At 47.0% G+C, this 72,089-nt stretch overlaps 3 protein-coding genes across 3 annotated transcripts in view; 1 reads left to right on the forward strand and 2 right to left on the reverse strand.

The window, feature by feature from the left end:
• Positions 1-6,043: 6,043 nt before the first annotated feature.
• On the reverse strand, positions 6,044-6,631 carry LOC138367096 (uncharacterized). Its single transcript, XM_069328499.1, has one exon. It carries the CDS (start codon positions 6,629-6,631, stop codon positions 6,044-6,046), a length of 588 nt encoding a protein of 195 aa, XP_069184600.1.
• Positions 6,632-6,734: 103 nt separating this feature from the next.
• On the reverse strand, positions 6,735-52,120 carry LOC138367097 (protein argonaute-2-like). The gene is made up of 4 exons (XM_069328500.1): positions 52,027-52,120; positions 51,293-51,354; positions 9,205-9,427; positions 6,735-7,744 (listed from the first exon to the last, which is right to left on the reverse strand). The coding sequence occupies exons 1-4, from the start codon at positions 52,118-52,120 to the stop codon at positions 6,735-6,737; spliced, it is 1,389 nt and encodes a 462-aa protein (XP_069184601.1).
• Positions 52,121-60,551: 8,431 nt separating this feature from the next.
• LOC138367099 (girdin-like) overlaps positions 60,552-72,089 on the forward strand; it is a 24,671-nt gene continuing 13,133 nt past the window's right edge. Inside the window, exon 1 of the mRNA XM_069328501.1 lies at positions 60,552-60,662. Within this exon, the coding sequence (XP_069184602.1) occupies positions 60,552-60,662 (111 nt within the window). The remainder of the gene's footprint in view (positions 60,663-72,089) is intronic.

Consider the following 72,089-nt stretch of genomic DNA (forward strand, 5'->3'; position numbering starts at 1 on the left):
GTGTACTGGCCACGAGGGCCAGTTTCCAGTCCTGTTCAGCTCACAACACAGCCGCTGCTGACCTCTGGTGAGGTGGTGCTCAGACGACAACGCCATCTATGGAGTGGATAGGTGGGCGTTTGGGTCTGAGCCTGTAAGTGAGGTGCTTTAGTGTGTCCCTGTTATTAATGACGTGTCTGCTTACAGAGTCGACCTGGGACTGCTGTAAGGGAAGTTGAGTCAGTCTACCCAAGGCAGCCGTCTCGACACCAAGTGTTTTGCTGCAGCAGCTGTGAGTCGCCTCCCGGATGAACACTGTGGTGTTACCCTGCCTGAGAAGCGGCAGTTGAGGATTGTCATACCCGGGACGGACTGGTGGAGACGATTAACCACTGGGGTATTGTGGACAGGAGAGTGATCTGTGGTATCACACGAGGCTCCTGACTAGGGCGCTACCCTAGTATCGCTCGTGGAGTGGCCTGACCAGCGTTGCTGATCCGGAACCTGCCAGCTGTCTGCTGGACTTGTGGTTGACGGCCTCCACGGTGGTGCCCCCAGTGGAACTGTGTTTTGGCTGGCCTGTGGCCGGGGTAGACTCAGCTTTTCAAAGGATTCGTCGTGAGGCCACGAGAGCACCGAGAACTTGGCATCGAGAAGATCCAGAGTCTTCGGAAGAAGACGACAGTGTAGATAATACCCCTGTGTAGTGTTTATACCCTCCCCTGAGTAATCTTCTTATATATATTTATTGGTGAAGGTGCTAATTATAATATTAAGTTTTTGCCTTTCTTTCCCTTCCCCTTTTAGTTTACTTGCGTTACTGATCACATCCCTTGAAAGCCACTACTGGCTTGGGGCCGGATACCCTTCCTCTAACGACATCAGAGTAAGAACCCAGTTGCGACCCGAGAGGGCCGTAACAGATGTTGTTGAAGTTGGTTGTCCCTCCTTATGGACAACCCAACCCAAAACCCAGAAAATGCTTATTTTGACCAGATCACCCTGGGCGCTTCTGGCACTTGCAGAGGGGTTCAACGTCACACGTTTAAGGGGTTGCGGCTCCAATACTGACCTCATTGTCACGTTCACACACCAGTCTAGCCGCTGTGACTCCCCACTCTCTCCTTATTTGGTATGACCTCAATCCCCTTTCTCTTATTATTATTCTGTTTTACCTTGTCCACAGCTGTGGTTCTTTCTCTCTCTTTTCTACTTTCTGGGAAGTCTCACTAAGAAAAGGGCAAACACCAGCAAATTTTAATACATTTACTGGACAAGGCACATGCACAATACATACACATGTATAATAATATGAATCCAACACTCTATACTGTTATAGTCAGGTTGCACTCCAATACCATCAGGACTCTGTCATCTGCCTATCATGTGGTAGACTAACTGCTGTCTCACCACTTAATATAATATATTCAAGGAAAACCAGCCTATGACTGAAATAACATAAATAGCAGCATAAATATTCCTTGATAAACAATAATGATTAATCACCCTATCAATCCTAGAACATATATATCTCTGCAGGTAATCCAGCCTACAGTTGTAACTCTATACTTCAGTATAAATACTCCTTGGCATAAAAATTGTAACCAATCACCCACCTTTCACTGCGTCGTGCACGCTAATGACAACCAAACAATTTACCAGCTCCCCACAAGCGGTCAATAAGAACTTCCTTTCCACATCTTGAAGTTCACTAGCCTGACATCTTCAGGTTTTCATAGAACCGTCTACCAGGGTCCTCCACAGCTCTCCCGGCTGCTACACCATGAAGTCTTCCTTGAGCAACAATGGTGCTTCACCACTGGTATCACAGAAGCATGTGAAACTTCACTTCACTGCTCCTCTGCTCACAGCTTGAGGTCCTGTTCCTCACTTTATGGCTGCTCTTCCACAGAGCTCAGTACCTTCCACACACTTGGAGACTCATCAACTACTCCCTCACTGCTGGCTACGAAGTTCTCAACAAGTCCTTCCCCAGACAAACCTGCAACCCATCGACATGCCAATAAAATTGTTCCTCTGTAAACACATAACTAAAATGAATCACACACAATAAATGTTTCACTTGACATCTCTCTGCTTTCTATATGCTGTGAGGTGACTCCCCCACGTTTTGGCTGGTCCATGCTCTGCCCTCCCTGGGAGCCCTCCGCTTCCTGGGTAGCCCTCTCACTCAGTCGCCCAACAACGGTCGGAGTGGATGGATTTCGCTCCGCCCTCCAGGACATTCTTCCATCTTTACTCTCTTATTTTGGCCTTCTGCCTCACCAAAACATGCCTAACATATCAATAAACATTCGCTATGGTCGCTGGGCACAAGGCCAACTGCAGACAATCACTGTAAACTGGTTAAAATTGTGCTTACCACAGAGTTAGTTGTACAAAGGCGTGCTCTGGCCCCAGCGTTGGGCGTTGGCGCACTCCTCAGCCCACAAAAGTGTCATTTAAACTTCTCTACAGGGCTTTTATCCTTCCTGACTAGAGCACGAAGTCGTCTCCAAACTTCACACAAGAACACCTGAATAATTCTCTTCTTGACGGAGCACATAAATAGGGTTTCTTCCCTCTGCTACCAGGAGCTTGAAAACACTGCATCCTGCTTCCATGACCGCTGTTACTCGAGTAAGGTCAAGACCCCTGACACGAGCCTCATGCCTTTCTCACAAACTTTCGACATCTTATGTCAAGTCGTTTATGTGCACAGTCATTCAAGCCCATGCTTTACTCTGTTTGCCAAATTTAACCAATTGTATTACGTATATATCTTCATGTCTATATTTCTTTGACTTCTTATTTAGGTCAGGTTTTGCAGAATACCTCTCAAGGTAGACTCGTTTCTAAGTTACCTGGGATCATAACACCACTCTCCCACACTACCCATTCTCCCCCACTGCCCACTCTCCCACACTGCCCACTCTCCCACACTGCCCACTCTCCCTCACTGCCCACTCTCCTCCACTGCCCACTCTCCCACACTGCCCACTCTCCCTCACTGCCCACTCTCCCACACTACCCACTCTCCCTCACTGCCCACTCTCCCACACTTCCCACTCTCCCTCACTGCCAACACTGCCCACTCTCCCTCACTGCCCGCTCTCCCACACTACCTACTCTCCCACTCTCCCACACTGTCTACTCTCCCCCACTGCTCTCTCTCCCACACTGCCCACTCTCCCTCACTGTCCACTCCCCCACACTTCCCACTCTCCCTCACTGCCCACACTCCCATGCTGCCCACTTTCCCTCACTGCCCGCTTTCCACACTGCCCACTCTCCCACACTGTCCTCTCTCCCACACTGCCATCTCGCCCACACTGCCCACTCTTCGACATTGCCTACTCTCCCACACTGACAACTCTCACTGCCCACTCTCCCACACTGCCCACTCTTCCACACTGCCCACACTGCCTCACTGCCCACTCTCCCCTAGTGCCTACTCTCCCACACTGCCCACTCTCCCTCACTTTCTACTCTCCCACACTGCCCACTCTCCCACACTGCCCACACTCCCTCGCTGCCCACTCTCCCCCAGAGCCTACTCTCCCTCACTGCCTACTCTCCCACACTTACCACTCTCCTACATTGCCCACTCTCCCACACTGCCCACACTCCCTCACTGCCCAATCTCCCCCAGAGCCTACTCTCCCTCACTGCCCATTCTTCCACACTGCCCACTCTCCCTCACTGGTCACTCTTCCACACTTCGCACTCTCCCACACTGCCCACTCTCCCACACTTTATACTCTCCCACACTGACAACTCTCCTACACTGCCCACTCTCCCACACTGCCCACTCTCCCCACTCTCCCACTCTACCCACTCCCACACTGCCCATTCTCCCTCACTGCTCACTCTCCCACACTGCCCACTCTCCCACACTGCCCACTCTCCCACACTACCCACTCTCCCACACTTTCTACTCTCCCTCACTGCTCACTCTCCCTCACTGCTTACTCTCCCATAATGCCCACTCTCCCACACTGCCCACTCTCTTACACTGCCCACTCTCCCTCACTGCCTACTCTCTTACACTGCCCACTCTCCGACACTGCCTACTCTCTTACACTGCCCACTCTCCGACACTGCCCACTCTCCCACACTGCCCACTCTCCCACACTGCCCACTCTCCGACACTGCCCACTCTCCCACACTACCCACTCTCCCACACTACCCACTCTCCCACACTGCCCACTCTCCCACACTACCCACTCTCCCACACTACCCACTCTCCCACACTGCCCACTCTCTTACACTGCCCACTCTCCCACACTGCCCACTTTCCACACTGCCCACTCTCCCACACTGCCCACTCTCCCACACTGCCCACTCTCCCACACTGCCCACTCTCCCACACTGCCCACTCTCCCACACTGCCCACTCTCCCACACTACCCACTCTCCCACACTACCCACTCTCCCACACTGCCCACTTTCCCACACTGCCCACTCTCCCACACTGCCCACTCTCCACACTGCCCACTCTCCCACACTGCCCACTCTCCCACACTGCCCACTCTCCCACACTACCCACTCTCCCACACTGCCCACTTTCCCACACTGCCCACTCTCCCACACTGCCCACTCTCCCACACTGCCCACTCTCCCACACTGCCCACTCTCCCACACTGCCCACTCTCCCACACTGCCCACTCTCCCTCACTGCCCACTCTCCCACACTGCCCACTCTCCCACACTGCCCACTCTCCCACACTGCCCACTCTCCCACACTGCCCACTCTCCCACACTGCCCACTCTCCCACACTACCCACTCTCCCACACTTTCTACTCTCCCTCACTGCTCACTCTCCCACACTGCCCACTCTCCCACACTGCCCACTCTCCCACACTGCCCACTCTCCCACACTGCCCACTCTCCCTCACTGCCCACTCTCCCACACTGCCCACTCTCCCACACTGCCCACTCTCCCACACTGCCCACTCTCCCACACTGCCCACTCTCCCACACTGCCCACTCTCCCACACTGCCCACTCTCCCACACTGCCCACTCTCCCACACTGCCCACTCTCCCACACTGCCCACTCTCCCACACTGCCCACTCTCCCACACTGCCCACTCTCCCACACTGCCCACTCTCCCACACTGCCCACTCTCCCACACTGCCCACTCTCCCACACTGCCCACTCTCCCACACTGCCCACTCTCCCACACTACCCACTCTCCCACACTACCCACTCTCCCACACTGCCCACTTTCCCACACTGCCCACTCTCCCACACTGCCCACTCTCCCTCACTACCCACTCTCCCACACTGCCCACTCTCCCACACTACCCACTCTCCCACACTACCCACTCTCCCACACTGCCCACTCTCCCACACTGCCCACTCTCCCACACTGCCCACTCTCCCACACTGCCCACTCTCCCACACTGCCCACTCTCCCACACTACCCACTCTCCCACACTACCCACTCTCCCACACTGCCCACTCTCCCACACTGCCCACTCTCCCACACTGCCCACTCTCCCACACTGCCCACTCTCCCATACTGCCCACTCTCCCACACTGCCCACTCTCCCACACTACCCACTCTCCCACACTGCCCACTCTCCCACACTGCCCACTCTCCCACACTGCCCACTCTCCCACACTGCCCACTCTCCCACACTGCCCACTCTCCCACACTGCCCACTCTCCCACACTGCCCACTCTCCCACACTGCCCACTCTCCCACACTGCCCACTCTCCCTCACTACCTCATATAAAGGGAAGCCTCGACATGCCAGTAATATTATTCAACGTAATATTTTTTTCAACTTTTCAATAAACTGAAAATATTTTTTGTGCTGAAAACGGGCATTATATGTGTGAAATATTTTTAATTGAATTCATTATTTCTTTATTATCAACAAAGAACGCTTTTAATGTATATGATAAACAAAGAGCTGAAAACTGACATGCAAGAACAATAATTATTGTCTGTGTTGTAAAAAATATAAAGTTTATGTAAATAATATTTGATGAATTTAGTGCATTATTCAGTGTAGAGTTAACCCACCCGGTGTTGTTGTTGTTCTTGTTGTTGTTCATGTGAACCACCCGGTGTTGTTGTTGTTGTTGATGTGAACCACCTGGATGTTCTTGTTGTTGTTGTTGTTCTTGTGAACCACCCGGATGTTCTTGTGAACCATCCGGATGCTCTTGTGAACCACCCGGATGCTCTTGTGAACCACCCGGATGCTCTTGTGAACCACCCGGATGTTCTTGTGAACCACCCGAATGTTCTTGTGAACCATCTGGATGTTCATGTGAACCACCTGGATGTTCTTGTGAACCATCCGGATGCTCTTGTGAACCACCCGGATGCTCTTGTGAACCACCCGGATGCTCTTGTGAACCACCCGGATGTTCTTGTGAACCACCCGAATGTTCTTGTGAACCATCTGGATGTTCATGTGAACCACCTGGATGTTCTTGTGAACCATCCGGATGCTCTTGTGAACCACCCGGATGCTCTTGTGAACCACCCGGATGCTCTTGTGAACCACCCGAATGTTCTTGTGAACCATCTGGATGTTCATGTGAACCACCTGGATGTTCTTGTGAACCACCCGGATGCTCTTGTGAACCACCCGGATGCTCTTGTGAACCACCCGAATGTTCTTGTGAACCATCTGGATGTTCTTGTGAACCACCTGGATGTTCTTCTAAACCATCCGGATGTTCTTCTGAACCACCTGGATGCTCTTGTGAACCACCCGGATGTTCTTGTTCTTTTTATTCTTGTGAACCACCCGGATGTTCTTGTTGTTGTTCATGTGAACCACCCGGATGTTCTTGTGAACCACCTGGATGTTCGTCTGAACCATCCGGATGTTCATGTGAACCACCTGGATGTTCGTCTGAACCATCCGGATGTTCTTGTGAACCACCTGGATGTTCGTGTTGTTGTTGTTCTTGTGAACCACCCGGATGTTCGTGTTGTTGTTGTTCTTGTGAACCACCCGGATGCTCTTGTTGTTGTTGTTTTTCTTGTGAACCACCCGGATGTTCTTGTGAACCACCCGGATGTTCTTGCGAATCACCCGGATGTTCGTGTTGTTGTTGTTCTAGTGAACCACCCGGATGTTCTTGTGAACCACCCGGATGTTCTTGTGAACCACCCGGATGTTCTTGTGAATCACCCGGATGTTCGTGTGAACCACCCGGATGCTCTTGTGAACCACCCGGATGTTCTTGTGAACCACCTGGATGTTCTTGTGAACCACCTGGATGTTCTTGTGAATCACCCGGATGTTCTTGTGAACCACCCGGATGCTCTTGTGAACCACCCGGATGCTCTTGTGTACCACCTGGATGTTCTTGTGAACCACCTGGATGTTCTTGTGAACCACCCGGATGTTCTTGTGAATCACCTGGATGTTCTTGTGAACCACCCGGATGTTCTTGTGAATCACCTGGATGTTCTTGTGAACCACCCGGATGCTCTTGTGAACCACCCGGATGCTCTTGTGAACCACCCGGATGCTCTTGTGAACCACCCGGATGCTCTTGTGAACCACCCGGATGCTCTTGTGAACCACCCGGATGCTCTTGTGAACCACCCGGATGCTCTTGTGAACCACCCGGATGCTCTTGTGAACCACCCGGATGCTCTTGTGAACCACCCGGATGCTCTTGTGAACCACCCGGATGCTCTTGTGAACCACCCGGATGCTCTTGTGAACCACCCGGATGTTCTTGTTCTTTTTGTTCTTGTTGTGGAGAAATCTGGCTCCAGTATAATACTAAGAAAATGTATAATTATGTGAATGTAAAATAATGATAAATTCTAAGATAGCTCGAAGGACCAGAATGAGTAATTAAATGAGAAATCAGTGGCTTATAGATCTATGATTATATGGATAAATTCGATTAATTATGCAATGACTGTAAATTATATAATTCTAGAGCCAGCATCCCATGACACAATTTGGGGGGTATTCTATGAGATTAATCTATGTGGAACATATATTATGCAATAATAATAATTATAATATGCACACACATAGATAATGAGTAAAATATAGAATGCAAAATACTACTGCAATATGAAGATTAATAAGGCATAACTGGCAGTATCAGATATATAGATAAATATATATGGATATGGACTCTTAATAATAAGATACTATCTACAATGAAAACTGATTATGTCTCAGCTGTGACAGAGGACGTAGATGCAGTCCACTGTACGTCTGGCTGGAAACAGTTTGAGATAGTGTTAAGTTGGCGCACGTGAGGGTATGGCGGTCACACGCTTCCTCAAGGGTGTTGCACCATGCTGCAATAATGATAATCCCGTAATTTCCACCTCCAGACTAGTATTCACACACATATAAGGTAATATCTAAATATTTGGAGGGGAAAGAGCTACACTTACATGAGATTATTTTTACGCCCGCATCATAACGACATGGCACCTACATGATCTTATTTAAGAGCTCGTTAAATAGAACAAATGAGGTAAAAATGCCAGCCGAACTGGTGTCCGTGATTCTGGGAAGCTGCGTCCTCAATCTGGCAACTAAAGATGTTCGGATGCCGGTTGGATGAGAAGATTTTTTGAACCGCTTACGGAGAACCACTTGTTGATCGCAAAGATGGCGAGAGTCCTCTCCCTTCTCCTTCCCCAAAGTCGCGCATGCGCAATAGCTCGCCGTGAGGATTCGAGCATAAATTATATTTATTTATTAACGCTAAATTGGGAAGGGGGCGTGTATGAACACTCTTGATGATTAAGATAAATATTTTATGTGGTGATGTTTAATTCTCACAGTGCACGTCAGTTAATGTAGACGGCACAAATAAAACAATACGGGCTTGGTGGTGGTAATGATGCTAGATTATGATATGATTCACTGGAACAGCGATTAAGCTGGGTAAAGAAATTCCAGTAAACTATTGTATACTAAAGTAAACCTATTACTAAATTATTATTCCTAATAAAGGAAAGTAAATGGTTACATTGGTGTTAGATCTACAGGTATGTGGAAATTTTATCCCCCGAGCGCGACTGACGCAACACTACACAATTCTAGGAGAAATTACATGATGTTCCACAACCTAATATAATAAATTCTACAATACTAAACTACATATTAATAGTGTTAGTTAATTATTACGCTTAATACAGGAAATACATCCTGTTGTATTAAGGATTATTAAATGAACATTAGATGTGTATGAAGCCTAATACAGGAAATACATCCTGTTGTATTAGGGACGAGAATAACTGTTGGAAATTTCCAACACTTGTGAAGCACCCGGATGTTCTTGTTGTTGTTGTTCTTGTGAACCACCTGGATGTTCTTGTGAACCACCCGGATGTTGTTGTGAACCACCCGGATGTTGTTGTGAACCACCCGGATGTTGTTGTGAACCACCCGGATGCTCTTGTGAACCACCCGGATGTTTTTGTTGTTTGAAGACTTAAAATGGGTCAAGGAAATATGACGTAACTTAACCATATTCACAGACCACACATGAATATCACCACATACACAGAACACACATGAACGTCGCCACATTCACAGAACACTCATGAACGTCGCCACATTCATAGACCACACATGAACGTCACCACATTCATAGACTACACATGAACGTCGCCACATTCATAGACCACACATGAACGTCACCACATTCATAGACCACACATGAACGTCACCACATTCATAGACCACACATGAACGTCACCACATTCATAGACCACACATGAACGTCGCCACATTCATAGACCACACATGAACGTCACCACATTCATAGAACACACATGAACGTCACCACATTCATAGAACACACATGAACGTCGCCACATTCATAGACCACACATGAACGTCACCACATTCATAGAACACACATGAACGTCACCACATTTACAGAGCACACATGAACGTCACCACATTCATAGACCACACATGAACGTCACCACATTCATAGAACACACATGAACGTCACCACATTCATAGACCACACATGAACGTCACCACTTTAAGGACACACTAAGGACGTTAAGGACGGCCTCCAGTAGTGGCATGAGCCCAGGAGCTGACCCCCTGCCCCAGCAGTGTGGTCGGAGGGCGGGGGGGACGCAACAGGCGGCGGAGAGTGAAGGATCCCCACCACCACCGTGAGAAGGGAAGAGAACTATGAAGAGAAAACACCAATGCCATTCCGACTATATAGCACTGGGAAGGGACTTGCATAAGGATCAGGGATGGGACAGGCGAAGGAATGGTGCCCAATCACTTGGACCGTCGGGGAATGAACGCCGACCTGCGTGAAGGAAGACCGTCGCTCTACCGTCCAGACCAAGTGGTTGGACTAATCATGAGAGAACCATTATAGAAGACAAGTATATTGGCTTCTCAGAGAAAAGAGGATATTGCCACGTAAGCAAATCCGCCATTATGCACAATATTTCTATTATGACAACATAAAACCATCAGTCTAAGGGTCAAAGGTTCTAAGGGTCCTTCAGTCTAAACCATCCGATAATATGATAAAAAGTACTCATTAGAACTGGATTTAATTAAGTACCAAACAAATCCAAGGTCTGCCTTGCTAAGTCGATAATAACGAATTTAGAACCATGCTGATGGTTGGGTCCCCAGCGGGAGTCTGGGAGGAAGACGTCTACCCATGCCAATGTGCGCCTGGCACTCCAACGCTCACACGTACCAGCTCTCATCAAGAATTAGCACGTGCACGTATCATCCATACTTCTCGCGAATTTCGTGATATAGAAACTATAGAAGTTCAATCATCCCACGATTTCTCTACCTTGCGAAGTATTGTACCCGGTCTACTAGTAAGATCTTGAGGTTATCTTGAGATGATTTCGGGGCTTAGTGTCCCCGCGGCCCCGCTTATATATATATATATATATATATATATATATATATATATATATATATATATATATATATATATATATATATATATATATATATATATATATATATATATATATATATATATATATATATATATATATATATATATATATATGTCGTACCTAATAGCCAGAACGCACTTCTCAGCCTACTATTCAAGGCCCGATTTGCCCAATAAGCCTCGACCAGGCCTCCACCCTCAGGAAGCAGCCCTTGACAGCTGACTAACTCCCAGGTACCTATTTACTGCTAGGTAACAGGAGCAGTAACATCATGGTGAAAGAAACTACCAAATGTTTCTCGCCGGTGCCCGGGATCGAAGCCGGGACCACATGATCACGCGTCCAGTGTTCTGTCCGCTCAGCCACCGGCTCCATTTAAAGATACTATAAGTTAAAGATCCACTCCCTGAAGATACTACAGTGTATTGGCCAGAAGTATTGAGTATTTCATAGCCCGGTTATAATGCCTACCAGACACCCAGAATGGGTAAGCCGTGTCTCAATTATATAAACTTTCTCTCTGATTTATGTCGTGTGTAATAGTGACAGATTATTACTTGTTAGTTACTCGACAGGTGTAGCTCGGGGGAGGAAGAAATATCATGGAATCAACCTGTAGTAACCCGAGACATTGCTGGTCACCCCCAAGAGCCCTATCCAACGAGGCTTCATACACAGAATAGAAGGATGTCCAGTGCCTATTATCTAGCTGTTTCTACTCACTAGCTACGAAAAAACTAACCCATTTCGTAGCATAACTAACATTTCGTAGTTTATTGCTATTACAAAAGAACAGCATGCTAAAATTGTTGAATACGTCTCTGGGGTCGACTGCTGGATGGATTGGAGTTGGATAGAATCACCATGGAATCTCCCACATGTTTTGTCACTCACCATGGGTCACATGCTGACCCATGGTCACATCATTGCTTGTGGGTCACTCACACATTAAATGAAGACTGTAAAATTCTAAAGACCTTACAGTCTTCATTTAAAGCCATGATCACCATGGGTTCATGCTGCGTGTGTGGTCATTTACTATAGGAACTCCTTGCATCTGTGGTCACTCAACACGGGTACTCAGTGCGGCCTGCAGATGCGATCACTCACCAAGGGTGCTTGCATGTGAGGTCACTTACCATGTGTATTCCTTACATATTTGATCACTCATCACGGGTAATCCCTCGTGTGCGTGGTCACTCACCCTAATGCTCCCTGCTAGATACATGTGTTGTCACTCACCTTGGGTAATATTTGAATGTGTGTCTGGGATATTCCACCCACTGTTTCAATATTATCATCTAAGAAATGTATTATATCAGAATCATATCTCTACTATATCCTATATCAAAATTATATCTCTACTAGATCCTACATCAGATTCATTTTCTTATATCATTCATCTACTATATCATACATCAACTAGATCCTACTTCATCACATGGACACGTACATCATAGGGCCCATAGGCCTACATGACTTTGTACACATTATCTCAAGAATCTAGAAGGTTCGCGACTAAATAAATTAATTCAAATATTGTTGTAACAAAATTAAGCTTCCGGTGACGTATTTTCAAATCTATGTAAATAAAAATGTAAATGTTCGTTTGTTCATAATCGCTAATCTCCGAAAGTTCTTCACCGATTGCTTTGAAACTCAACGTTCCATTTGCATCCGAGTGGGTTTTTATATACATACAATATAGGTTTAACGTCTGTGACGGGAAAAAACATGCATAACACATGAAAAAAACTGTGTTTTTCATCCGTTTTTCATGTGAGGGAAATCTTCAAAACCTCTTTACCGATTGCTTTGAAATTTTGACACAACGTTGCATTCGAACAGGCGCGTGTTTTTATATACCTACTATATACATACCCTGTTGGAAATTTCCAACACTAAATACAACACTGTTGTATTCTCATTAATTATTACTAAAACTACTAATCATTGTAGTGATTAAAATTAACCCAACGTAGAGTTCATATGTACTAATAATTACATCTGTACAATAAGGCTAGAATTCTTACGTCACCCGACGCCAGTATTGCGTCAGATTCCATTGTAATAAACACATTTATATCCAGTATGTCTGAGAATTGAATTTGATTCTCTATAAACAACGGTGTTCTGTGTGATAATTAATTACAGATAAACTGATCCCCAACTAAAGCCAAATAGAGCGTTTATAGTTATAACTGTTATCTAGTAATAAATTTAACGTCACGCGTGAATGCCCTGGAGAGACTTTAATTCATCTCCATTGTTCGTTTACTATCATAAAACGGACAAATAATAATATTTAACTCTTCTAAATAATAAACCCATCCTAACCCAAGCATTTCAATCACAACTGCGAGAAATGATAATATCCGTAATAAATAATTTGGGTAACAAACGCGGGACGCGGAGCGGGGCGGAGGAGACGCCAGTTCACGTGGTAGCGCGCTCACGTCGAGACGCCATTACCCAGCCACTAGGGTAGACGCCATCGAGAACTCTAGAAGAAAGTCGCCACTGTGAGGTGTGAAGAACCTTTGCAGACCTTAACTTCACTGGTGTCAGTGTCATTTACATAACCAGTCGAATGGTCAAGAGATTAATTTGATATTCGGCCAGAACCTGTTAATTTTGGTTCTATGTAATACCACGTGACCGGCCAGTGAAGCGCGTCAGTATCTAGGATAGGCTGGACCGGAACCTAGGACGCGAACTTCGGTAAGCCTTAACTTACACAGTGCCCATATTAGCTAAGTATCCTTATCCTTATTTGATGCATCTTATAGGGGGTAGGTTTATAGCTGGGTAGCTTGTCGTGACGCCGTGCGACAACAAAAAACTACAGGTCATTATTTTCTCTTATTATTAATATCAATTTATTGAACATAGAAATCTAGTAGTTTACTCTGTTACTACTGAAAACAATTTGATTTACAGCGTGGGTGAAGAATTCTCCGAGCTGTCATTTCCCATGTTAATCAACTCCCAGTGTTCCATGACGAGTCCAGGAGAATCAGAGGATGAGTCTTGACTAACTTCTTGGAAATCGTCTTTAAGCTAAGATTCCTTTTGTATTCCTCGATTTCTATTATCTGTACTCTTTTACATGCAGAACTCTGTTCATTGGATTAACATGTGTTTATTATGATTATTATTATTCATGTTCATAATCTATGTTCCCATTAATGATAACGATAATGATTCCATAAATGTTCATAGGATTAGATTATTATACATTGGACTGGTGAACGAACCACACTAGTTCCTGGACGTATTGAGTTCCAGTAATACCCCTCAATGTAGGTGTTTGAGGCTTTGATTCATTTAATTATACACCCCATTAATTATTTCAGTGTTCATATTCTCTAGTATTTTATCCATAGTTACTGGTTCATCTAGGAATTATCTAATGATCATATTTTCTCAGTTTCCCTCTTTACTATAAAAGCGGGTGGTCCTTCGTAATTGAATTTATTACATTAATATTTTAATATATAGAGTCAAGCCCCAAATGTCCCACATACCCCACTTGTGACCAGGAAAAAAACATGCCTTTTCTGAAAAACAGCGCCATCTGTTGGATGTAAGAGTTACACACGCTGTAATGTCCGAAAGTTCTTTCCCGATTGCTTTGAAATTTTGACATTTTGACAATTTTGACAAACGTTCCATATGAATTCGTACACGCTCTTGTATGCCAACAAGATATATATATATATATATATATATATATATATATATATATATATATATATATATATATATATATATATATATATATATATATATATATATATATATATATATATATATATATATATATATATATATATATATATATATATATATATATATATATACTTTTAAGGTGAAGAAAAGAAGTGATTTACTATAGAGTGTATTACACTTATTTGTATAATTTGCACGACGTTTCGAACCTCCATGGTTCATTCTCAAGTGAACAGATCTTACAATACTAGTTGATTTTATCCCCGCATTAGGTCAGGTGATAATACAATGAAGGTGAAAACATGGGGGGATACATAAGGGATAAACATAGGGGCTGCAGAAGGCTTATTGGCCCATACGAGGCATCTCCTATCTAAACACAAAGATTAATCCAGTGTAATTGTCCTGTTATGTTGGACATTGTCTTCTGTGTTGGCATCGATATGTTCTTGTCTTGTCCTTACTCTCATGGTGGGTAGAGTAAATAGTTCCGTGATTTGGGTGTTCATGGTAGGTCGCTCTATTCTTGTGTGAATTGCCTCAAGAATTTGTAATCTTCTTGAATCTTGGGTTTTGTCTATTATGCAAGTATTCTTGTTCAACATTTCTCTTGTTAGAGTAATGTCATGGGCTTGTCTCATGTGATTCCTAGGGGCACCAGATTGAAGATGGCATGTCAAACGCCTCGTCAGCCCTGATGCTAAGAAAATAGTTAGAGGGATAGAAGCCCTAAACCAGAAAATAATAAATACAGAATATGCGGTCATATTCAATGAAACATGTTTGAAAGAAAACCTGCTGCCAGTATACACCAATATATATATATATATATATATATATATATATATATATATATATATATATATATATATATATATATATATATATATATATGAGGAAACTACTCCAAGCTTGTACTAAAGAGGCACCCTTCTTGAGCCCGGATGGGCACATGTATAAGCAAGTAGATGGGGTCGCCATGGGTTCTCCCCTAGGTGTCCTGTTTGCAAACTTCTACATGGGTACCATCGAGCAAAAAGTCTTAGTCGACATGAACTTGAAACCGGCCATATACTGCAGGTATGTTGACGACATTTTTACACAGGTACCTGATGTCAGACATCTGCAGGAGCTGAAGGAGGCATTTGAGCAGAGTTCCGTGCTGCGTTTCACTTACGAGACGGAAAAGGATGGGAAGCTGCCTTTTCTAGATGTAACAGTCATGGAAAAGGGCGGAGGTTTCCACACTGCAGTCTACACTAAGGAAACAAACATAGGAATGTGCCTAAATGCCAACAGCGACTGCCCTGACAGGTACAAGAGGAGTGTTGTTAACGCATACGTCGACCGTGCTCTCAGCCACAGCTCAGAATGGAAGCAAGTCGACGAAGAACTCTGTAGGGTAAGGCAGGTCCTAGTCAATAACGGCTTCTCCAATGGTTTCATCGAAGACATCATAAGAAGGAAAGTGAAAAGCCATGCAACCTCTGAAGAGACAACTAACACAACACCTATACCCCCTATTAGACTATTTTACAGGAACTTCTTTTCCACAGCTCATAAAACGGAGGAAAGGGTCCTGAAAGATATTGTTAATAGAAACGTTATCCCTACAGACAAAATCAGAGGATACAACTGACGATTTACTATAAAACCAGAAAAACGGCCAGCCTACTCATGAGAAACTCTCCAGACACAAAACAGAACGCTTTAAAAGAGACTAACGTCGTCTATGCCTTCAAATGCCCACTTGGGGACTGTAAGCTCCAAAAAACCCAGTATATAGGCAAGACAACAACATCTCTTTCTAGGCGTTTAACGATGCATAAGCAACAGGGCTCCATTAAGGAACACATAATCTCTTCCCATAACCAAACCATCGCCAGAGAAATCCTAGTAAACAACACAGAAATCATCGATAGATACAGCGATAGCAGGCGGCTTGACGTTTGCGAGGCACTACACATCAAGAAGTCAACACCAGCAATCAACAGCCAATTATTGCACAACTATATTCTACCCACCTCAAGACTCCGCTCCAATATAGAAGCATCAAGAAATATGGACCAATAGGCTTTCTACAAACACTTCTATTCAATACCCATTGTTTCTGTTCTGTCTTGTGTTGATACTTTTAATACCCTATTAATATCCCCTCTTCTTCTGTCTTGTGTTAATGCCACATCACCCCTCCCACCTCACTCAAATGTAGATATAAAATCAGAGATACGTAAGTTCTAATCAGTTGTGTATTTGTGAAGTCTTTGAAAATGTAATAAGTTTTACGAAACGCGCCCGTGTCGCGTCAGACTAGAAATAAAAATGAATTTTGGAGAAGTGATTTTTGATTTACCTCCAACAGTGAAGCATAATGTACGAAAGATTGAGAAAATTCGTGTTAGAATTATTAATCTTACTTTTTCGGTCATATTTAATAATATATGTCTACAGGAAAGACTGCTACCAAAATATACTAATATATATATATATATATATATATATATATATATATATATATATATATATATATATATATATATATATATATATATATATATATATATATATAATTATCGTGCATGTATATAAATATTATTCAGTATACTTTATCAAATAATTAATTAAACCAATTAATATTAATTTATCATATTAGTTTATCATATTAAATGTAATATATTGTTTGCATAATTGCATATATATCTTGTTTGTATAATACAACTAACTTCTAGTGTTTATTAGCATATTTTTATTATTGACTACTGCAATGACTTTAGAGCTAGTGTTGACTGTTTATGTTGTTCAGATCATTGATCTAGAACAAGAACCAGTATTTACATAGAAATGTGTTTATTCTATGAATTTTTCATAGATCTGATATATTTGAGTATGTATTTTTTACATACTTGCATTAATTTTGAATTTAGTCAATTTCAAGTCCTAAGTAATTTTCCTCATTAAACAGCCACGGCATTTTTTCCACATTGTAGTGCCTCACAGTACTCCTTGCTGCCGGCATGTAGTCACTACGGGAACTCCCTGCATGTGTGGTCACTCACCATGAGTACTCACTGCATGTTAGGCCACTCACCATTGGAACACACTGCATGTGTGGTCACTCACCATGGGTACTTCCTGCTTGTGTTGTCGCTTACCATGGGTACTCCCTACTTGTGTACTCACTCACCATGAGTTCTCACTGCATGTGTGGTCTCTCACTATGGGTACTCCCAGCTTATGTAGCCACTCACCATGAGTAATCCCTGCTTGTGTGGTCACTCACTAGGGAACTCCCTGCTTGTGTGGTCACTCAACATTGGTACTCACTGCATGTGACGTCACTCACCACGGGAACTCCCTGATTGTGTGGTCACTCACCATGGGTACTTCCTGCTTGTGTTGTCGCTTACCATGAGTAATCCCTGCATGTGTGGTAATCCACCATTGCTACTCCTTGCATGTGTGGTCACTGACCATAGGTACGCCCTGCATGTGTGGTCAATACCAAGAGTAATCCCTGCATGTGTGGTCACTCAAAATGGGTGCTCCCTGCTTCTGTGGTCACTCAATATGCGTTCTCCTTGCATGTGTGGTCATTCACCATTGCTACTCCTTGCATATGTGGTGACTCACCATGGGTACTCCCTGCATGAATGGTCACTCACTATTTGTACTTCATGCATTGTAGTCACTCACCATGGGTACTTCCTGTATTGTAGTCACTCTTGAAGGGTACTCCTTGCATATGATGCCAATCACCATAGGGACTCCCGGCATTGTAGTCACTCACAATGGGGTACTTCCTGCATTGTAGTCACTCACCATGGGTATTCCCTGCAGATGAGGTCACTCACAATGGGTACTCCCTGCATGTGAGGTCATTGACCATTGGTACTCCCTGCTTGAGTGGTCAGTCACCATGGGTTCTCCTTGCCTCTGTGGCCACTCAATATAGGTAATCCCTGCATGTGTGGTCACTCACAATTGGTACTCCCTGCATGTGTGGTCACTCACTATGGGTACTCCCTGCATGTGTGGTCACTCACTATAGGTACTCCCTGTATGTGAGGACACTCACTATGGGTACTCCATGCATATGTGTCACTCGTCATGGGTACTCCCTGTATGTGAGGTCACTCACCATGGATACTCCCTGCATGTGTGGTCACTCACCATGGGTACTCCTTGTATATGAGGTCACTCGCCATCGGTACTTCCTGCACGTGTGGTCACTCACCATTGGTACTCCCTGTTTTGTGGTCACTCACTATGGGTACTCCCTACATGGGTGTTCATTCACCATTGGTACTCCCTGTTTTTGTGGTCACTCACTATGGGTACTCCCTGCAAGTGAGGTCACTCTTCATGGTTACTCCCTACACATGTAGTCACTAACAATAGGTACTCCCTGCTTATGTGGTCTCTCACCATTGGTACTCCCTTAATATGTGGTCACTCACAATGGATACTCCCTGCTTTGTGTTGTCAATCACTATGGATACTCCCTGCATGTGTGGTCACTCACCATGGGTACTCCCTGTATGTGAGGACACTCACTACGGGTACTCCCTGCATGTGAGGTCACTCACTATGCGTACTCCCTGCATGTGTGGTCATTCACCGTGGGTATTCCCTGCATATGTGGTCACTCACCATGGGTACTCCATCCATATTTGGTCACTCGTCATGGGTACTCTCTGTATGTGAGGTCGCTCACCATGGACACTCCCTGCATGTGTAGTCACTCACCATGGGTACTCCTTGTGTGTGAGTTCACTCGTCATCGGAACTTCCTGCATGTGTGGTCACTCACCATGGGTACTGCCTGCATGACTGGTCATTCACCATGGGTATTCCCTGTATGTGTGGTCACTCACCATGGGTACTCCCTGTTTTTGTGGTCACTCACTATGGGTACTCCCTGTATGTGAGGTCACTCGTCATCGAGACTCCCTTCATGTGAGGTCACTCTTCATGGTTACTCCCTGTACATGTGGTCACTCTTCATGGTTACTCCCTGTACATGTGGTCACTAACAATATGTACTAACTGCTTGTGTGGTCTCTCACTATTGGTACTCCCTTAATATGTGGTCACTCACCATAGGTACTCCCTGCATATGTGGTCACTCACAATGGATACTCCCTGCTTGTGTTGTCAATCACTATGGGTACTCCCTGCATGTGTGGTCACTCACCATGGGTACTCCCTGTATGTGAGGACACTCAGTACGGGTACTCCCTGCATGTGTGGTCACTCACTATGCGTACTCAATGCATGTGTGGTCATTCACCGTGGGTATTCCCTGCATATGTGGTCACTCACTATGGGTACTCCCCGCATGTGTGGTCACTCACCTTGGGTACTCACTGCATGTGTGGTCTGTCACCATGGGTACTCCCTGCACGTGTGGTCCCTCACCATGGGTATTCCCCGCATGTGTGGTCACTCACCTTGGGTACTCCCTGCATGTGAGGTCACTCACCATGGGTACTCCCTACATGTGTGGTCAGTCACCATGGATACTCCCTAGTATATGGTCACTCGCCGTAGGAAATCCCTGCATATCTGGTCTCTCTCCATGGGTACTCCCAACGTATGAGGTCACTCATGATGGGTACTCCCTGCATATGTGGTCACTCACAATGGGTACTCCCTGCTTTTGTGGTCAGTCAGCATGGGTTCTCCCTGCCTTTGTGGTCACTCACTATAGGTACTCCCTGCATGTGTGGTCAATCACAATGGGAACTCACTGCAAGTGTGGCCACTAATAATGGGTACTCCCCACATGTGTGGTCACTCACCATGGGTACTCTCTGTATGTGAGGACACTCACGATAGGTACTCCATTCATATGTGGTCACTCGTCATGGGTACTCCCTGCATGAGTGGTCACACACCATGGGTACTCCCTGCATGTCAGGTCACTCACTATGGGTACTCCCTGCATATGTGGTCACTCACAATGGATACTCTCTACTTGTGTGGTCACTCACATTGGTTACTCCCTTCATGTGTGGTCACTCACAATGGGTACTCCCTGCATGTGTGGTCACTCACCATGGATAATCCCTGAATGTGAATGCATTCACCATGGGTAATCCATGCATATGTGGTCAATCGTCATAGGTACTCCCTGTATGAGGTCACTCACCATTGGTACTCCCTGCATGTGTCGTCACTCACCAGGGGCTCTTCCTGTATGTGAGGTCACTCGCCATCGGTACTTCCTACATGTGGGGTCACTTACCACGGAGCACTCACTGCATATGTGGTCACTCATTATGGGTACTCTCTGCATGTGTGGTCACTCACCATTGGTACTCCCTGTTCGAGTGGTCACTCACCATGGGTACTCCCTGTTTGTGTGGTCAGTCGGCATGGGTTCTCCCTGAGTTTGTGGTCACTTACTATGGGTACTCCCTGCATGTGTGGTCACTCACAATGGGTACTCCCTGCATGTGTGGGCACTCACCATGTGTACGCCCTGTATGTGAGGTCACTCACCATGTGTACTCCCTGCATGTGTGGTCACTCACCATGGGTACTCCTTGTATGTGAGGTCACTCGCCATCAGTACTTCCTGCATGTCTGGTCACTCACCATCGGAACTCCCTGTTTTTGTGGTCACTCACTATGGGTACTCCCTGTATGTGAGGTCACTCGCCATCGGTACTCCCTGCATGTCAGGTCACTCTTCATGGGTACTCCCTGCATGTGTGGTCACTCACAATGGGTACTCCCTCTTTGTGTGGTCAGTCACCATGGGTACTCCCTGTTTTTGTGGTCACTCACTATTGGTACTCTCTGTATCTATGGTCACTCACCCTAGGTATTCCCTGTATGTGAGGTCACTCACCATATGTACTCCCTGCATATATGATCACTCACCATGGGTACTCTCTTCATATATGGTCATTCACCATGGGTACTCCAGGCATATGTGGTCACTCACCATTTGTACTCCCTGCTCGTATGGTCACTCACCATAGGCACTCCCTGCAAGTGTGGACAGTAACCATGAGTGTTCCCTCAACATGTGGTCACTCACATAAGGTACTCCCTGCATATGTGGTCACTCACCATGGGTACTCCCTGCATGTGAGGTCACTCACTATGGGTACTCCCTGCATATGTGGTCACTCACAATTGGTACTCCCTGCTTGAGTGGTCAGTCACCATGGGTTCTCCCTGCCTCTGTGGCCACTCACTATAGGAACTCACCGCATGTGTGGTCACTCACAATGGGTACTCCCTGCATGTGTGGTCACTCACTATAGGTACTCTCTGTATGTGAGGACACTCACTATGGGTACTACATGCATATGTGGTCACACGTCATGGGTACTCCCTGTATGTGAGGTCACTCACCATGGATACTCCCTGCATGTGTGGTCACTAACAATAGGTACTCCCTGCTTATGTGGTCTCTCACCATTGGTACTCCCTTAATATGTGGTCACTCACCATAGGTACTCCCTGCCTATGTGGTCACTCACAATGGATACTCCCTGCTTGTTATGTCAATCACCATGGGTACTCCCTGTATGTGAGGACACTCACTATGGGTACTCCCTGCATGTGTGGTCACTCACTATGCGTACTCCCTGCATGTGTGGTCATTCACCGTGGGTATTTCCTGCATATGTGGTCACTCGCTATGGGGTACTCCCGCATTGTGGTCACTCACCTTGGGTACTCCCTGCATGTGTGGTCCCTCAATATGGGTACTCCCTGCCTGTGAGGTCTCTACCTATGGGTACTCCCTGCATATGTGGTCACTCACAAAGGGTACTCCCGGCTTTTGTGGTCAGTCAGCATGGGTTCTCCCTGCCTTTGTGGTCACTCACTATTGGTACTCCCTGCATGTGTGGTCAATCACAATGGGAACTCACTGGAAGTGTGGTCACTCATAATGGGTACTCCCCACATGTGTGATCACTCACCATGGGTACTCTATGTATGTGATGACACCATAGGTACTCCATTCATATGTGGTCACTCGTCATGGGTACTCCCTGCATGAGTGGTCACACACCATGGGTACTCCTTGCATGTGAGGTCACTCACTATGGGTACTCCCTGCATATGTGGTCACTCACAATGGGTACTCTCTACTTGTGTGGTCACTCACATTAGGTACTCCCTGCATGTGTGGTCACTCACAATGGGTACTCCATGCATATGTGGTCAATCGTCATGGGTACTCCCTGTATGTGAGGTCACTCAGCATGGGTACTCCCTGCATGTGTGGTCACTCACAAGGGGTTCTCCCTGTATGTGAGGTCACTCGCCATCGGTACTTCCTACATGTGGTGTCACTCACCATGGAGTACTCCCTGCATATGTGGTCACTCACTATGCGTACTCTCTGTTTATGAAATCAGTCACCATATGTACAACCTGCTCTTGTGATCACTCACTATTGTTATTCCCTGCATGTGTGGTTACTCACCATGGGTACTCCCTGCATGTGTGATCACTCACTATGGGTACTCCTTGCATGTATGGTCACTCACCATGGGTACTCCTTGCATGTGTGGTCATTCACCATGGGTACTCCCTGCGTATGTGGTCACTGAACATGGGTACTCTCTGAATGTGAGGTCACTCATCATGGGTACTCCCTACATATGTGGTCACTCACTATAGGTATTCTCTGTTTGTGTAGCCAGTCACCATATTTACACCGGGCTTTTGTGGTCACATAATATGGGTACTCCCTGCATGTGTGGTCACTCACCATGGGTACTCCTAGCACGTGTGGTCACTCTCCATGGGTACTCCCTGCATGTGTGGTCACTCACCATGGGTACTCCCAGCACGTGTGGTCACTCTCCATGGGTACTCCCTGCATGTGTGGTCACTCACCATGGGTACTTCCTGCTTGTGTGGTCACTCACAACGGGTACTCCCTGCATATGTGGTCACTCACTATGGGTACTCCCTGCATATGTGGTCACTCAAAATGGGTACTCCCTGCATGTGTGGTCACTCACTATGGGTACTCCCAGCATGTGTGGTCACTCACCTTGGGTACTCCCTGTATGTGAGGACACTCACCATGGGTACTCCCTGTTTTGTTGTCACTCACTATGGGTACTGCCTGTATGTGTGGTCACTCACCATATGTACTCCCTGTATGTGAGGTCACTCACAATGGGTACTCCCTGCACGTGTGGTCACTCACCATGAGTTCTCCCTGCCTGTGTGGTCTCTCACCATGGGTTCTCCCTGCATGTGTGAACACACACCATATGTACTCCCTGCATATATGGTCACTCACCATAGGTACTCCCTACATATGTGGTCACTTACCATGGGTACTTCCTGCATGTGAGGTCATTCACTATGGGTTCTCGCTGCATATGTGGTCACTCACTATGGGTACTTTCTGTTTGTGTAGTCAGACACCATGGGTTCACCCTGCTTTTGTGGTCACTCACTATGGTTACTCCCTGCGCCCAGCTTTTGTGGTCACTCACTATGGGTACTCCCTGCATGTGTGGTAACTCACTAAGGGTACTCCCCGCATGTGTGGTCACTCATCATGAGTAATCACTGCATGTGTGATCGCTCACCATGGATACTCCCTGCATATGTGGTCAGTCACCATGGGTACTCTCTTTAAATCTGATCACTCACCATAGGTACTCCCTGCTTTTGTGGTCACTCACTATGGGTAATCACTGCATGTGTGGACACTCACCATGGGTACTCCCTGCATATGTGGTCAGTCACCATGGGTACTCTCTGCATGTGAGGTCACTCACTATGGATACTCCCTGCATATGTGGTCACTCACAATGGGTACTCACTGCTTGTGTGGTCAGTCACGATGGGATTTCCCCTGCATATGTAGTCACTCACAATGGGTACTCCCTGCACGTGTGGTCACTCACCATGAGTTCTCCCTGCCTGTGTGGTCTCTCACCATGGGTTCTCCCTGCATGTGTGAACACACACCATATGTACTCCCTGCATATATGGTCACTCACCATAGGTACTCCCTACATATGTGGTCACTTACCATGGGTACTTCCTGCATGTGAGGTCATTCACTATGGGTTCTCGCTGCATATGTGGTCACTCACTATGGGTACTTTCTGTTTGTGTAGTCAGACACCATGGGTTCACCCTGCTTTTGTGGTCACTCACTATGGTTACTCCCTGCGCCCAGCTTTTGTGGTCACTCACTATGGGTACTCCCTGCATGTGTGGTAACTCACTAAGGGTACTCCCCGCATGTGTGGTCACTCATCATGAGTAATCACTGCATGTGTGATCGCTCACCATGGATACTCCCTGCATATGTGGTCAGTCACCATGGGTACTCTCTTTAAATCTGATCACTCACCATAGGTACTCCCTGCTTTTGTGGTCACTCACCATAGGTACTCCCTGCTTTTGTGGTCACTCACTATGGGTAATCACTGCATGTGTGGACACTCACCATGGGTACTCCCTGCATATGTGGTCAGTCACCATGGGTACTCTCTGCATGTGAGGTCACTCACTATGGATACTCCCTGCATATGTGGTCACTCACAATGGGTACTCACTGCTTGTGTGGTCAGTCACGATGGGATTTCCCCTGCATATGTAGTCACTCACAATGGGTACACCTTGCTTGAGTGGTCAGTCACCATGGGATTTCTCTGCGTTTGTGGTCATTCACTATGGGTACTCCCTGCATGTGTGGTCACTCATCATGGGTACTCCCTGCATGTGTGGTCACTCACAATGGGTACTCCCTGCTTGAGTGGTCAGTCACCATGGGTACTCCCTTAATATGTGGTCACTCACAATAGGTACTCCCTGCACATGTGGTCACTCACCATGGGTGCTCCCTGCATTTGAGGTCACTCACTATTGGTACTCCCTGCATATGTGGTCACTCACAATGGGTACTCCCTGCTTGAGTGGTCAGTCACCATGGGTACTCCCTTAATATGTGGTCACTCACAATAGGTACTCCCTGCACATGTGGTCACTCACCATGGGTGCTCCCTGCATTTGAGGTCACTCACAATGGGTACTCCCTGCATGTGTGGTCACATACAATGGGTACTTCCTGCATGTGTGGTCACTCACTATGGGTACTCCCTGCATGTGTGGTCACTCACCTTGGGTACTCCCTGTATGTGAGTACACTCACCATGGGTACTCCATGCATATGTGGTCACTCGTCATGGGTACTCCCTGTATGTGAGGTCACTCGCCATCGGTACTTCCTGCATGTGTGGTCACTCACCATGGGTACTCCCTGCATGAGTGGTCACTCACCATGGGTACTCCTGTATGTGTGGTCACTCACAATGGGTACTCCCAGAATGTGAGGTCACTAACCATGGGTACTCCCTGCATGTGTAGGTTCAAGTTCAAGTTCAAGTATGTTTATTGAGATAAGCAATAAATACATCTCAAAAGGATAGAGTAGCTTAGGCTATTTCTACCCCTTCTACTTCAAGTCCCTCAAGGGGCGCACAAATTCAGTGAGTACAAATAGACAAATAACATTACAAGAATGCCATTTAACATTGCAGGTTTATATAGTAAGTACAGCATATAATTGATACACTCTCGAGGCAAAATTCTTGTAGCTCCTAAGTATACTGTCTATCATACCATTATCACACATCCAAACAATTTGATGTGGTACACTATTTATTTCCTTATTTCATTAGTTTTCAATAAGTTGACACTCTAATACATAATGTTCTAAGGTGTGTACGTGCTGCATACTACATAATGTACACTCCTTATCTTTTTCACTGACATCAACAACGTTTGCCAGATATATTTGTATCCTAATCTTAATCTCATGTAAATTGAATCCTTCCAAGTAGACTTTCCTTTACCATAAGTGAAGGACGAATTTGTATTTATTATTGAATAATTCTTAAGTGTGTTACTACTGTCCACCATTGCCATTCTCTTTACCATTTCTTCACCCTCCTGGATCATCTTGATTCTTGTTTTTATTTGTTTCAAGGTTAACTGACATACAACATCAACAAGAGTTTTTTTAGTGGCTCTCTTCGCTATGTCATCAACTACCTCATTCAACAGTATTCCCACATGTGAAGGGATCCACATGAATCTTACTTTATACCCAGTTTTTTCTAGTCTCTTAACATTCTCTCTACACTCTATCACAATATTCTGATATACTGGGCGTCTGCTATTTAAAGACTCTAACGCTCCTCTGCTGTCAATAAAGAAGCAAGCATTTTTACCACATTTGACAACTTCCTGTAATCCTACTAATACTCCTTGGAGTTCAGCCTGCGTTGAAGAGACATTGTCAGTTAAGCGGCGTCCAATAACAGTATCTACAGTGCCGATGTCAGTGTACTCCCTGATCAAGACTCCACATCTGCCTTCCCATCCCAAGCTACTGACCCATCACAATATACATGTAGAGTGTTTTCTGTAGGCAGTTTTCTAATTATACAATCATATGTTGCCCTCAGCTCTCCTATTTCATACATACTTTTTTTTCTTATGCAAGGGAGTAATTACAACATCTACATTACAATCCTCCCATGGTGGTGTAAATTTTCTCTTGGGCACAGCAATACACTCTGTAATAACATCATACTTTATAACATTACAACATAATTTATTCATATATACTCTCTTCTTCATCATACACTGTTCACTACTTCCCACCTTTTGAACCGAGAGGATTAATTCATTAGCTCCCCCACCTCTCATTAATCTAATGGCAGAGGCTACATTTATCTCGTCAATTCTATCCCCAATACTCTGCAGATTCAACTCCATCTCATTATCTCTATCATAGCATTTTTGGGGCATCCTAAGATAATTTTCATGGCTTCATTTTGTACCTTCTCCAACTTGCCCATCCTACCTTTACCAAAACAAGAAATGACAGGTGCAGCATAATCAATAAGAGATCTTACAGTACTCAAGTATAGGCACATTTGGGGTCCAAAACAAAGCGTTTTTATAGTCCGTCTGGATGAATCCGGATTCTGCACCTCAAGGAATCGTTCAGGTTCTGGCGCATGGAAATCAGGCGCCAACGGTCGTGTGGTGATTGAAATTTTGACAGAAGAATCTAGTTTAACAACTGGAGGATCCCAGTAGGTACTGACCCCAGTGGGTACTGACCCCAGTGGGTACTGACCCCAGTGGGTACTGACCCCAGTGGGTACTGACCCCAGTGGGTACTGACCCCAGTGGGTTCTGAACCAAGTGGGTACTGATCCAAGTGGGTACTGACCCAAGTGGGTACTGACCCAAGTGGGTACTGACCTAAGTGGGTACTGACCCAAGTGGGTACTGACCCCAGCGGGTACTGACCCAAGTGGGTACTGACCCTAGCGGGTACTGAACAAAGTGGGTACCGACCCCAGCGGGTACTGACCCCAGTGGGTACTGACCCCTGTGTGTACTGACCCCTGTGTGTACTGACCCCAGCAGGTACTGACCCCAGTGGGTACTGACCCCTGTGTGTACTGACCCCAGTGGGTACTGACCCCAGTGGGTACTGACCCCTGTGTGTACGAACCCCAGCAGGTACTGACCCCAGTGGTTACTGACCCCAGCGGGTACTGACACCAGTTGATACTGATCACAGTGTGTACTGACCCCAGTAGGTTCCGACCCCAGTTTGTACTGACCCCAGAGTGTACGGACCCCAGTGTGTACTGACCACAGTGGGTATTGACCCCCAGTGAGTATTGACCACAGTGGGTACTGACCCCAGTTGGTACTGACCCCAGCGGGTACTGACCCCAGTGGGTATTGACCCCAGCAGGTACTGACCCCAGTGGTAACTGACCATAGTGGATACTGACCCCAGTGGATACTGACCCCAATGGATACTGACCCCAGTGGATACTGACAAAAGTGGATATTGACCCCACTGGGTACTGACCTGAGCGGGTTCTGACCACAGTGGGTACTAACCCCAGCGGGTATTGACCCCAGTGGGTACTGACCCAAGTGGGTACTGACCCCTGTGTGTACTGACCCATGTGTGTACTAATCCCAGCAGGTACGGACTCCCAGCAGTACTGACCCAAGTGGGTACTGACCCCAGCGGGTACTGACCCCAGTGGGTAGTGGCCCCTGTGGGTACTGACTCCAGTTAGTACTGACCCCAGTTGGTACTGACCCCAGCGGGTACTGACCCCAGTGGGTATTGACCCCAGCGGGTACTGACCCCAGTAGATACTGACCCCAGTGGATACTGACCCCAGCGGATACTGACAAAGTGGATATTGACCCCACTGGGTACTGACCACAGTGGGTACTGACCCCAGTGGGTACTGACCCCAGTGGGTACTGACCCCAGTTGATACTGACCCCAGTGGATACAGACCCCAGCGGGTATTGACCCCAGTGGGTACTAATCCCAGTTGATACTGAGCCCAGTGGATACTGACCCCAGTGGGTACTGACCCCAGTGGGTACTGACCCCAGTTAACACTGACCCCAGTGGATACTGACCCCAGTGGATACTGACCCCATTTGATTCTAACCTCAGTGGATACTGTCTCCAGTGGGTACTGACCCCAGTTAACACTAACCACAGTGGATACCGACCCCAGTGGATACTGACCCCAGTGGGTATTGACCCCAGTGGGTACTGATCCCAGTTGATACTGACCCCAGGGGGTACTGACCCCAATGATTACTGACCCCAGTGGGTACTGACCCCAGTGGGTACTGAACCCATTGGTTACTGACCCCAGTGGTTACTGATCCCAGTGGGTACTAAACCCAGTGGACACTGACCCCTGTCGGTACTGACCCCAGTGGGTACTGAACCGATTGGGTACTGACTCCAGTGGGTTACTGACCCTAGTGGGTACTTACCCCAGTTGATATTGACCCCATGGGTACTAACCCCAATGGTTACTGACCCCAGTGGGTATACTGACCCCAGTGGGTACTGAAACTAATGATTACTGACCCCAGTGGTTACTGACTCCAGTGGGTACTGAACCCAGTTGATAGTGACCCCAGTGGTTACTGACCCCAGTGGGTACTGACCCCAGTGGTTACTGACCTCAGCGGGTACTGACACCAGTTGATACTGATCACAGTGGGTACTGACCCCAGTAGGTTCCGACCCCAGTTTGTACTGACCCCAGAGTGTACGGACCCCAGTGTGTACTGACCACAGTGGGTACTCACCCAGTCATGAGGAGCGTAGGAGGGGGCCATCCGCACCCATCACCCAGGCATGAGGAGCGTGGGAGGGGGCCATCACCACCCATCACCCAGGCATGAGGAGCGTGGGAGGGGGCCATCCCCACCCATCACCCAGGCATGAGGAGCGTGGGAGGGGGCCATCACCACCCATCACCCAGGCATGAGGAGCGTGGGAGGGGGCCATCCCCACCCATCACCCAGGCATGAGGAGCGTGGGAGGGGGCCATCACCACCCATCACCCAGGCATGAGGAGCGTGGGAGGGGGCCATCCCCACCCATCACCCAGGCATGAGGAGCGTGGGAGGGGGCCATCCCCACCCATCACCCAGGCATGCCATTACCAAGGCACTCAGGGACGTCTCTCCCACCCCATAATTACATACATCACTCGCTCCCTCCCATATTAATGCACTTATGAGAGATATTTGTTTCATTACCCAACAGTCAGACCAGCCACCACCCCCAGCAACCACTCCAGGGTGGGACAATGGTCGCACCACCACCCCCAGCAACCACTCCAGGGTGGGACAATGGTCGCACCACCACCCCCAGCAACCACTCCAGGGTGGGACAATGGTCGCACCACCACCCCCAGCAACCACTCCAGGGTGGGACAATGGTCGCACCACCACCCCCAGCAACCACTCCAGGGTGGGACAATGGTCGCACCACCACCCCCAGCAACCACTCCAGGGTGGGACAATGGTCGCACCACCACCCCCAGCAACCACTCCAGGGTGGGACAATGGTCGCACCACCACCCCCAGCAACCACTCCAGGGTGGGACAATGGTCGCACCACCACCCCCAGCAACCACTCCAGGGTGGGACAATGGACGCACCACCACCCCCAGCAACCACTCCAGGGTGGGACAATGGTCGCACCACCACCCCCAGCAACCACTCCAGGGTGGGACAATGGTCGCACCACCACCCCCAGCAACCACTCCAGGGTGGGACAATGGTCGCACCACCACCCCCAGCAACCACTCCAGGGTGGGACAATGGTCGCACCACCACCCTCAGCAACCACTCCAGGGTGGGACAATGGTCGCACCACCACCCCCAGCAACCACTCCAGGGTGGGACAATGGTCGCACCACCACCCTCAGCAACCACTCCAGGGTGGGACAATGGTCGCACCACCACCCCCAGCAACCACTCCAGGGTGGGACAATGGTCGCACCACCACCCTCAGCAACCACTCCAGGGTGGGACAATGGTCGCACCACCACCCCCAGCAACCACTCCAGGGTAGGACAATGGACGCACCACTACCCCCAGCAACCACTCCAGGGTAGGACAATGGACGCACCACTACCCCCAGCAACCACTCCAGGGTGGGACAATGGACGCACCACTACCCCCAGCAACCACTCCAGGGTGGGACAATGGACGCACCACTACCCCCAGCAACCACTCCAGGGTAGGACAATGGACGCACCACTACCCCCAGCAACCACTCCAGGGTAGGACAATGGACGCACCACTACCCCCAGCAACCACTCCAGGGTGGGACAATGGACGCACCACTACCCCCAGCAACCACTCCAGGGTGGGACAATGGACGCACCACCACCCCCAGCAACCACTCCAGGGTGGGACAATGGACGCACCACTACCCCCAGCAACCACTCCAGGGTGGGACAATGGACGCACCACTACCCCCAGCAACCACTCCAGGGTGGGACAATGGTCGCACCACCACCCCCAGCAACCACTCCAGGGTGGGACAATGGTCGCACCACCACCCCCAGCAACCACTCCAGGGTGGGACAATGGTCGCACCACCACCCCCAGCAACCACTCCAGGGTGGGACAATGGACGCACCACTACCCCCAGCAACCACTCCAGGGTGGGACAATGGTCGCACCACCACCCCCAGCAACCACTCCAGGGTGGGACAATGGTCGCACCACCACCCCCAGCAACCACTCCAGGGTGGGACAATGGACGCACCACGTAATACCTCGTGATTAATTGGAAGTAATTTCACACGATCGTTAGGTTGTTTGTGAGTCAAATATTAATGTAAATAATAGTGTTGATCGTTATGATGAGGTAAGAACCTCCACGCTGGCCAGCCGCAGACGGGTCCCCAGAGCTAGAGACATTGTCCCACCAGCTGGAGAGTTACTCTGAACACATTTCTTAGGTATTTTTGTTTACAAAAATTCCGAACTTTTCAGTAATTTTATTATGTTGGTAAGAGTCAAGAAGCTTTGAGGAGCATTAAAGTCAGGATATACACGACCCGTATGTCCTCCTCATGACATACTCCACATGCCCTCATGTTGAGTTTAGCATGAAGAAGCGTAAGGCTTCATTACACACAGAAATTACAATAGTATGAGGCATCAAATGAACAAATCCACAAGGGCCGTAATGAGGGTTCGAATCTACGTCCGATAGGACCCCAGACGGTGCCTTAATCGAATTATTTGTAGATTTGTTCATTTCTGTGTGTAAAGAAGTAAGGGCGAAGAGGTCGAACAGCTTGTTGACAGTGTTCGGGGTGCATAGGGAATTGTGTAAAAACCTGGTTTGTGTCTCGGAGAGGCTGCAGGATCCATGGTAGGTGAAGTTGATATCCCGGTTGTAATTCTTACCCAAGTTGTAGCTCAGTCGATTAAGGTGCGTCTGGGATCCTGTCGGACGTAGGTTCGAAACCTCGTCACGGCCCTTCTGGATTTGTTCGTGAGGCTTTATGCTTAAGATTAAACTTTGCTTCGGAAACGTTTTATTGACAGTAGAAAAGGAAGTGGTGTGGACTGGTGGGTGGTGGTGTGGCCTGGTGCGTAGTGGTGGTGTGGCATGAGTCATTACTCCACTGTGTGGTGTGGCCTGGTGCGTAGTGGTGGTGTGGCACGAGTCATTACTCCAGTGTGTGGTGTGGCCTGGTGCGTGGTGGTGTGGCATGAGTCATTACTCCATTGTGTGGTGTGGCCTGGTGCGTAGTGGTGGTGTGGCACGAGTCATTACTCCACTGTGTGGTGTGGCCTGGTGCGTGGCGGTGTGGCTCGAGTCATTACTCTAGTGTGTGGTGTGGCCTGATGCGTGGTGGTGTGGCATGAGTCATTACTCCACTGTGTGGTGTGGCCTGGTGCGTGGTGGTGGTATGGCATGAGTCATTACTCCAGTGTGTGGTGTGGCCTGGTGCGTGGTGGTGTGGCACGAGTCATTACTCCACTGTGTGGTGTGGCCTGATGCGTGGTGGTATGGTACAAGTCATTACTCCACTGTGTGGTGTGGTCTGGTGCGTGGTGGTGTGGCTCGAGTCATTACTCCACTGTGTGGAGTGGGCAGGTGCGTGGTGGTGGTGTGGCACGAGTCATTACTCCACTGTGTGGTGTGGCCTGGTGCGTGGTGGTGGTGTGGCACGAGTCATTACTCCACTGTGTGGTGTGGCCTGGTGCGTGGTGGTGGTGTGGCTCGAGTCATTACTCCACTGTGTGGTGTGGCCTGGTGCGTGGTGGTGGTATGGCATGAGTCATTACTCCAGTGTGTGGTGTGGCCTGGTGCGTGGTGGTGTGGCACGAGTCATTACTCCACTGTGTGGTGTGGCCTGATGCGTGGTGGTATGGTACAAGTCATTACTCCACTGTGTGGTGTGGTCTGGTGCGTGGTGGTGTGGCTCGAGTCATTACTCCACTGTGTGGAGTGGGCAGGTGCGTGGTGGTGGTGTGGCACGAGTCATTACTCCACTGTGTGGTGTGGCCTGGTGCGTGGTGGTGGTGTGGCACGAGTCATTACTCCACTGTGTGGTGTGGCCTGGTGCGTGGTGGTGGTGTGGCTCGAGTCATTACTCCACTGTGTGGTGTGGCCTGGTGCGTGGTGGTGGTGTGGCTCGAGCCATTACTCCACTGTGTGGTGTGGCCTGGTGCGTGGTGGTGGTGTGGCTCGAGTCATTACTCCACTGTGTGGAGTGGGCAGGTGCGTGGTGGTGGTGTGGCACGAGTCATTACTCCACTGTGTGGTGTGGCCTGGTGCTTGGTGGTGGTGTGGCTTGGTGCGTGGTGGTGGTGTAGCTTGGTGCGTAGTGGTTATCTTGAGGTTATCTTGAGATGATTTCGGGGGTTTTTAGTGTCCCCGTGGCCAAGTCCTCGACCAAGCCTCCACCATCAGGAAGCAGCCCGTGACAGCTGACTAACACCCAGGTACCTATTTTACTTCTAGGTAACAGGGGCATAGGGCGAAAGAAACTCTACCCATCGTTTCTCTCCGGCGCCCGGGATCGAACCCGGGACTACAGGATCACAAGTCCACCGTGCTGTCCGCTCGGCCGACCGGCTCCCTGGTGGTGTTGTGGCACGAGTCATTTCTCCGATGTGAGGTGTAGCCTGGTGCGTTGTGGTGAGGCTTGGTGCGTGGTGGTGTGGCACGAGTCATTACACCACTGTGTGGTGTGGCCTGGTGCGTTGTGGTGAGGCTTGGTGCGTGGTGGTGTGGCACGAGTCATTTCTCCGATGTGAGGCGTAGCCTGGTGCGTTGTGGTGAGGCTTGGTGCGTGGTGGTGTGGCACGAGTCATTACACCACTGTGTGGTGTGGCCTGGTGCGTTGTGGTGAGGCTTGGTGCGTGGTGGTGTGGCACGAGTCATTTCTCCGATGTGAGGTGTAGCCTGGTGCGTGGTGGTGTGGCTTGGTGCGTGGTGGTGTGGCTCGAGTCATTACACCACTGTGTGGTGTGGCCTGGTGCGTGGTGGTGGTGTGGCCTGGTGCGTGGTGGTGTGGCACGAGTCATTACTCCACTGTGTGGTGTGGCCTGGTGCGTGGTGGTGGTGTGGCTTGGTGCGTGGTGGTGTGGCTCGAATCATTACACCACTGTGTGGTGTGGCCTGGTGCGTGGTGGTGGTGTGGCCTGGTGCGTGGTGGTGTGGCACGAGTCATTACTTCACTGTGTGGTGTGGCCTGGTGCGTGGTGGTGGTGTGGCTTGGTGCGTGGTGGTGTGGCTCGAGTCATTACACCACTGTGTGGTGTGGCCTGGTGCGTGGTGGTGGTGTGGCCTGGTGCGTGGTGGTGTGGCACGAGTCATTACTCCACTGTGTGGTGTGGCCTGGTGCGAGTTGGTGTGGCACGAGTCATTACTCTACTGTGTGGTGTGGCCTGGTGCGTGGTGGTAGTGTGGCACGAGTCATTACTCTACTGTGTGGTGTGGCCTGGTGCGAGGTGGTGTGGCACGAGTCATTACTCCACTGTGTGGTGTGGCTTGGTGCGTGGAGGTGGTGTGGCCTGGTGCGTGGTGGTGTGGCACGAGTCATAACTCCAGTGTGTGGTGTGGCCTGGTGCGTGGTGGTGTGGCACGATTCATTACTCAACTGTGTGGTGTGGCCTGGTGCGTAGTGGTGTGGCACGAGTCTTTACTCCTCTGTGTGGTGTGGCCTGGTGCGTGGTGGTGTGGCACGAGTCTTTACTCCTCTGTGTGGTGTGGCCTGGTGCGTGGTGGTGTGGCTCGAGTCATTACTCTAGTGTGTGGGGTGGCCTGGTGCGTAGTGGTGTGGCACGAGTCTTTACTCCTCTGTGTGGTGTGGCCTAGTGCGTGGTGGAGTGGCTCGAGTCATTACTCCTCTGTGTGGTGTGGCCTGGTGCGTTGTGGTGTGGCTCGAGTCATTACACCACTGTGTGGTGTGGCATGGTGCGTGGTGGTGGTGTGGCACGAGTCATTACTCCACTGTGTGGTGTGGCTTTGTACGAGGAGGTGTGGCACGAGTCATTACACAACTGTTTGGTGTGGCCTGGTGCGAGATGGTGTGGCACGAGTCATTACTCCACTGTGTGGTGAGGCCTGGTGCGAGATGGTGTGGCACGAGTCATTACTCAACTGTGTGGTGTGGCATGGTGCGTGGTGGTGGTGTGGCACGAGTCATTATTCCACTGTGTGGTGTGGCCTGGTGCGAGGTGGTGCGGCACGAGTCATTACTCAACTGTTTGGTGTGGCTTGGTGCGTGGAGGTGGTGTGGCCTGGTGCGTGGTGGTGGTGTGGCACGAGTCATTTTTCCGTTGTGTGGTGTGGCCTGGTGCGCGGTGGTGTGGCACGAGTCATTACTCCACTGTGTGGTGTGGCCTGGTGCGTGGTGGTGTGGCACGAGTAATTACTCCACTGTGTGGTGTGGCCTGGTGCGTGGTGGTGTGGCACGAGTCTTTACTCCTCTGTGTGGTGTGGCCTGGTGGGAGGAGGTGTGGCACGAGTTATTGCTCCACTGTGTGGTGTGGCCTGGTGCGTGGTGGTGTGGCCTGGTGCGTGGTAGTGTGGCTCGAGTCTTTACTCCACTGTGTGGTGTGGACTGGTGTGTGGTGGTGTGGCTCGAGTCATTACTCCTCTGTGTGGTGTGGCCTGGTGCGTTGTGGTGTGGCTCGAGTCATTACACCACTGTGTGGTGTGGTATGGTGCGTGGTGGTGGTGTGGCACGAGTCATTACTCCACTGTGTGGTGTGGCTTTGTACGAGGAGGTGTGGCACGAGTCATTACTCAACTGTTTGGTGTGGCCTGGTGCGAGATGGTGTGGCACGAGTCATTACTCCACTGTGTGGTGAGGCCTGGTGCGAGATGGTGTGGCACGAGTCATTACTCAAATGTGTGGTGTGGCATGGTGCGTGGTGGTGGTGTGGCACGAGTCATTATTCCACTGTGTGGTGTGGCCTGGTGCGAGGTGGTGCGGCACGAGTCATTACTCGACTGTTTGGTGTGGCTTGGTGCGTGGAGGTGGTGTGGCCTGGTGCGTGGTGGTGGTGTGGCACGAGTCATTTTTCCGTTGTGTGGTGTGGCCTGGTGCGCGGTGGTGTGGCACGAGTCATTACTCCACTGTGTGGTGTGGCCTGGTGCGTGGTGGTGTGGCACGAGTAATTACTCCACTGTGTGGTGTGGCCTGGTGCGTGGTGGTGTGGCACGAGTCTTTACTCCTCTGTGTGGTGTGGCCTGGTGGGAGGAGGTGTGGCACGAGTTATTGCTCCACTGTGTGGTGTGGCCTGGTGCGTGGTGGTGTGGCCTGGTGCGTGGTGGTGTGGCTCGAGTCTTTACTCCACTGTGTGGTGTGGCCTGGTGTGTGGTGGTGTGGCTCGAATCTTTACTCCACTGTGTGGTGTGGCCTGGTGCGTAGTGGTGGTGTGGCCTGGTGCTTGGTGGTGTGGCACGAGTCATTACTTCACTGTGTGGTGTGGCCTGGTGCGTTGTGGTGTGTCACGAGTCATTACTCCACTGTGAGATGTGGCTTGGTGCGTGGTGGTGGTGTGGCTCGAGTCTCTACTCTTCTGTGTGGTGTGGCGTTGGGAGTAGTTGTTGTGTGGCACGAGTCATTACTCAACTGTGTGGTGTGGCCTGGTGCGTGGTGGTGTGGCACGAGTCATTTTTCCGCTGTGTGGTGTGGCCTGGTGCACGGTGGTGTGGCACGAGTCATTACTCTAGTGTGTGGGGTGGCCTGGTGCGTGTTGGTGGTGTGGCACGAGTCATTACTCCACTGTGTGGTGTGGCCTGGTGCGTGGTGGTGTGGCTCGAGTCATTACTCTAGTGTGTGGGGTGGCCTGGTGCGTGGTGGTGTGGCACGAGTCATTACTCCACTGTGTGGTGTGGCCTGGTGCGTAGTGGTGTGGCACGAGTCTTTACTCCTCTGTGTGGTGTGTCCTGGTGCGTGGTGGTGTGGCTCGAGTCATTACTCTAGTGTGTGGGGTGGCCTGGTGCGTAGTGGTGTGGCACGAGTCTTTACTCCTCTGTGTGGTGTGGCCTGGTGCGTGGTGGTGTGGTTTGAGTCATTTCTCTTCTGTGTGGTTTGGCCTGGTGCGTGGTGGTGTGGTTTGAGTCATTTCTCTTCTGTGTGGTGTGGCCTGGCGCGTGGTGGTTTGGCTCGAGTCATTACTCAACTGTGTGGTGTGGCCTGGTGGGAGGAGGTGTGGCACGAGTTATTGCTCCACTGTGTGGTGTGGCCTGGTGCGTGGTGGTGTGGCCTGGTGCGTGGTGGTTTGGCTCGAGTCATTACTCCACTGTGTGGTGAAGCCTGGTGCGTGGTGATGGTGTGGCACGAGTCATTACTCCACTGTGTGGTGTGGCCTGGTGCGAGTTGGTGTGGCACGAGTCATTACTCTACTGTGTGGTGTGGCCTGGTGCGTGGTGGTAGTGTGGCACGAGTCATTACTCTACTGTGTGGTGTGGCCTGGTGCGAGGTGGTGTGGCACGAGTCATTACTCCACTGTGTGGTGTGGCTTGGTGCGTGGAGGTGGTGTGGCCTGGTGCGTGGTGGTGTGGCAGGAGTCATAACTCCAGTGTGTGGTGTGGCCTGGTGCGTGGTGGTGTGGCACGATTCATTACTCAACTGTGTGGTGTGGCCTGGTGCGTAGTGGTGTGGCACGAGTCTTTACTCCTCTGTGTGGTGTGGCCTGGTGCTTGGTGGTGTGGCACGAGTCATTACTTCACTGTGTGGTGTGGCCTGGTGCGTTGTGGTGTGTCACGAGTCATTACTCCACTGTGAGATGTGGCTTGGTGCGTGGTGGTGGTGTGGCTCGAGTCTCTACTCTTCTGTGTGGTGTGGCGTTGGGAGTAGTTGTTGTGTGGCACGAGTCATTACTCAACTGTGTGGTGTGGCCTGGTGCGTGGTGGTGTGGCACGAGTCATTTTTCCGCTGTGTGGTGTGGCCTGGTGCACGGTGGTGTGGCACGAGTCATTACTCTAGTGTGTGGGGTGGCCTGGTGCGTGTTGGTGGTGTGGCACGAGTCATTACTCCACTGTGTGGTGTGGCCTGGTGCGTGGTGGTGTGGCTCGAGTCATTACTCTAGTGTGTGGGGTGGCCTGGTGCGTGGTGGTGTGGCACGAGTCATTACTCCACTGTGTGGTGTGGCCTGGTGCGTAGTGGTGTGGCACGAGTCTTTACTCCTCTGTGTGGTGTGTCCTGGTGCGTGGTGGTGTGGCTCGAGTCATTACTCTAGTGTGTGGGGTGGCCTGGTGCGTAGTGGTGTGGCACGAGTCTTTACTCCTCTGTGTGGTGTGGCCTGGTGCGTGGTGGTGTGGTTTGAGTCATTTCTCTTCTGTGTGGTTTGGCCTGGTGCGTGGTGGTGTGGTTTGAGTCATTTCTCTTCTGTGTGGTGTGGCCTGGCGCGTGGTGGTTTGGCTCGAGTCATTACTCAACTGTGTGGTGTGGCCTGGTGGGAGGAGGTGTGGCACGAGTTATTGCTCCACTGTGTGGTGTGGCCTGGTGCGTGGTGGTGTGGCCTGGTGCGTGGTGGTTTGGCTCGAGTCATTACTCCACTGTGTGGTGAAGCCTGGTGCGTGGTGATGGTGTGGCACGAGTCATTACTCCACTGTGTGGTGTGGCCTGGTGCGAGTTGGTGTGGCACGAGTCATTACTCTACTGTGTGGTGTGGCCTGGTGCGTGGTGGTAGTGTGGCACGAGTCATTACTCTACTGTGTGGTGTGGCCTGGTGCGAGGTGGTGTGGCACGAGTCATTACTCCACTGTGTGGTGTGGCTTGGTGCGTGGAGGTGGTGTGGCCTGGTGCGTGGTGGTGTGGCACGAGTCATAACTCCAGTGTGTGGTGTGGCCTGGTGCGTGGTGGTGTGGCACGATTCATTACTCAACTGTGTGGTGTGGCCTGGTGCGTAGTGGTGTGGCACGAGTCTTTACTCCTCTGTGTGGTGTGGCCTGGTGCGTGGTGGTGTGGCACGAGTCTTTACTCCTCTGTGTGGTGTGGCCTGGTGCGTGGTGGTGTGGCTCGAGTCATTACTCTAGTGTGTGGGGTGGCCTGGTGCGTAGTGGTGTGGCACGAGTCTTTACTCCTCTGTGTGGTGTGGCCTAGTGCGTGGTGGAGTGGCTCGAGTCATTACTCCTCTGTGTGGTGTGGCCTGGTGCGTTGTGGTGTGGCTCGAGTCATTACACCACTGTGTGGTGTGGCATGGTGCGTGGTGGTGGTGTGGCACGAGTCATTACTCCACTGTGTGGTGTGGCTTTGTACGAGGAGGTGTGGCACGAGTCATTACACAACTGTTTGGTGTGGCCTGGTGCGAGATGGTGTGGCACGAGTCATTACTCCACTGTGTGGTGAGGCCTGGTGCGAGATGGTGTGGCACGAGTCATTACTCAACTGTGTGGTGTGGCATGGTGCGTGGTGGTGGTGTGGCACGAGTCATTATTCCACTGTGTGGTGTGGCCTGGTGCGAGGTGGTGCGGCACGAGTCATTACTCAACTGTTTGGTGTGGCTTGGTGCGTGGAGGTGGTGTGGCCTGGTGCGTGGTGGTGGTGTGGCACGAGTCATTTTTCCGTTGTGTGGTGTGGCCTGGTGCGCGGTGGTGTGGCACGAGTCATTACTCCACTGTGTGGTGTGGCCTGGTGCGTGGTGGTGTGGCACGAGTAATTACTCCACTGTGTGGTGTGGCCTGGTGCGTGGTGGTGTGGCACGAGTCTTTACTCCTCTGTGTGGTGTGGCCTGGTGGGAGGAGGTGTGGCACGAGTTATTGCTCCACTGTGTGGTGTGGCCTGGTGCGTGGTGGTGTGGCCTGGTGCGTGGTAGTGTGGCTCGAGTCTTTACTCCACTGTGTGGTGTGGACTGGTGTGTGGTGGTGTGGCTCGAGTCATTACTCCTCTGTGTGGTGTGGCCTGGTGCGTTGTGGTGTGGCTCGAGTCATTACACCACTGTGTGGTGTGGTATGGTGCGTGGTGGTGGTGTGGCACGAGTCATTACTCCACTGTGTGGTGTGGCTTTGTACGAGGAGGTGTGGCACGAGTCATTACTCAACTGTTTGGTGTGGCCTGGTGCGAGATGGTGTGGCACGAGTCATTACTCCACTGTGTGGTGAGGCCTGGTGCGAGATGGTGTGGCACGAGTCATTACTCAAATGTGTGGTGTGGCATGGTGCGTGGTGGTGGTGTGGCACGAGTCATTATTCCACTGTGTGGTGTGGCCTGGTGCGAGGTGGTGCGGCACGAGTCATTACTCAACTGTTTGGTGTGGCTTGGTGCGTGGAGGTGGTGTGGCCTGGTGCGTGGTGGTGGTGTGGCACGAGTCATTTTTCCGTTGTGTGGTGTGGCCTGGTGCGCGGTGGTGTGGCACGAGTCATTACTCCACTGTGTGGTGTGGCCTGGTGCGTGGTGGTGTGGCACGAGTAATTACTCCACTGTGTGGTGTGGCCTGGTGCGTGGTGGTGTGGCACGAGTCTTTACTCCTCTGTGTGGTGTGGCCTGGTGGGAGGAGGTGTGGCACGAGTTATTGCTCCACTGTGTGGTGTGGCCTGGTGCGTGGTGGTGTGGCCTGGTGCGTGGTGGTGTGGCTCGAGTCTTTACTCCACTGTGTGGTGTGGCCTGGTGTGTGGTGGTGTGGCTCGAGTCTTTACTCCACTGTGTGGTGTGGCCTGGTGCGTAGTGGTGGTGTGGCCTGGTGCTTGGTGGTGTGGCACGAGTCATTACTTCACTGTGTGGTGTGGCCTGGTGCGTTGTGGTGTGTCACGAGTCATTACTCCACTGTGAGATGTGGCTTGGTGCGTGGTGGTGGTGTGGCTCGAGTCTCTACTCTTCTGTGTGGTGTGGCGTTGGGAGTAGTTGTTGTGTGGCACGAGTCATTACTCAACTGTGTGGTGTGGCCTGGTGCGTGGTGGAGTGGCACGAGTCATTTTTCCGCTGTGTGGTGTGGCCTGGTGCACGGTGGTGTGGCACGAGTCATTACTCTAGTGTGTGGGGTGGCCTGGTGCGTGTTGGTGGTGTGGCACGAGTCATTACTCCACTGTGTGGTGTGGCCTGGTGCGTGGTGGTGTGGCTCGAGTCATTACTCTAGTGTGTGGGGTGGCCTGGTGCGTGGTGGTGTGGCACGAGTCATTACTCCACTGTGTGGTGTGGCCTGGTGCGTAGTGGTGTGGCACGAGTCTTTACTCCTCTGTGTGGTGTGTCCTGGTGCGTGGTGGTGTGGCTCGAGTCATTACTCTAGTGTGTGGGGTGGCCTGGTGCGTAGTGGTGTGGCACGAGTCTTTACTCCTCTGTGTGGTGTGGCCTGGTGCGTGGTGGTGTGGTTTGAGTCATTTCTCTTCTGTGTGGTTTGGCCTGGTGCGTGGTGGTGTGGTTTGAGTCATTTCTCTTCTGTGTGGTGTGGCCTGGCGCGTGGTGGTTTGGCTCGAGTCATTACTCAACTGTGTGGTGTGGCCTGGTGGGAGGAGGTGTGGCACGAGTTATTGCTCCACTGTGTGGTGTGGCCTGGTGCGTGGTGGTGTGGCCTGGTGCGTGGTGGTTTGGCTCGAGTCATTACTCCACTGTGTGGTGAAGCCTGGTGCGTGGTGATGGTGTGGCACGAGTCATTACTCCACTGTGTGGTGTGGCCTGGTGCGTAGTGGTGTGGTTTGAGTCATTTCTCCTCTGTGTGGTGTGGCCTGGTGCGTAGTGGTGTGGCACGACTCATTACTCCACTGTGTGGTGAAGCCTGGTGCGTGGTGATGGTGTGGCACGAGTCATTACTCCTCTGGTTGATGTGGCCTTTTGCGTGGTGGTGTGGCACGAGTCATTACTCCACTGTGTGGTGAAGCCTGGAGCGTGGTGGTGTGGCCTCGTACGTAGTGGTGGTGTGGCATGAGTCATTACTCCACTGTGTGGTGTTGCCTGGTGTGTGGTGGTGTGGCACGAGTCATTAGTCCACTGTGTGGTGAAGCCTGGAGCGTGGTGGTGTGGCCTCGTACGTAGTGGTGGTGTGGCATGAGTCATTACTCCACTGTGTGGTGTGGCCTGGTGTGTGGTGGTGTGGCACGAGTCATTAGTCCACTGTGTGGTGTGGGCTGGTGTGAGGTGGCGTGGCATGAGTCATTACTCCACTGTGTGGTGTGGGCTGGTGTGAGGTGGCGTGGCATGAGTCATTACTCCACTGTGTGGTGTGGCCTGGTGCGTGGTGGTGTGGCACGAGTCATTAGTCCACTGTGTGGTGTGGGCTGGTGTGAGGTGGCGTGGCATGAGTCATTACTCCACTGTGTGGTGTGGCCTGGTGTGTGGTTGTGTGGCTCGAGTCATTACTCCACTGTGTGGTGTGGCCTGGTGTGTGGTGGTTTGCCACGAATCATTACTCGACTGTGTGGTGTGGCACGAGTCATTACTCCTCTGTGTGGTGTGGCCAGGTGCGTGGTGGTGGTGTGGCACGAATCATTACTCAACTGTATAGTGGGGCCTGCTGTGTGGAGGTGTGGCACGAATCATTACTCCATTGTGTGGTGTGGCCTGGTGAGTGGTGGTGTGGCTCGAGTCATTACTATAGTGTGTGGTGTGGCCTGGTGCGTGGTGGTGGTGTGGCACGAGTCATTACTCCACTGTGTGGTGTGTGCCTGGTGCGTGGTGGTGGTGTGGCCTGGTGCGTGGTGGTGTGGCCTGAAGCGTGGAGGTGGTGTGGCCTGGTGGGTGTGGTGGTGTGGCTCGAGTCATTACTCTACTGTGTGGTGTGGCCTGGTGCGTGGTGGTGTGGCCTGAAGCGTGGAGGTGGTGTGGCCTGGTGGGTGTGGTGGTGTGGCACGAGTCATTACTCCACTGTGTGGTGTGGCATTGTGCATGGTGGTGTGGCACGAGTCATTACTCCACTGTGTGGTGTGGCATAGTGCATGGTGGTGTGGCACGAGTCACTACTGCACTGTGTGGTATGGCCTGGTGCGTGGTGGTGATGCACGAGTCATTACTCCACTGTGTGGTGTGGCCTGGTGCGTGGTGGTGTGGCACGAGTCATTACTCCACTGTGTGGTGTGGCATAGTGCATGGTGGTGTGGCACGAGTCATTACTCCAGTGTGTGGTGTGGCATAGTGCGTGGTGGTGTGGCCTGGTGCGTAGTGGTGGTGTGGCCTGGTGCGTAGTGGTGGTGTGGCCTGGTGCGTAGTGGTGGTGTGGCCTGGTGCGTAGTGGTGGTGTGGCCTGGTGCGTAGTGGTGGTGTGGCCTGGTGCGTAGTGGTGGTGTGGCCTGGTGCGTGGTAGTGGGAGTAGGGTCATTAGTCCACTGTGTGGTGTGATTCGTGGTGGTGTGGTTCGAGTCATTACTCCACTGTGTGGTGTGGTGTGATGCGTGGTGGTGTGGCTCGAGTCATTACTCCACTGTGAGGTGTTGCCTGATGCGTGGTGGTGTGGCTCGAGTCATTACTCCACTGTGTGGTGTGGCCTGGTGTGTGATGGTGTGGCACGAGTTATTATTCCACTGTGAGGTGTGGCCTGGTGCGTGGTGGTGGTGTGGCCTGGTGCGTGGTGGTGGTGTGGCACAAGTCATTACTCCAATGTGTGGTGTGGCCTGGTGCGTGGTAGTGGTGTGGAACTAGTCATTACTCCACTGTGTGGTGTGGCTCGAGTAATTACTCCAGTGTGTGGTGAGGACTTGTGCGTGGTGGTGTGGCTCGAGTTATTACTCCACGGTGTGGTGTGGCCTGGTGCGTGGTGGTGTGGCCTGGTGCGTGGTGATGGTGTGGCACGAGTCATTCATTTTATCACCTAAATTAAATTATATATCACTTAAAATTTAACTAGACTTAACTTCACCTAACACTTTTTACAAATACAAACCTTTATCTACCCTTAAAAAACAAGCTAGTTAGCCAGTTGTGAACAACAAAATAGCTGTCCATTTGTCCAAAGGTGGACAACTGTGTTTGCCCAAACCAAATAATCAGCAACCTGTGAATATTTGGTCAGAAATTACAGTGTTGTTAGCAACACTCATCCTCATGTAAACAACACAAGTAATCCTATTATAAACAACACAAGTCATCCTCTTATAAACAACACAAGTCATCCTCTTATAAACAACACAAGTCATCCTATTATAAACAACACAAGTCATCCTCCAGTAAACAACACAAGTCATCTTCTTATAAACAACACAAGTCATCCTCCAGTAAACAACACAATTCATCCTTCAGTAAACAACACAAGTCATCCTCCAGTAAACAACACAAGTCATCCTCCAGTAAACAACACAAGTCATCCTCTTATAAACAACACAAGTCATCCTCTAGTAAACAACACAAGTCATCCTCCAGTAAACAACACAAGTCATCCTCCTGTAAACAACACAAGTCATCCTCCTGTAAACAACACAAGTCATCCTCCAGTAAACAACACAAGTCATCCTCCAGTAAACAACACAAGTCATCCTCCAGTAAACAACACAAGTCATCCTCCAGTAACCAACACAAGTCATCCTCCAGTAACCAACACAAGTCATCCTCCAGTAAACAACACAAGTCATCCTCCAGTAAACAACACAAGTCATCCTCCTGTAAACAACACAAGTCATCCTCCTCTAAACAACACAAGTCTTACACTTGTAAACAACACAAGTCTTACACTTGTAAACAACACAAGTCTTACACTTGTAAACTACATAAGCCTTACATTTGTAAACAACACTAGTCATCCTCGTGTAAACAACACAAGTCACACACTTGTAAATAACACAAGTCACACACTTGTAAATAACACAAGTTTTACACTTGTAAGAATAAAGTATCATCCAGTTTATAAACCCAAGAATCATCCACTAACAAGAGAGTGGTCCAAGAATCATCCACTAACAAGAGAGTGGTCCAAGAATCATCCACTAACAAGAGAGTGGTCCAAGAATCATCCACTAACAAGAGAGTGGTCCAAGAATCATCCACTAACAAGAGAGTGGTCCAAGAATCATCCACTAACAAGAGAGTGGTCCAAGAATCATCCACTAACAAGAGAGGGGTCCAAGAATCATCCACTAACAAGAGAGTGGTCCAAGAATCATCCACTGCCAAGAGAGTGGTCCAAGAATCATCCACTAACAAGAGAGTGGTCCAAGAATCATCCACTAACAAGAGAGTGGTCCAAGAATCATCCACTAACAAGAGAGTGGTCCAAGAATCATCCACTACCAAGAGAGTGGTCCAAGAATCATCCACTAACAAGAGAGTGGTCCAAGAATCATCCACTACCAAGAGAGTGGTCCAAGAATCATCCACTAACAAGAGAGTGGTCCAAGAATCATCCACTAACAAGAGAGTGGTCCTAGAATCATCCACTAACAAGAGAGTGGTCCTAGAATCATCCACTAACAAGAGAGAGGTCAAGTTATGACTCCAGAAACTCATCCATTTGGAAAATAAAAATGTGTTATTCACATATTTAAAAAAAGAGAATCTTCCACTTGCAAAAACTAATTCACAAACTTATCAAAAATAATAATTATACACTTGTAAAAAAAAGAGAGACAGAGATCCGTCTTCACTACTTCTTAAAATTGAGTCATCCACTTGTCATCCACATAGTACAAATGAGAGGAATCAATTTGAAAAAAAGCAAACGAGTCCTCCATATGTAAAAGAAACAGCGAGTCATTCACTTTTATCAAAGAAACGAGTTATCTAATTTTAAAAACAGGACTTGTTTTTTAAATTTGGTTTAAAACAAATTTTGTTTTCGTTTTTTTAACAAAACAAGATGCCTGTAAACCCCTGAAAATATTGTGGTAAGTAAAACATAAATTTAATTGTGTAAAACAACTGTCATTCACTTGTGAATAACATGAGTAATTCACTTCTGTGAATGACTCTTGTTTATGTCAACCAAGCCACTCACTTGTGAAAATCAATGCAGTCATTCACTTGTGAAAAAAACAAGAAAATCACCAGTTTATAACAGATTAATCAGTCAAATACAAAAATATATAAGTCACTCACTTGCAAAAAGCAAACACACAATAGGAGAAGTAAATAGCGAGACTTGCAAACGAGGTTGTTATACCGAGGTCAGAATAACAAGTGAGCTCGTTATTCTGAAGGATGATAATTTGACATAAAATTATTATTTTAATAATATTATTCATATAAATGTGACTTCAAATTAAAAAGTAATTAAATATACTGTGAAATATGGTGTTCATGTACGACCCAGTTACATGTAATTCAATATACAATATTTTAAAAGCAATATACAAACTGCTTCATCACGAGAAAAGGAAATGAGTTTTGATATTGCAATAAATTGCCAAGTGTACATTGTGTGGATATGTCTGGGTGTGGACATGTCTGGGTGTGGCTATGTCTGGGTGTGGATATGTCTGGGTGTGGCTATGTCTGGGTGTGGCTATGTCTGGGTGTGGATATGTCTGGGTGTGGCTATGTCTGGGTGTGGCTATGTCTGGGTGTGGATATGTCTGGGTATGTATATATCTGGGTGTGGATATGTTGGGTATGGCTATGTCTGGATGTGGATATGTATGGGTGTGGCTATGTCTGGGTGTGGATATATCTGGGTGTGTATATATCTGGGTGTGGATATGTATGGGTGTGGCAATGTCTGGGTGTGGATATATCTGGGTGTAGATATGTCTGGGTGTGTATATATCTGGGTGTGGATATGTTGGGTATGGCTATGTCTGGATGTGGATATGTCTGGGTGTGGATATATCTGGCTGTAGATATGTCTGGATGTAGATATGTATGGGTGTAGATACGTCTGGGTGTAGATATGTCTGGGTGAGGATATATATGGAAGAAGATATGTCTGGGTGAGGATATATATGGAAGAAGATATGTCTGGGTGTGGATAAGTCTGGGTGTAGATATGTCTGGGTGTGGAGATATATATAGGTGTAGATTTGTCTGGGTGTAGCTATGTCTGGGTGTAGATATGTCTGGGTGTAGATATATCTAGGTGTAGATATGTCTGGGTGTGGATATGTCTGAGTGCATATATTTCTAGGTGTAGATATGTCTGGGTGTAGATATGTCTGGGTGTAGGTATGCCTGGGTGTGGATATGTCTGGGTGTAGATATGGCTGGGTGTGGATATGTCTGGGTGAAGATATGACTGGGTGTGGATATGTCTGGGTGTAGATATGTCTGGGTGTAGATATGGCTGGGTCTAGATATGTATGGCAGTAGATATGTCTGGGGTGTAGATATGTTTGGGTGTAGATATGGCTGGGTGTGGATATTTCTGGGTGTAGATATGGCGGGGTGTAGATATAGCGGGGTGTGGATATGTCTGGGTGTAGATATGTCGGCGTGTAGATATGTCTGGGTGTAGATATGGCTGTGTGTGGAAATTTCTGGGTGTAGATATGGCTGGGTGTAGATATGGCTGGGTGTAGATATGTATGGCAGTAGATATGTATTGGTGTGGATATGTCTGGGTGTGAATATATCTGGGTGTAGATTTGTCTGGCTCTGGATAAGTCTGGGTGCGGATATGTCTGGGTGGGGATATGTCTTGGTGTGAATATGTCTGGGTGTGGATATGTTTGGGTGTGGATATATCTGGGTGTGGATATGTCTGGGTGTTTATATGTCTGGGTGTGGATGTATCTGGGTGTGGATATGTCCGGGTGGGGATATGTCTTGGTGTGGTTATGTCTGGGTGTGAATATGTCTGGGTGTGGATATGTCTGGGTGTGGATATGTCTGGGTGTGGATATGTCTGGGCGTGGACATGTCTGGGTGTGGACATGTCTGGGTGTGGACATGTCTGGGTGTGGACATGTCTGGGTGTGGACATGTCTGGGTGTGGACATGTCTGGGTGTGGATATGTCTGGGTGTACTCACCTATTTGTACTCACCTATTTGTGCTTGCGGGGGTTGAGCCCTGGCTCTTTGGTCCCGCCTCTCAACAGATCAGTCAACTGGTGTACAGATTCCTGAGCCTACTGGGCTCTATCATATCTACATTTGAAACTGTGTATGGAGTCAGCCTCCACCACATCACTGCCTAGTGCATTCCATCCGGTAACGACTGACTCTGAAAAAGTTCTTTCTAACGCCCCTGTGGCTCATGTGGGTACTCAGTTTCCACCTGTGTCCCCCTTGTTCGTGTCCCACCCGTGCTGAAGAGTTTGTGTTTGTCCACCCTGTAAATTGCCCTGAGAATTTTGTAGGTGGTTATCATGTCTCCCCTTACTCTTCTGTTTTCCAGGGATGTGAGGTTCAGCTCCTTCAGCCTTTCCTCGTAGTTCATTCCTCTCAGTTCCGGGACGAGCCTGGTGGCATACCGCTGAATCTTCTCTAACTTTGCTTTGTGTTTAACTAGGTGTGGACTCCAGGCTGGAGCTGCATACACCAGGATTGGTCTTACATAAGTGGTATACAGGGTCCTGAACGATTCCTTACACAAGTTTCTAAAGGCAGTTCTTTTGTTTGGCAGTCTAGCACATGCCGCTGATGATATTCTTTTGATGTGGGCCTCTGGGGACAGGTTCGGTGTGATATCAACCCCCAGATCTTTCTCTCTATTTGACTGTTGCAGGATTTCACCTCCCAGATGATATCTTGTGTTCAGCTTCCTGCTCTTTTCGCCTAATTTCATTAACTTACACTTTCCTGAGTTGAATTTTAGCAGCCATTTTCTACACCATTCCTCCAGTTTATCCAGGTCATCCTGTAGTCTCTGTCTATCTTCATCCGTCATGATTCTTCTCATAATTTTTGCATCATCAGCAAACATTGAGAGGAATGAGTCTATACCCTCCGGAAGATCGTTTACATATATTAGAAACAGGATAGGTCCAAGTACTGAGCCCTATGGGACTCCGCTGGTGACGTATCGCCACCCTGATGTCTCCCCCCCTCACTGTTACTCGCTGTTTCCTGTTGCTTAAGTACTCCCTTATCCACTGGAGCACCTTCCCTTTTGCTCCTGCCTGTTGCTCCAACTTGTTTAACAGCCTTTTATGGGGTACTGTGTCAAAGGCTTTCTGGCAGCCCAGGAAAATGCTGTCGGCCCACCCTTCTCTTTCCTGCCTAATTTTTGTTGCCTGGTCATAGAATTCTAATAAACCTGTGAGGCACGATTTACCATCCCTGAACCCATGTTGAGGGTGCGTTACAAAGTTATTTCCCTCCAGGTGCTCTACAAGCCTTTTCCTCACGATCTTCTCCATCACCTTCCATGGTATACCAGTTAGGGAAACTGGCCTGTAGTTCAGTGCTTCTTGCCTGTCACCCTTCTTGTATATTGGAACTACGTTAGCTGTCTTCCAACCTTCTGGTAAGTCTCCTGTTTCCAGTGACCTGCTATACACCATAGAGAGTGGATATGTGGGTGTGGATATATCTGGGGTGTGGATATGTCAGGGTGTGGATATATCTGGATGTGGATATGTCTGGGTGTGGATATGTCTGGGTGTGGATATACCTGGGAGGGGATATATCTGGGTGTGGATATGTCTGGGTGTAATTACCTAAGTGTAATTACCTAAGTGTAGTTACAGGATGAGAGCTACGCTCGTGGTATCCCGTCTTCCCAGCACTCTTTGTCATAACACTTTTAAACTACTGACGGTCTTGGCCTCCACCACATTCTCACCTAACTTGTTCCAACCGTCTACCTCTCTGTTTGCGAAAGTGAATTTTCTTATATATATTCGGCATCTGTGTTTAGCTAGTTTAAATCTATGACCTCTTGTTCTTAAAGTTCCAGGTCTCAGGAAATCTTCCCTATCGATTTTTCCAATTCTTGTTACTATTTTGTATGTAGAGATCATATCACCTTTTTTTCTTCTATCTTCTAGTTATGGCATATTTAATTCCTCTAACCTCTCCTCATAGCTTTTGCCCTTCAATTCTGGGAGCCACTTAGTAGCATGTCTTTGCACCTTTTCCAGTTTGTTGATGTGCTTCTTAAGATATGGGCACTACACAACCGCTGCATATTCTAGCTTTGGCCTAACAAAAGTCGTGAACAATTTCTTTAGTATATCACCATCCATGTATTTAAAAGAAATTCTGAAGTTAGAAGGCGTGGCATAAGCTCCTCGCACAACGTTCTTTATGTGGTCCTCAGGTGATAGTTTTCTATCTAGAACCACCCCTAGATCTCTTTCTTTATCAGAATTCTTTAAAGATTTCTCACATAATATATAGGTCGTGTGGGGTCTATGTTCTCCTATTCCACATTCCATAACATGGGATTTATTAACATTAAATTCCATTTGCCAAGTGGTGCTCCATATACTTATTTTGTCCAGGTCATCTTGAAGGGCATGACAATCATCTAAGTTTCTTATCCTTCCTATTATCTTAGTATCATCAGCAAACATGTTCATATAATTCTGTATACCAACTGGTAGATCATTTATGTAGACAATAAACATCACTGGTGCAAGAACTGAACCCTGTGGTACTCCACTAGTGACATTTCTCCAGTCCGATACATTGCCTCTGATCATTGCCCTCATTTTTCTATCAGTCAGAAATTTTTTTATCCATGTTAGAAGTTTACCTGTCACCCCTCCAATATTTTCCAGTTTCCAGAACAACCTCTTATGTGGAACTCTGTCGAAAGTCTTTTTTAGGTCCAGATAGATGCAGTGAACCCAACCATATCTTTCCTGTAATATCTCTGTTGCTCGATCATAGAAACTGAGTAAATTCGATACACAGGATCTTCCAGATCGAAAACCATACTGTCTGTCTGATATTATATCATTTCTCTCCAGGTGTTCTCCCCATTTAGTTTTAATTATTTTTTCCAATATTTTGACTATTACACTTGTCAATAATACAGGTCTATAATTAAGAATATAATTAATACCCTGCTTCCACTTTTGTAGATTGGAACTTTGTTAGCCTTTTTCCACACATCATCTACAACTCCTGTAAACAGGGATGCCTGAAAAATCAGTTGAAGTGGAATGCTGAGTTCAGGTGCACATTCTCTCAGAACCCATGGTGAAACTCCATCTGGACCAACTGCTTTGTTCTTATTTAGCTCCCTCAGCATTTTTTCCACTTCGTCTCTAGACACCTCTATGTGCTCTATGTTGTTCTCTGGAATTCTTATTGTGTCTGGTTCCCCTGAAGATTTCATTTTGTACAAACACACTTTGGAACTTTTCGTTTAATGTTTCACACATTTTTTTTCATTTTCCGTGAATCTATTTCCCATTTTCAACCTCTGATTATTATCCTTTACCTGCAATTTGTTGCTTATGAATTTATAGAATAGATCTGGTTCTGTTTTACATTTGTCTGCAATCCCTTTTTCAAAATTTCTTTCTGCCTCTCTCCTCACTGCCGTGCAGTTGTTTCTCGCATCTTTGTTTCGCTGGTATGTTTGGGGGTTTGGCCTCTTCCTGTATTGGTTCCATTTTTGTGTCTTCTGGTTTCTGGCCCTCTCGCAATTTCTGTTGAACCAATCCTGTTTCCTAGTTTTGCATCTCTGTTTTGGTATAAATTTTTTGGTGCCTTTATCATATATTTCACAAAACTTGATATACATCTCATTCACTTCCTTGCCTAGCAACAAGTCTGTCCAATTATACTCACTAAAAAACTTTCTAAGGTTGTCATATTGTCCTCTCCTAAAGTCAGGTTTTTCAATTGCATCAACCTTCTTATTTTCTTCCAGATTATAGCGCATTGCATACTTTATTCCCAAAAAGACATGGTCACTTTTACCTAAGGGAGGAAGGTACTGAAGGTCAAATATTTCTTCCTCCTTCCTGGTAAATATCAAACCTAGCATGGAGGGAACGTCCCCTTCCCTCATCCTCGTAGCTTGTTTAACATGTTGATACAAGAATGTTTCCAGGATGAGGTCTACAAATTTACAGGTCCAAAAATCTTCTGATTTAGCTTCATATGCTTCCCAGTCTATGGATTTCAAGTTGAAGTCGCCGACTATCAACAGTCGTGATCTATCGTTATCCGCTCTCGCTATGATCTCTCTCATTATTGTTATAAGACCTTCTCGTTTACTATCTAGCTCCTCCTTTGACCATGTGCTGCTTGGCGGTGGACTATATGCATTTATGATCATTAGTTTATCATCCTCATGGCAGATCTCTAGTGCAATTATGTCAACTTCTTGTGGATTGGCAGTCATTATTTCCTTCACCTTCAGGTGTTCTCTCACCAGCACAGCAACGCCACCGCCTTTCCTAATTTTTCTGTCCCGTCTCCAAACTGAGTAGCCCCTTGGGAATATGACCTCATTTAAAATAACATCTTCAAGTTTCGTCTCCGTGAGTGCAACAATGTCTGGTGTCTGCAGCTGTATTACATCACTTAACTTCAGTATCTTCGATCTTACTCCATCTATGTTGGTGTATGCAATCTTCAGGAACTTGTTCCCCCTCTTCTTATTTTTCACTCTCCCTCTCTCTAATGATTTTGTTAGTTTGCCTTTATGTACCACTTTACTGGTCTGCCTACCCCTATCACTTTGTAGAAAAAAGAATTGATTTCTCCCTCATTCCTGCTCTCATTTAATCGTTTTGCCTCGGCAAGGTTCAGTTTCAGCTTCTCCCTATCTTCTTTAGAAAGATCTCGTCTTTACGACCACACTCTCCCATCTTCATCACTTTGTAATTTTCTAGCATTTCTTAGTACTTCTTCCATCAGTTTGGCACCATTTAGGGTGATCCTCAAAAGTCGATCTTTCCCTTTTACATATCTGCCTATTCTCCTGTAGTCGCACACATTCTCTATGGTTGTAAGACCTTCCACGAGGCCAACAATTTTATCTACTACTTTTGCTTCTTCTACAGCTCTTTTTGACCTAGATGTTATCTCCTTTTCTTTGCAGCCAAACATTATCAGGGACTTACTCCGATCAACTGTGTTTTGCACCAACTTCGGGTTAGATGCCAATTCTTTTCTCCCTTCCAGCCTAATGTTTATTTTATCTTGTTGCAGTGTTTGGCTTCCTTTACTGCTTCTTCAATTTTTTCCTTCTCCATGGCCACTTGTGCATGGGTGAGTTGCATATCTTTCCTGCACTGTTCTATTCCCTGTGTAACTTCCTCCATCTGTGCTGACAAAAGCTGTTTCTCCTGTTGAATTTCCTTACCTAACCTATTGTAGTCATTTATGTTTAAATTTACTTTAACTTCTTCCATAGTTATTTTTAAGAGTTTATTTTCTTCTTCCATGGCTTTGCAATTTGTTTCCAATTGATTCTTATCCCTGCACAAGTATTTCACTTTCACGTGTGGATATGTCTGGATGTGGATATGTCTGGGTGTGGATATGTATGGGTGTAGATATGGCTTGGTGTGGATATTTCTGGGTGTAAATATGTCTGGGTGTGGATATGTCTGGGTGTCGATATGGCTGGTTGGAAATTTGGCTGGGTGTCGATATGGCTGGTTGGAAATTTGGCTGGGTGTGGATATGTCTGGGTGTGGATATGTCTGGGTGTGGATATGGCTGGGTGTAGATATGGCTTGGTGTGGATATTTCTGGGTGTGGATATTTCTGGGTGTGGATATGTCTGGATGTGGATATGTCTGGGTGTAGATATAGCTGCGTGTGGATGTGTCTGGATGTGGATATGTCTGGGTGTGGATATAGCTGGGTGTACATATTACTGGGTGTGGATATGTCTGGGTGTGGATATGGATGGGTGAAGATATGGCTGGGTGTGGATATGTCTGGAGAGTACAGCACGATGACAGGTGTGGTGGAGAGTACAGCACTGTGACAGGTGTGGTGGAGAGTACAGCACTGTGACAGGCGTGGTGGAGAGTACAGCACTGTGACAGGTGTGGTGGAGAGTACAGCACTGTGACAGGCATGGTGGAGAGTACAGCACTGTGACAGGTGTGGTGGAGAGTACAGCACTGTGACAGGTGTGGTGGAGAGTACAGCACTGTGACAGGCGTGGTGGAGAGTACAGCACTGTGACAGGCGTGGTGGAGAGTACAGCACTGTGACAGGTGTGGTGGAGAGTACAGCACTGTGACAGGCGTGGTGGAGAGTACAGCACTGTGACAGGTGTGGTGGAGAGTACAGCACTGTGACAGGCGTGGTGGAGAGTACAGCACTGTGACAGGCGTGGTGGAGAGTACAGCACTGTGACAGGTGTGGTGGAGAGTACAGCACTGTGACAGGCGTGGTGGAGAGTACAGCACTGTGACAGGCGTGGTGGAGAGTACAGCACTGTGACAGGCGTGGTGGAGAGTACAGCACTGTGACAGGCGTGGTGGAGAGTACAGCACTGTGACAGGTGTGGTGGAGAGTACAGCACTGTGACAGGCGTGGTGGTCACTGTTTCCAGTGACCTGTTATACACCATAGAGAGAGGCACACTTAGTGCTTCTGCACCTTCCTTTAGTATCCATGGTGAGATTCTATCAGGCCCAACAGCCTTTGTCACATCCAGCTCCAGCAGACACCTTTTGACCTCATCACTAGTGAGGTCAAATTGCTCCAAGGTTGCTTGGTTTGCCGCCTCCTCATTTAGTGCAGGGGCTTCTCCTTGTTCTATTGTGAAGACCTCCTGGAATCTCTTGTTGAGTTCTTCACACACCTCCTTGTCATTCTCTGTGTATCTGTTCTCCCCTTTCCGCAGCTTCATCACTTGTTCCTTAACTGCTGTTTTCCTCCTGTGTGTGTGTGTGTGTGTGCTTACCTAATTGCCTAATTGTGCTTGCGGGGGTTGAGCTCTGGCTCTTTGGTCCCGCCTCTCAACCGTCAATCAACTGGTGTACAGATTCCTGAGCCTATTGGGCTCTATCATATCTACATTTGAAACTGTGAATGGAGTCAGCCTCCACCACATCACTTCCTAATGCATTCCATTTGCTAACTACTCTGACACTGAAAAAGTTCTTTCTAACGTCTCTGTGGCTCATTTGGGTACTCAGCTTCCACCTGTGTCCCCTTGTTCGCGTCCCACCAGTGTTGAAAAGTTCGTCCTTGTTTACCCGGTCGATTCCCCTGAGGATTTTGTAGGTTGTGATCATGTCCCCCCTTACTCTTCTGTCTTCCAGTGTCGTGAGGTGCATTTCCCGCAGCCTTTCCTCATAACTCATGCCTCTTAGTTCTGGGACTAGTCTAGTAGCATACCTTTGGACTTTTTCCAGCTTCGTCTTGTGCTTGACAAGGTACGGGCTCCATGCTGGGGCCGCATACTCCAGGATTGGTCTTACATATGTGGTGTACAAGATTCTGAATGATTCCTTACACAGGTTCCTGAACGCCGTTCTGATGTTAGCCAGCCTCGCATATGCCGCAGACGTTATTCTCTTTATGTGGGCTTCAGGAGACAGGTTTGGTGTGATATCAACTCCTAGATCTTTCTCTCTGTCTGTTTCATTAAGTACTTCATCTCCTATTCTGTATCCTGTGCCTGGCCTCCTGTTTCCACTGCCTAGTTTCATTACTTTGCATTTACTCGGGTTGAACTTCAACAGCCATTTGTTGGACCATTCACTCAGTCTATCCAGGTCATCTTGTAGCCTCCTACTATCATCCTCTGTTTCAATCCTCCTCATAATTTTTGCATCGTCGGCAAACATTGAGAGGAACGAATCTATACCCTCTGGGAGATCATTTACATATACCAGAAACAGTATAGGTCCAAGGACTGACCCCTGCGGGACTCCACTTGTGACGTCTCGCCAATCTGAGACCTCACCCCTCACACAGACTCGTTGTCTCCTGTTGCTTAGGTATTCCTCTATCCACCGGAGTACCTTCCCTCTCACTCCAGCCTGCATCTCCAACTTTCGCACTAGCCTCTTGTGTGGCACTGTATCAAAGGCTTTCTGACAATCCAAAAATATGCAGTCTGCCCACCCTTCTCTTTCTTGCCTTATTTTTGTTGCCTGGTCGTAGAATTCAAGTAACCCTGTGAGGCAGGACCTGCCATCCCTGAACCCATGTTGATGCTGTGTTACAAAGTTCCTTCGCTCCAGATGCTCCACTAGTTTTTTTCGCACAATCTTCTCCATCAGCTTGCATGGTATGCAGGTTAGGGACACTGGCCTGTAGTTCAGTGCCTCCTGTCTATCCCCTTTCTTGTATATCGGGACTACGTTAGCTGCTTTCCAAGTATCTGGCAGTTCCCCTGTTGCCAGTGATTTGTTATACACTATGGAGAGTGGTAGGCTCAGTTCTCTTGCTCCTTCCTTTAGAACCCAAGGGGAGATTCCATCTGGGCCTATAGCCTTCGTCACGTCCAACTCTAGTAAACACTTCCTTACTTCCCCACTGGTAATCTCAAACTCTTCCAGTTTGCTGTGTGTTTGCTTCCAGTTTGCTGTGTGTGTGTGTTTGTGTGTGTGTGTGTGTGTGTGTGTGTGTGTGTGTGTGTGTGTGTGTGTGTGTGTGTGTGTGTGTGTGTGTGTGTGTGTGTGGGGGGGTGTGTGTGTGTGCGTGTGTGTGTGTGTGCGTGTGTGTGTCTAGCCGACGCTTGAAACACTCCAACGACCCCCCACACCTATTGCCTTACCCCCAACTTCTTACAAAAAAAAAGTTTTCAAATCAATATTTTTCCTCTTTTTTTTGGATGTAAACATGTCCAAATCATTAACAATTGTTTCGCGTAATATTTATTGTTTATATATTTTAATAACGTAGCTTCGCTCCCTTTGTTATGCCAGCTGATCCATTTGATCACCTCAGTCGTATCACCCTTTACTCTGCCTTGTTCTCCAGATTGTAAATTAAGCATTTTTAATCTGTCTTCACAAGGGAGGATAGTAATTCCTCAAATTATCTTTGCCATTCATCTCTTTATGTATTTAGGTATTTTAATGTTCGTTTTATTTATAGATTAATAAAGATGTTAATATATATATATATATATATATATATATATATATATATATATATATATATATATATATATATATATATATATATATATATATATATATATGTATATATATATATATATATATATGTATATATATATATATATATATATATATATATATATATATATATATATATATGTATATATGTATATATATATATATATATATATATATATATATGTATATATGTATATATGTATATATATATATATATATATATATATATATATATATATATATATATATGTATATATATATATATATATATATATATATATATATATATATATATATATGTATATATATATATATATATATGTATATATATATATATATATATATATATATATATATATATATATATATATATATATATTGTTGGGGTTTCACCTCTTTTCTCTCTAGTCTGGGGTGAGCAAATGCTATGCCCAAGGTAACTCACCGTAGCCCTGCGGGTCTTCACTCAATCCTCACTGCGCCACTGCACGCCAGGAGAGTCTCCCAGTCAATCTTAACGGCCTCTAATTAAGAAAGAGTGGGAACACGACTCGTGCACTTCACTGTCGTGTGCCCTCCCCAACAATCGGGCTCTACGGTTAACCACAAGGTCGCCAACTGGTGTTTTAGGTGGCCAGTAACACCATCAGTGGACTGGTGTATTCAGTGGTAGCCTTGGCAAGGTCACACTCAAAGATCAGGAATCAGGCAGGTACTTATTGTTATCACTCTATGTTTACCAGTATAATATAGCCACAAGATCAATGGAGGGGATGATATAAACACAAAGATAGTTTTGTATTTTACTTAAAATGTATGAAAGATGTCATAAAGGCCAACCAATAATCCATAAATCAACTGATCCTGACGCGGCCGGTAATTCCCACGGATATTATGCGACCGCTAGAGGGCAACACTCTCCCCTCCTCATCAAGTGTCAAGAACAGCTGATCGCAATGGTCTCTCCGCGCGAACTTTGCTTGTTTTCTAGATTCACGCGCGCTGTTTCTTTAAATTTTCCAATATTACTAGAAACTCGCACACTCGATATTGGCTAAATAAACCGGATTACTCAGTTACACTGTACTCAGGCTCAAACAGTCTTTCCTACAATCAATGCTATAATGATTCACTGTAATGGCTTTACATTGTTCTTCACTCAACCATATATTAAGAAATATTAACACTGGAGTTTTCAGTACTTTCTCTCGTGGGCGATAACGCAATAATTCACTGTACTCACAAATGATTATTCACTGAATGAACATAGACATATATATGGTATATAAATCAATCATCAATACATGGAAAATAAATAGTTTCTGGGCACATAGCCTAACCTCCAAATACTGGCATAATATTATATATAATTTACCACTATATGTTCATATCAAAAATCTATAGAAAGATATACACAACACAGTAAATTTATCACTGGTTCCTGGTGCCTGTACACACCAATAATCAACATGAATATTACAAGTACTCTTGATAGTACTGTCTAGCACACTGGTGCTTTATCGTGACATGGGTGAGACTTGCTCACGACATATAAAATCCTCAGGCTAGATAATATAGCCGAATAACATAGCTAACTAAAGGGGAATGGGGAGGGAACTAGAACCACCTACTTCACCCTATCCTCCGATGAGAGTCGAGATGTAGCTCCTGGTCCTCGTGTCGGGAACGCCCCCACACTACACGTCGTCGTGTCCTACCAGAGCCTCTCATCGTCCCACCGTTTAGCGCGTCGTCTCCGTGCCTCCTCACTGCAGGTCCGTTCTCCTTCTTGACTTCTTGAAGGTTGGAGTCGGTCTCCTGGCCGTCGTCTTCTCCCAGCAACGGCTGTCGCCTACGTCTCAGCTACAGTCGTCCGGTTTCCCCAAATAGTCCTCTCTTCCTCAGCTACCCAGTGGCTCTGTCTGCCACTGCGCTGTCACGAACTGGTGAATTGCCACAGACGTCACGTACGTCACTTCACGGCTTCACTGCTACTGGCACAGTACCTGACTGGAGCACTTGTTGCTCAAATAACCGTCAATTCCCTCTTCTGGTTCAACACATGAACTAGGCAAGACTTCTCAGAGTACTGGCGGACTTCAGGTGACGCGTAAATCCACGGGAGCGGGAACAACTGTCCAACTGACAGGACCAACCGTCGCACGTCCGACCTCTATGACGTGTCGTGTCTGACTGATGGCACCAGAGTGGCGCGCTGGCCGGACCCCCTTCCTTCGTGACGTCACTTTTGCTACGGGAGGTTTTCATTGGCTCCCGATGCCACATTGCTGTCGGTGACCAATCCGGTGCCACTGACGTCACACGGTTTTGGCGGGAGATCAGGGAAGCAAGCGCCATCTTGGCTCCCTAAAGGGCCTAAACCACAGGCCAAAATATTACTATTTCACAAATTTCTCGGCTCTCCGAGAACACTTCACTCTCTCCCATATATCAAATTGTAGCCTGCAACGTAGAGAACGCTTGGGAAAAGTAGACATGACTCTTACTGCAGGCGTGGGAGAATTATAAGGGGGGGAACTCCGTCACAATATATATATATATATATATATATATATATGTATATATATATATATATATATATATATATATATATATATATATATATATATATATATATATATATATATATATATATACATATATGTTGTACCTAGTAGCCAGAACGTCGTACTCGGCCTTCTATGCAAGGCCCGATTTGCCTAATAAGCCAAGTTTTCCTGAATTAATATATTTTCCCTAATTTTTTTCTTATGAAATGATAAAGCTACCCATTTCATTATGTATAAGGTCAATTTTTTTTTATTGGAGTTAAAATTAACGTAGATATATGACCAAACCTAACCAACCCTACCTAACCTAACCTAACCTATCTTTATAGGTTAGGTTAGGTTAGGTAGCCGAAAAAGTTAGGTTAGGTTAGGTTAGGTAGGTTAGGTAGTCGAAAAACAATTATTTCATGAAAACTTGGCTTATTAGGCAAATCGGGCCTTGCATAGTAGGCTGAAAAGTGCGTTCTGGCTATTAGGTACGACATATATATATATATATATATATATATATATATATATATATATATATATATATATATATATATATATATATATATATATATATATATGTATGTGTGTGTGTGTGTGTGTGTGTGTGTGTAGCGAGGCTCCTCTTGATGATGTCGTTGATATCTTCATGTCTTGCAATTTTACCCTGTGATTTACAACATACCAGACCATGGCGACCATATTGGTCGGCCATCGCAGTTCCGCAGATGCACCTATGCTTGGTGAGGATGGGGGTGGCAAGGCAAAGGACAACTCCAATGCAGAGAGCGTCATGACTGAGGCGAGTTCCCAGGGCAGCATAGGGCACAGCAAATAAAAAATCCCCGGCGTGGGGTGCTGTTACCGCTAGGAGGCGGGCTTTGTTTTCAGCATCAGCGTTGTCATTCTTATCATTCTTATCCTCATGTACAGCAGCCAACGAATTGGTAGGGCAGATCCTACCAGAGCGGATGAGAGAGACAGCGGGAACTCATGATCAAACGTTCATCGAAGCAGCCAGACAATGGGACACTATTGCACACCCTCAACCTCGACACAAGTCCCAAAAGACCACAAGCAGGCCCACTGGGATAGCCCCATAATGGAAAAGACTGTCACAGCAATGATTGACAACGCTGATGCTGAAAACAAACTGATAAACTGGATACAGCTGTATCAGCTGTATCCAGCTGATACAGCAATATCAGTTAGTTGTTCACTGCTTGAGAGCACAAGGATATTCTGTCTTCAATGGCTGGATCAAGCCCAGACATCAACTCAGGTAGAGGGTGCTGAGGTGAAGTGTGCAGGTGTGCAGTCGGCGAGTCACCAATCAGGAGCAGGCAGGCTGGGAAGGGTAGTTGGCTGGTTGATGACGAGCCAGCGTGGATGGAGTGGAGTAGGGGGTGAGTCTTGGATACGTTTTGCCTCCTAGTCAAAACGTTTTGTGCTACTGGTAGACGTATCTTGAAGGTAGCATCTTATTCTTGAATAAAATACCTAACTTCATGTAGAGAAGAGCAGGCTCAATCTCTCTTGAAAGAGATTATCATCACAATATATATATATATATATATATATATATATATATATATATATATATATATATATATATATATATATATATATATATATATATATATATATATATATATATATATATATATATATATATATATATATATGCGAACAAGCCTGAATGGTCCCCAGGACATATGCAACTGAAAACTCACACCCCAGAAGTGACTCGAACCCATACTCCCAGAAGCAACGCAACTGGTATGTACAAGACGCCTTAATCCACTTGACCATCACGACCGGACAAAATGAGGTGATAGCCGAGGCTATATGAACCACCCCACCGCCGGCACTCGGATATGCTATGCTATGCCCAAGATAACTATCCGAGTGCCGGCGGTGGGGTGGTTCATATAGCCTCGGATATCACCTCATTTTGTCCGGTCGTGATGGTCAAGTGGATTAAGGTGTCTTGTACATACCAGTTGCGTTGCTTCTGGGAGTATGGGTTCGAGTCACTTCTGGGGTGTGAGTTTTCATATATATATATATATATATATATATATATATACATATATATATATATATATATATATATATATATATATATATATATATATATATATATATATATATATATATATATATATATATGCGAACAAGCCTGAATGGTCCCCAGGACAATATGCAACTGAAAACTCACACCCCAGAAGTGACTCGAACCCATACTCCCAGGAGCAACGCAACTGGTATGTACAAGACGCCTTAATCCACTTGACCATCACGACCGGACATAATGAGGTGATAGCCGAGGCTATTTGAACAACCCCACCGCCGGCACTCGGATAGTAATCTTGGGCATAGCATTTTACCAAATCACCTCATTCTTTGGGGCACACGTGAGGAACACAAATGCGAACAAGCCTGAATGGTCCCCAGGACAATATGCAACTGAAAACTCACACCCCAGAAGTGTTCCTTGTGTTTGTGTTCCTCACGTGTGCCCCAAAGAATGAGGTGATTTGGTAAAATGCTATGCCCAAGATTACTATCCGAGTGCCAGCGGTGGGGTGGTTCAAATAGCTTCGGCTATCACCTCATTATGTCCAGTCGTGATAGTCAAGTGGATTAAGGCGTCTTGTACATACCAGTTGCATTGCTCCTGGGAGTATGGGTTCGAGTCACTTCTGGGGTGTGAGTTTTCAGTTGCATATTGTCCTAGGGACCATTTAGGCTTGTTCGCATTTGTGTTCCTCACGTGTGCCCCAAAGAATGAGGTGATTTGGTAAAATGCTATGCCCAAGATTACTATCCGAGTGCCGGCGGTGGGGTGGTTCAAATAGCCTCGGCTATCACCTCATTATGTCCGGTCGTGATGGTCAAGTGGATTAAGGCGTCTTGTACATACCAGATGCGTTGCTCCTGGGAGTATGGGTTCGAGTCACTTCTGGGGTGTGAGTTTTCAGTTGCATATTGTCCTGGGGACCATTCAGGCTTGTTCGCATTTGTGTTCCTCACGTGTGCCCCAAAGAATGAGGTGATTTGGTAAAATGCTATGCCCAAGATTACTATCCGAGTGCTGGCGGTGGGGTGGTTCAAATAGCCTCGGCTATCACCTCATTATGTCTGGTCGTGATGGTCAAGTGGATTAAGGCGCCTTGTACATACCAGTTGCGTTGCTCCTGGGAGTATGGGTTCGAGTCACTTCTGGGGTGTGAGTTTTCAGTTGCATATTGTCCTGGGGACCATTCAGGCTTGTCCGCATTTGTGTTCCTCACGTGTGCCCCAAAGAATGAGGTGATTTGGTAAAATGCTATGCCCAAGATTACTATCCGAGTGCCGGCGGTGGGGTGGTTCAAATAGCCTCGGCTATCACCTCATTATGTCCGGTCGTGATGGTCAAGTGGATTAAGGCGTCGTGTACATACCAGTTGCGTTGCTCCTGGGAGTATGGGATCGAGTCACTTCTGGGGTGTGAGTTTTCAGTTGCATATTGTCCTGGGGACCATTCAGGCTTGTTCGCATTTGTGTTCCTCACGTGTGCCCCAAAGAATGAGGTGATTTGGTAAAATGCTATGCCCAAGATTACTATACGAGTGCCGGCGGTGGGGTGGTTCAAATAGCCTCGGCTATCACCTCATTATGTCCGGTCGTGATGGTCAAGTGGATTAAGGCGTCTTGTACATACCAGTTGCGTTGCTCCTGGAAGTATGGGTTCGAGTCACTTCTGGGGTGTGAGTTTTCAGTTGCATATTGTCCTGGGGACCATTCAGGCTTGTTCGCATTTGTGTTCCTCACGTGTACCCCAAAGAATGAGGTGATTTGGTAAAATGCTATGCCCAAGATTATTATCCGAGTGCCGGCGGTGGGGTGGTTCAAATAACTTCGGCTATCACCTCATTATGTCCGGTCGTGATGGTCAAGTGGATTAAGGCATCTTGTACATTCCAGTTGCGTTGCTCCTGGGAGTATTTGTTCGAGTCACTTCTGGGGTGTGAGTTTTCAGTTGCATATTGTCCTGGGGACCATTCAGGCTTGTTCGCATTTGTGTTCCTCACGTGTGCCCCAAAGAATGAGGTGATTTGGTAAAATGCTATGCCCAAGATTACTATCCGAGTGCCGGCGGTGGGGTGGTTCAAATAGCCTCGGCTATCACCTCATTATGTCCGGTCGTGATGGTCAAGTGGATTAAGGCGTCGTGTACATACCAGTTGCGTTGCTCCTGGGAGTATGGGTTCGAGTCACTTCTGGGGTGTGAGTTTTCAGTTATATATATATATATATATATATATATATATATATATATATATATATATATATATATATATATTAGTATATTTTGGTAGCAGTCTTTCCTGTAGACATATTTTATTAAATATGACCGAAAAAGTAAGATTAATAATTCTAACACGAATTTTCTCAATCTTTCGTACATTATGCTTCACTGTTGGAGGTAAATCAAAAATCACTTCTCCAAAATTCATTTTTATTTCTAGTCTGACGCGACACGGGCGCGTTTCGTAAAACTTATTACATTTTCAAAGACTTCACAAATACACAACTGATTAGAACTTGCGTTTCCCTGATTTTATATCTACATTTGAGTGAGGTGGGAAGGGTGATGTGGCATTACATTTGAGTAAGGTGGGAAGGATGATGTGGCATTAGAGGATATTAATAGGGTATTAAAAGTATCAACACAAGACAGAACACGAAACAATGGATATTGAATAGAAGTGTTTGTAGAAAGCCTATTGGTCCATATTTCTTGATGCTTCTATATTGGAGCGGAGTCTTGAGGTGGGTAGAATATAGTTGTGCAATAATTGGCTGTTGATTGCTGGTGTTGACTTCTTGATGTGTAGTGCCTCGCAAACGTCGAGCCGCCTGCTATCGCTGTATCTATCGATGATTTCTGTGTTATTTACTAGGATTTCTCTGGCGATGGTTTGGTTATGGGAAGAGATTATATGTTCCTTAATGGAGCCCTGTTGTTTATGCATCGTTAAACGCCTAGAAAGAGATGTTGTTGTCTTGCCTATATACTGGGTTTTTTGGAGCTTACAGTCCCCAAGTGGGCATTTGAAGGCATAGACGACGTTAGTCTCTTTTAAAGCGTTCTGTTTCGTGTCTGGAGAGTTTCTCATGAGTAGGCTGGCCGTTTTTCTGGTTTTATAGTAAATCGTCAGTTGTATCCTCTGATTTTTGTCTGTAGGGATAACGTTTCTATTAACAATATCTTTCAGGACCCTTTCCTCTGTTTTATGAGCTGTGGAAAAGAAGTTCCTGTAAAATAGTCTAATAGGGGGTATAGGTGTTGTGTTAGTTGTCTCTTCGGAGGTTGCATGGCTTTTCACTTTCCTTCTTATGATGTCTTCGATGAAACCATTGGAGAAGCCGTTATTGACTAGAACCTGCCTTACCCTACAGAGTTCTTCGTCGACTTGCTTCCATTCTGAGCTGTGGCTGAGAGCACGGTCGACGTATGCGTTAACAACACTCCTCTTGTACCTGTCAGGGCAGTCGCTGTTGGCATTTAGGCACATTCCTATGTTTGTTTCCTTTGTGTAGACTGCAGTGTGGAAACCTCCGCCCTTTTCCATGACTGTTACATCTAGAAAAGGCAGCTTCCCATCCTTTTCCGTCTCGTAAGTGAAACGCAGCACGGAACTCTGCTCAAATGCCTCCTTCAGCTCCTGCAGATGTCTGACATCAGGTACCTGTGTAAAAATGTCGTCAACATACCTGCAGTATATGGCCGGTTTCAAGTTCATGTCGACTAAGACTTTTTGCTCGATGGTACCCATGTAGAAGTTTGCAAACAGGACACCTAGGGGAGAACCCATAGCGACCCCATCTACTTGCTTATAAATGAACATCATACTCTCTGACCAAACTAAGTTCCAAAGGGTAACGAAGGACACTACAGCCGAATTAAAAGCAAAGGTCAACAAACTGATCGAAACTGTGAACGCCAAGAAATCCGGACTCCACCTGCCAAAGATCATTGGGGAATATAAACCTGGATATGCGTATGGAAATGTCAAGACGCACAAGCCTGGAAACCCACTTCGGCCAATCATTAGCCAGATACCCACACCCACGTACAGATTGGCGAAGCGACTCAACGGCCTGCTGACTCCTTATGTTCCTTGCGCCTTCAGCCTGAAGTCTCCAAAGGAATTTGTGGACTTACTGCGGGGCGCACGGGCCACAGGGATAAGAGCCTCGTTGGACGTAGAATCGCTGTTTACCAACGTACCTGTGGACGAGACAATCGGAATGATAGCCGACAGAGTGTATCGTGATCCAGCCTGTACTCCTCTTGACATGCCAGAAAGTATTCTGAGGAAACTACTCCAAGCTTGTACTAAAGAGGCACCCTTCTTGAGCCCGGATGGGCACATGTATAAGCAAGTAGATGGGGTCGCTATGGGTTCTCCCCTAGGTGTCCTGTTTGCAAACTTCTACATGGGTACCATCGAGCAAAAAGTCTTAGTCGACATGAACTTGAAACCGGCCATATACTGCAGGTATGTTGACGACATTTTTACACAGGTACCTGATGTCAGACATCTGCAGGAGCTGAAGGAGGCATTTGAGCAGAGTTCCGTGCTGCGTTTCACTTACGAGACGGAAAAGGATGGGAAGCTGCCTTTTCTAGATGTAACAGTCATGGAAAAGGGCGGAGGTTTCCACACTGCAGTCTACACAAAGGAAACAAACATAGGAATGTGCCTAAATGCCAACAGCGACTGCCCTGACAGGTACAAGAAGAGTGTTGTTAACGCATACGTCGACCGTGCTCTCAGCCACAGCTCAGAATGGAAGCAAGTCGACGAAGAACTCTGTAGGGTAAGGCAGGTTCTAGTCAATAACGGCTTCTCCAATGGTTTCATCGAAGACATCATAAGAAGGAAAGTGAAAAGCCATGCAACCTCCGAAGAGACAACTAACACAACACCTATACCCCCTATTAGACTATTTTACAGGAACTTCTTTTCCACAGCTCATAAAACAGAGGAAAGGGTCCTGAAAGATATTGTTAATAGAAACGTTATCCCTACAGACAAAAATCAGAGGATACAACTGACGATTTACTATAAAACCAGAAAAACGGCCAGCCTACTCATGAGAAACTCTCCAGACACGAAACAGAACGCTTTAAAAGAGACTAACGTCGTCTATGCCTTCAAATGCCCACTTGGGGACTGTAAGCTCCAAAAAACCCAGTATATAGGCAAGACAACAACATCTCTTTCTAGGCGTTTAACGATGCATAAACAACAGGGCTCCATTAAGGAACATATAATCTCTTCCCATAACCAAACCATCGCCAGAGAAATCCTAGTAAATAACACAGAAATCATCGATAGATACAGCGATAGCAGGCGGCTCGACGTTTGCGAGGCACTACACATCAAGAAGTCAACACCAGCAATCAACAGCCAATTATTGCACAACTATATTCTACCCACCTCAAGACTCCGCTCCAATATAGAAGCATCAAGAAATATGGACCAATAGGCTTTCTACAAACACTTCTATTCAATATCCATTGTTTCGTGTTCTGTCTTGTGTTGATACTTTTAATACCCTATTAATATCCTCTAATGCCACATCATCCTTCCCACCTTACTCAAATGTAATGCCACATCACCCTTCCCACCTCACTCAAATGTAGATATAAAATCAGGGAAACGCAAGTTCTAATCAGTTGTGTATTTGTGAAGTCTTTGAAAATGTAATAAGTTTTACGAAACGCGCCCGTGTCGCGTCAGACTAGAAATAAAAATGAATTTTGGAGAAGTGATTTTTGATTTACCTCCAACAGTGAAGCATAATGTACGAAAGATTGAGAAAATTCGTGTTAGAATTATTAATCTTACTTTTTCGGTCATATTTAATAAAATATATATATATATATATATATATATATATATATATATATATATATATATATATATATGCAAACAACCCTGAATGGTCCCCAGGACTATATACAACTGAACCTATATATACAACTGAGCCTATACAACTGAGACTATATACAACTCACACTTCTGGGGTGTGAGTTTTCAGTTATATATATATATATATATATATATATATATATATATATATATATATATATATATATATATATATATATGTATATTTATATATATGAATGCGAAGAAGCCTGAATGGTCCCCAGGACTATATGCAACTAAAAACTCACACCCCAGAAGTGACTTGAATCCATACTGCCAGGAGCACACTGCAACCGGTGTATACAGGACACCTTATCCACTCGATCATCAGAACCGGACAAAAGCTGATGGTAGCCGAGGCTATCTCCCCATCAGCCCGCCGGCATTTGTGTTCCTCAAATGTTCGCATTTGTGTTCCTCACGTATACAACTGTCTCTCCTCACCATGTGTACATCTGTCTCTCCTCACCATGTGTACATCTGTCTCTCCTCACCATGTGTACATCTGTCTCCTCACCATGTGTACATCTGTCTCACCTCACCATGTATACATCTGTCTCCTCACCATGTGTACATCTGTCTCTCCTCACCATGTGTACATCTGTCTCTCCTCACCATGTGTACATCTGTCTCTCCTCACCATGTGTACATCTGTCTCCTCACCATGTGTACATCTGTCTCTCCTCACCATGTATACATCTGTCTCCTCACCATGTGTACATCTGTCTCTCCATGTGTACATCTGTCTCACCTCACCATGTATGCATCTGTCTCCTCACCATGTGTACATCTGTCTCTCCTCACCATGTATACATCTGTCTCCTCACCATGTGTACATCTGTCTCCTCACCATGTGTACATCTGTCTCACCTCACCATGTATACATCTGTCTCCTCACCATGTGTACATCTGTCTCTCCTCACCATGTGTACATCTGTCTCTCCTCACCATGTGTACATCTGTCTCCTCACCATGTGTACATCTGTCTCTCCTCACCATGTGTACATCTGTCTCCTCACCATGTGCACATCGGTCTCTCCTCATCATGTGTACATCTGTCTCTCCTCACCATGTGTACATGTGTCTCCTCACCACGTGTGTGTACATCTGTCTCTCCTCACCACATGTTCACCTCACCACGTGTACACCTCACCACGTGTTCACCTGACCACGTGCTCACCTCACACGTGTACACCTCACCACGTGTAAACCTCACAAGTGTACACCTCACCACGTGTTCACCTCACCACGTGTTCACCTCACCACGTGCTCACCTCACACGTGCACACCTCACCACGTGTTCATCTCACCACGTGTACACCTCACCACGTGTACACCTCACCACGTGCTCACCACACACGTGTTCACCTCACCACGTGTACACCTCACCACGTGTTCACCTCACCACGTGTACACCTCACCACGTGTACATCTCACCACGTGTACATCTCCCCACGTGTTCACCTCACCACGTGTACACCTCACCCCGTGTTCACCTCACTACGTGCACACCTCACCACGTGTTCATCTCACCACGTGTACACCTCACCACGTGTACACCTCACCACGTGCTCACCACACACGTGTTCACCTCACCACGTGTACACCTCACCACGTGTTCACCTCACCACGTGTACACCTCACCACGTGTACATCTCACCACGTGTACATCTCACCACGTGTTCACCTCACCACGTGTACACCTCACCACGTGTACACCTCACCACGTGTACACCTCACCACGTGTTCACCTCACCACGTGTACACCTCACCACGTGTACACCTCACCACGTGCTCACCACACACGTGTTCACCTCACCACGTGTACACAACTTGACCTGTGCCTGACTTATATGTTTTAAGTTACTGTTAAACATCACCCTTGCTCTAATCTGAGTTATAAACAAGCTGTATGCAAGCTCAGCTTTTCATGAAAATGCAATAATTGCTTTTCCATAACATTTGTTGGTGCTGAACAGATTTTAATACCAAATTCGTACACCAAAAAAATAAGTTTTTTGAGATGCAAATTATATTTTTATTAGTTTGAATCTGTTATGTCAAATTACTTGAGCCACTGCTCGTTCAGTTATCTTTATAACAAATTAGATAACACAGTTACATAGTTATTATTCTCTGTTGATAGTCTTTCAGGTAATTTCTTCTGTTTTGACTCTAACAAAGATACGATAATGATGACCAAAGTACACATCACAAAATGAACAAAACGACGACATTAAATCGTCTTCTCTTCATTTTCTGATGTGTGGTTTGGTCATCATATCTTCAGCCAAGTTACGATGACCCATCGTCTGTATGCACATAAGATCATCAGTCATTGTGGGAACCGACCTGTGAGATTTATATTTTTTTTTTTTTTTTTTTTTTTTTTTTTTTTTTTTTTTTTTTTTTTTTTTTTTTTTTTTTTTGAGATATATACAAGAGTTGTTACAATCTTGTACAGCCACTAGTACGCGTAGCGTTTCGGGCAAGTCCTTAATCCTACGGTCCCTGGAATACGATCCCCTGCCGCGAAGAATCGTTTTTTCATCCAAGTACACATTTTACTGTTGCGTTAAACAGAGGCTACAGTTAAGGAATTGCGCCCAGTAAATCCTCCCCGGCCAGGATACGAACCCATGACATAGCGCTCGCGGAACGCCAGGCGAGTGTCTTACCACTACACCACGGAGACTGGTAGATTTAATTTATATGAATTTATATTTACGTTAATTTATATACTTCGATAGCAATTTGTATAATGATAATTGGACTGTATTTCTGCAATAATCTCATAATCTCACAAATCGATCCTCTACACATTAGGGGGGTTTATTAAATTAATATATATGCAGCCAATCAAGCTACAGAATTAACTACATACATTGAAGAGGTTCCTTATCTTATAGTACAGCAGGCTAGTCCACCAGGTATAACTAGGGTGTAGACACCAAATTATCCTCTTTGAGGTAGCTTCCATCACCCAGTAACTGGTGCACAAAATCTTGCATCCTCGTCTTGACCTGTCAAAAGTGCGCTAGCTGTGAAGCCAGATACCTATATATGACAAGCTATATCAGAGAAAACTGTACATGGAACATTGAAGACCTGGCTTAATTACCTTTAGTTTGAGGCTTCCACGTGCTCTAACCGGGTCACCCTATATAATGACATTAATGGCCACTAATGATAGATAATGGGTTTCGGAAAGAACACTTAACTTGATTTGTAGACAGCGTGTTGATAATGGTACACTTCTGGTTTCCATAACACTACGTCCAAGTAAATTAACAGGAGCCGAATTTGCTCCCGTGTGAGCCTCTGGTCTAGTCTCAACAATGGCTGCATCTAACACTCTATACTATTGACGCCTGGCCGACATTGTCCAGATATGATAGGAGCCAAATTTGCTCCACACGTCTCGGAGGTGACACAACAATGGCTGCCCTCCTTCCTCACTCTGACGCCTGGCTTACATTGTCCACATGTCAGAAAGTGATAGAAGGGTCACATTTACTCTACTTTAATATTGATAATTAAGTTAATTTATATGAGATGTTTTTATGATGGTAAAGTCCAAAGACTAATGTATTTAAGAACAATTCCCAGCAGAATAGCTGGTGAATTATAATAGTATGTGGTGATGATATCCCGTTTTCTATAGACGGTAATTCCACTACAAGTTACGTTTTCTATGGTTAACTTGTTTATACAACACAGCTCTTATCTATCTGTATGATATTATTATTAAATGGTGTCGGATTTTCCGACATAATTCCTCAGGGGGCTGCTCACGGGTCGAAGTCCTCTTTAGAACAGACGAACACCGATACTCCTCCTTCGAATTATTAGATTAATTTGATGTTAGTAGTTAGTAATCACACATTTGTGCGTCTGTTCGTACAGGACGGATGTCCCGTACTAGAGTTGCAGGGGTTAGAAGTCTAATGCGATTTCATTTCCCTGTCAACTCTTGAAAGGCTAATATTCAAGCCTTATTACATATTATTTAACCCAGAAGACTGGATGTGATCAAGTACTACAGTCAAGTATGATTCAGGGACTGCAGTGAGATCAGTGACATTAGATATAACTTGAAGTTTCTTCAGGTAACTGGTCACTGATATATAAACACTGAGGCCCATGGAATACATCTTGATTAAATAATAAATGTATCAAATCAGTCATCAAATTTATTGGGGTTTAATTTAGTTAATTGATTCAGAAGATTGAATAGC

This window comes from Procambarus clarkii, chromosome 21 (genome assembly GCF_040958095.1).
Source record: "Procambarus clarkii isolate CNS0578487 chromosome 21, FALCON_Pclarkii_2.0, whole genome shotgun sequence".
Taxonomy (NCBI): domain Eukaryota; kingdom Metazoa; phylum Arthropoda; class Malacostraca; order Decapoda; family Cambaridae; genus Procambarus; species Procambarus clarkii.

What these genes read in the sequence shown, in the direction of transcription:
- LOC138367096 (XM_069328499.1), bottom strand. Translation starts at nt 6,631, where the DNA reads ATGGTTCACAAGAACATTCGGGTGGTTCACAAGAGCATCCGGGTGGTT.
- LOC138367097 (XM_069328500.1), bottom strand. Translation starts at nt 52,120, where the DNA reads ATGCGCTATAATCTGGAAGAAAATAAGAAGGTTGATGCAATTGAAAAA. An exon ending in TCTACAAAAGTGGAAGCAGG is followed by an intron (nt 9,428 to 51,292) that starts GTATTAATTATA and finishes ACCCATTTTAAG; the next exon opens with TCTTCAAACAACAAAAACAT. An exon ending in CGTCCCTAATACAACAGGAT is followed by an intron (nt 7,745 to 9,204) that starts GTATTTCCTGTA and finishes ACATTTTCTTAG; the next exon opens with TATTATACTGGAGCCAGATT.